Here is a 72,089-nt window from a genome sequence, read left to right on the forward strand (position 1 = left end):
ATGTATCACAATTGTTTTGACGAAGCTCAATTGACAGCCACGTCACTTTTTCTATTGGTAGCTGAGTCAAGTTGATCTGATGGGAAAACCAGAAATTCTAAAAAATAAATTTATAGATGTTGGCAGCTACATTAAAGTTCTCTGAGGTTAAAAGCAGTGGCAGTTTATTTAACAGGTGGCCTGAGTCAAGTGAACTTACTGTTTTGATATTTTGCCTGACATTTTTTTCCCCATCTACAAATGAACCAGTGCAAGGTGGGAAATGACTTTTAAATATGACCAGAGTAAAATGTCCCAATTTCAAGAGCATATTTTGTTGCCCGATGGCATAGTATTTTTAGTGGTATTTCTCTGACACCAGTGCTTATTTCCTCACACGTTCTGTTAAGTCCTGTGAGGAGTTGCCAGTGCAGAAATCTGAGTAATCTTTATACCATGTTCCACTGAAGGTCTAACCATGGAGGGTTAGAATTGGTGACTGTTGAACAAAAATCTGGCCTACTTAAAATAAAAAATAGAAACCCAAAATAGAATTCTAAACAGTGAAATTTACTGTTAAGAATAATCACAAACCAGAAACAAGATAAATCATTACTATTCAAATTGACAATCAATTCTGAATGCTACTTTGTATCTGATGTCACACACACACACAGTTTTAAGAATTATCTAAATGTGGTGGACATATACAATAAGAAAGTGCATGTGTGTGCATGTGAGTGTGGGTGCTCACAGAGACCAGCCTTTCCTCCATCCCTTTTCTTTTCTTAAGCATATGTGTCTTACTTGTGGGTAGGTATGGTCTTGCCTGTGCTATAATTCTCTTTTCACAAAGCAAATGCAAAAAACTTGTCTAGGCTGAAAAAATCTGGATGAATACTATGATATGTTTATTGGTGGGGGCTCTATACAGGAAGGCTGGCAAAGGTATGTCTGAGAGTACTGGTATTCTAGTGAATGCCTCCTACAACTAGTACCTTCTTTCTTAAATGTGCATACCTGAAAAGACAGTTTACTTTCATTTAAGCAAGACAGTGTCCAGGAGAAGCATAACAAGTTAGAGAGTGCTATCTTCAAGGAGTGCTACTAGGCACAAGGACAGATGCTGTGGACTTTGTAGTGTTCTCCTTCCATCTCCATCCTGTGGAAATCTTTAGCAAAGAGACTTCACTTGCTCTAGTATTGCGAAGATGCCCTCAGTGTGGTCATATGGGGAGAATACAGGCCTCTTATGGAAGAGACGTGGTTTTGGAGCAGGGCATTAGCATACACACATATTGATTGGCATGTGCATACTTGGCCACAAATGCATACGTTGAATTGAAAGGATTCCTGTTTGCCAGGGTGAGCTACTCCCTATTGATCCTGGGAGCTCAGTTAAGAAACTTTATTCTCTTCTTGAACCTCTCTGGCCACAGCCATGGTACTGAAGCATAGTGACTACAGCTATGGTACCAAAAGATCTTCAGAGAATTACCTGATAAGACTTGAAGCTACTTCATTCTTAGTGATACTGCCAGGCACAGTTGTATATTTACATGGATACAGGACTATGATTTAACTTTTAGTCATAATTCAGAAATATTCAGAAGGCACAGAATTACTGCTTCCATGATGGCTGGTGTTACAAATGCATAGCTCCATTAATTCTCAAAACAAATGACTGCTGTTAAAATGGGCCCTTTACATAAAGAATCTTCATGCCAGATAAAACCTGCTGTATACCAGAATTTTAGGTGGTTTAACAAATAAAATATCCTCTTCACCTTAGCATATATTATACTATGTACTCATTTGTTTCTGAAGAATAATCTTTTTTTTTTTGTGACCTACAAATCTTGCTAGATCCTAGGTCTCTTTTTTTTTAAAAGATTTATTTATTTATTATATGTAAGTACACTGTAGCTGTCTTCAGACACTCCAGAAGAGGACGTCATATCTTGTTACAGATGGTTGTGAGCCACCATGTGGTTGCTGGGATTTGAACTCTGGACCTTCGAAAGAGCAGTCAGGTGCTCTTACCCACTGAGCCATCTCACCAGCCCAAATAATCTTTTTAAACTAGGAACCTAGAGAAAATCCAAACCAGTTAAACTGTGCCAATGAAGACACTGATGTATAACAAACGGCACACAATGATCCTTGTGATATGCTACACAAAGGTATAAAGTTAGGAATTCTTTTTTTTTTTTTTTTTTTTTTTTTTTTTTTTTTTTTTTTTTTTTTTTTTTTTTTTTTGGTTTTTGGTTTTTGGTTTTTCAAGACAGGGTTTCTCTGTCAGTCCTGGCTGTCCTGGAATACATGCATTTCATGTTTAAGAACTTTTGAACATGTTAATTAAAATGTCTAAGTTGTTGCTTGGTCTGAACAATACATATTATCCACATGCTGGGAGTGAGAGTTACTATTAGTTAGGATGCATTTGACAGGTAGTGAAAGAAAATACAGAAATAGATCTGACTTACTAGTTAGGAGACTTTACCAATATCAGAATATTTTGAATTGAGGTATTCTGCAGAGTTGACTGGGGCAGCAGCTTAGGCAGTTCTTCATTGAGGTGGGGGTCTTTGAAAATGCCCATTTTGTCAACCTTAACACCCAGCCTTACAGAATTAAATATACAACATCTGGTGGAATTTGAATTTCAACTAAAAAAGGCATAATTTTTGACTATATGCTATGCAATTCTGCTGTCAGAAGTTCTAGTTTAGCTGACTGCTACACATTTCTGTTTCTCAAACCCAAGGAACTTCTCAGCAGAGAGTCTTCTGAGCTTGCTTCCTTTGTGGTCACAAGATAGCTGCTTTGTCTCTTAATGTCATATTTCATGCCAATGCACAGAGGTATAAAAATGATTCAGTTGCTAAGAAGGAGAAGTGGTGGCTTAGTTAGTAACCAACAATTAATGTTACCGAGACAAGTCTGGATATTTGTTGACTAATGCCGTTTCCTCAAGAATATGGACTTTGTTCTGTAACAGGATATAACTGACCTTGTTTTCTGATTCAGGGACAGAATGTTGATCAACTGTCATACTTATGCAGAACCCTCTGTCCTTTTGTTATCTGTAAATGTTAATATTCCCTTTGGAGACCCTTCATCTTGTATGAGCTGGGAACTGTCCTCAGGCCCAACCTATGTACTTGGAACAATTAAAACAGTTTCTGTTGAGCGTGTGGAACTAAGGACCCCAGCTCATTTGTTCTTTCCTTTCTCCCCAGCATTGCCAGGACACAGCATTAGTCAGTTCCCCATGCTTACGCTTGCTTGGTAGTTGTTTCCTCCTGCCTCGGGCTGTTTCCTATGTTTCTTTCCTCCTTCTACTCCCAGACTTTCAAAAGCTGTCCACACCTTCAGAGCCTTATTTGTGCTTAAAGCACTAATAGTTTTAAATGGGCTTGATAGACTAATCCTTGTTAATATTTACTTTACTAATGTGTTGGACCTCCGAGGTAATTTAATGCTTTAGTCATTTCAAAAGTTCAGCCTCTCAAAAGCTTTTCAGGAATGCTGCCAGTGCAGGCACCTTCATGGCATAGAACCTTCAGCTTTCCTACCACACTCCCAGGGGCAGGTAGCTACAAGAAGGGCTGGACTGGACTTTGCTCACTGCTAACCTGGTCTTGTGACTTCCTCTGTCTTTCGTTCCTCATAGCCTCACACTGCAGTACATTGGGCTCTGCAGGCCTTTCCTCCACCCTGCTTCCTGTCTCATCCTGCATGATTCATACATGACTTCAGTATTTTATAAGGGTGCCCCACCCAACACCCTAGACTTACAATTGCTTGACCTTCTGAGGTGCATAAGCCTTTTCCTTTGGACTTAAGTGTCAGCCACCAGTGACATGCCCCACTGCTACCTAGTCATCCCCAGCAAGTCCTCACCTCCTGTAACTACAACACAGGGTCAACATCTGAACCTCGGTGCCTATTCCTCCAACTGGAACTCTTCCCCACTGCTATCAGACAAGTCCATTGGCTTCACAGGAATCTAAAACCTCAAAAAAACATCACACAATATCATCACTCTGAGACCCTCAACTAGCCTTCTTCCTCCCTTCATGACTTTCCTCTTCTATCTCAATAGTTTACCTGAAAAATTAAATCCTGAACACTTCCCATTTTGACAGTCTCCATCACACCCTATCTCACTGTGTCTCCATCATACCCAAGCTCAATGTCTCTTCATCATACCCAATCTCAGTGTGTCTCCATCATACCCAAGCTCAATGTTCAAATGCCTATCTTAATGAACTTAAATTTTGCTCTTGAAGTTCAACACCTGTATGTCTGAAACATACCAAATACAGCTATATCATTCTGAAGAGGGCCTCTCAGATACTCTGCAATGCGGAAGTATCACTAGATATGTTAACAAGTTTGGGGCTTAGCTGCTTTTGGCCCCCGTTGTAGCTGGGAGCCCTTGAGAAAATAATATGTCCATTCTGTATTTTCTTCATTTCAGCTGCAAGAAGCAAATGATAATTGGACTTGTCTCACAGGAAAGTAATGAATAAATGTGCTAACTCACAAGTAATTGAGTTAGCTGCTTAGAGAGTAATCTAGCTTGGATAAACAAGTTTTTATTTCTCTCTTTAGTTTTCTGTTCTGATTTGAGAATAATTCATAACTCCAAATCTTTCTTTTTAATCTCCATACGTCTTATGCTCTATTACTTTAGTAGGTCATCTGATTCTGAGTATATACAGAACCAATGAGGTCTCTTTCTGAAAACCTCTGAAATGTTGTTCATCTAGGCAATGGTTTTGTTGTTTTGGACATGATTTCTTGTGCACTGCTAACAAAAGCAAAATTAAACAAAGATGGTTACATTAAACTATGAAGATTCTATACAGCAACCAGGTGAAGAGACAAGCCTTTAGGGAGAATGCAAACTGTGTGTGTATATGTGTATGTATGTACATGTGTGTGTGTGTGTGTGTGTGTGTGTGTATACACATATATATACATATGTATTGTATTGTATATATATATATATATATATATACAATAATGGGTTAAGTTTTAAAATATATAAAGAATGTAACACAACAGCAAGAAAATAAATGGTTTTTCAAATGAGAAAAAAACCTGAATGCACATTTATCTAAAGAAATGACCAACAGGTATTTGAAAAACTATCCAATACTGGTAATCATCAGGGAAATGCAAATTAAACCAACAAAGAGATATAATTTTACATCTATTACAATAACTTTTAACTAAATAAAACTAACTAGTATTGGCAAGTATAGGGAAGACCTGAACTGATGAGATGTAAGTTGGTAGAGTCACTATGGAAACTGGCATGGTGGTCCCTCCTTCTACCTTTACAATGGAATAGGTGACTGCAGACCCACTGTTGGGAAAGAGACAAAGAAGGCTTCTGTGACAACCCCTGCTCCCAACCCACCCTTTCCCAAAGTAACAACCTTGACAGAAAGCCATTAAAGAAAATCCTTTAAAATTGTGATAAGAATGTTCTTCATGATTGATGGCTTCTGGCAAGGGTGCAGGTGGAGGACTCAGTTTTCTTTAAGGAGCTGAACACTGGAAGTTTGACAATGTCTCAGTGATATGGGGAACAAAATTGAATTTCTTCTTCCTCTTCTTCTTCCTCCTCATCCCCCTCCTCCTCCCCCTCCCCCTCCTCCTTCCCCCCCCTCTTCTTCTTCTACCACTTCCTCTTCCTTTTCTTCTTCTTCCCTTGTGGAGTGAATCACACAGAATTACTGTATGATCCAACAATCTCATGAGTATAATCCCAAAGGAAATTATCAGTATGAGAAACCTGAAGAGACATCTGTGCTCTTGTTTGCTGCAATGATGTTTTCAATTGGAATGTACAAAATAAACCTATGCCGATATGATAAATGATAAGATGTGATTTGCAGTCATGGTGGGATACTACTATGCTATAGAAAGAAAAATAACCTTTCATTTGTAGCAACATGGATGGCTATGGAGGACATCATGTTGAGTGATATAAGTGAAGAACAAAACAAATACTATAAAATTTTTACCATATGTGCATTCCAAAATTTATTCTCAATTAGAGAGTAGTAATATACATGTAATTCCAACTCTGTGTTCTATTTTGGCTATTGTGTACAAATTTCCTGATGTTGTGATAGAACATCATCACCAACGCAATGGAAGAGCTTAGTTAGCTTATGGTTCCAGAGGAGCAAGAGTCAATTGTGATGGGGGAACATATTTGCATGTGATAGGCATGGTGTCAGGAACAGGAAGCTGAGAGCTCACATTTTAAACCAGAAGCACCAAGCAGAGAAAGTGAACTGGAAGTAGCACAAGACTCTTCAGCTCAGAACATGTCCCCAGTGATATATTTCCTCTAGTGAAGCTGTATCTCCCAAACTTCCTTAGGCAATGGCAAAACTGGGGACCAAGAGCAACATCTGAGTGCCTATGGGGGTAATTCTCATTCAAAGCATTACATCTGTTCTTATCATGTATTTCTCTATCATATATATAAACATTCCATGTGTGGATGTGTTCCTGCCTCTTGTCTACTAACTAATTGATGATAATTGTGAGGCTAATATTAAAATTAAGACCAGAGGGAGTACAAACTTTAGCACTTGCTCTTTACTTCAATGCCAGCTGAGAAAAACTCATTTTTTTTATTTTTATGGCCATATATTTGTATGATGGTTTTCCTGCATTTTTGTTGTGTTAGTGAATTGTTTTAGTGTGAATACCCATATTGATTCTTGTTTCATTCTCAATGGAACTAGCTCACAGATTTTCACTCTAATCAATTCTCCATTCTTCACCATTCCAGCCACAATCTTTATCATGATCATATCAGGAATAATCTCTACACAGCCAAACCAGAAGCCAGTTCTCAGTCTTCATGCTAATTAGCACCTCAGGGGGTGAAAACGGCAAAGGTAATGATTTCTTCCTCTTTCACACCTGTTCTCTGGATTCCACTTTTTCTTTTTCTATCTCGTCTGTTTATTTTTTCTCAGCCTCCTTCTGTCCAGCTAAGCATCTAAGCATCTAAGCAACTCTTCAAACTTAACACATTCAATCGTCTTTTCTCTCCCAAGACTGTCCCACTACAAGTCGTTGCCTCATTCTGAGCACAATCTCTAGTTTCCCAATGAGTAAAAGAGTTAGTACTCGCCTTCTGTCTGTTATACACCACTTCTAACCCACAGCAAGCACTGCTGGCTTTATTTTCAAGATATAACTTGTCATCTTGTGATGCACCAAGTCCAAATTCCCACTTTGAGACAACCCTGTTACTCCATTTTTTAAAAATTTTGTTTCTCCAATTTCTATCTTTACCACATTAGTCACATTTATAAAGAACAGCCAGAGTCGGTCTCAAACCCATGAGTCAGACCAAGCAATCCTCCTGCTTAACCTCTCCTCACACTGAAATCAGAACCACGTTTCTTCAGGCGCCTAAAGCGCTACTGTGGGAGAGTTATCTCTTTCTCTCCTCACCCAGGGAGAGTTGACCTGATGGTGAAATTTTTGAGAACACAGGAATATATCTGGGGTGAACTGATCTAATTACAAGGACTAAAAAAATACAAGGAAAAACAAAACAAACAAAGTAACAAAAGAACAGGACAGAAAGGAACAAAAGGCAGTGAATCCTTCTAAAAGTTACAAGGCTAGCTATAAAGAGGGCTTTGAACATGACCACTGGTGTTTGCATTTTATAGGTCTTTTCCAATTTCAGCCTCACTGGGTATATAATAGCTTCCATAGGAAGTAGGAGGAAGACTTCCTGACAAGATCTGTGAAGATAGGAGACTGTCAAAACACACATACTATTTAAGCCAAATTTTATCCACAATTGTAGTTCTGAACTGTGTTTTTGAGTGCTTGAAGACACATCTCAATCAATGTCCTGTACAAACACTTGCCATTCAGTATGTCCAGTAATGTACATACTGCATTTTTATCTGCCTGGTTCACCTTCCTCAAAAACAAATTAACATAAAATATTCTTTCCTTAGAAGACTTCCTATTTGGTCAAACAACACAAATACATAAATTTTTAACAAAAATTGAAAACCAGCCTTGTGAATTCATTCTGTTTCTTCCCTCTTCTAAGCTGCTGGCATTGTGTGTAGAGCCTATCATTACTGCCCCAACCCAGGTGCTTATCATCTGTTCCAAATACCAATGAATATATTCCCTATCTGGTTGTCATGCCTGAGGCCCGCCCAACTCTTTCTAAAGTCAGTATCTTTCAATAGAGTGCTTTAGTTAAAAAAAATTAAATAACACAAACATTCAAGATGATGACTGAAAATGGGCTTTTACCTACTATTTCAATCTCAATTATGATAGTTCTTCACATGTATTAATATAATCATACTGAAAGATATTACTTGGGTTCATGTATATACTTCCCCGAAATTCCTACTTAAATAGCTATAGCTGTCAAAGTTCAAGTAGTCTCCCTGCCTGTTGCTATATTGTTCATACAGTCTCAAACAATTTGGAAGAGTTAGCCATATGCTGTCACTTAAAAGTCTCTTGATTCATTTTCCTGTTTTCTCTATAAAGTATGTATTTTCATGATGAAATATAACTTTGTATACTTTCCAAATATACTTGACTTAGTTGTTTCTTGTTATATTGTAGAAAAAGATGTTCAACAAAACAATACAAACCCCCTAAAACCCAAAATGCTACTTCGCAGAACAAATGAAAGTGGAACAGGGAGCAGGGTGGGATGAAACAGGGCAAGGTTTAAGATGCATACCGTGACAGCCTACTCATCTGCCTTGCATAAGCCACATGCTTGGCACCATTTGTCTAGCAGCCAATACAGCACAAACTTTGTCAACTATCTAGTTTCCAGTACCAGTGAGGTCAAAAAAATAAAGCCTGGTCATTTCAACAGTCCTTGCAACAAAATCAGAAGAGGAAGAAGAGGGAGAAGAGGGAGAAGAGGGAGAAGAGGGAGAAGAAGAGGGAGAAGAAGAGGGAGAAGAGGGAGAAGAAGAGGGAGAAGAAGAGGGAGAAGAGGGAGAAGAGGGAGAAGAGGGAGAGGGAGAAGGAGGAGGAGAAGAAGAAGAAGGAGGAGGAAGAGGAGGAGGAGGAGGAGGAGGAGGAGGAGNGAAGAAGAAGAAGAAGAAGAAGAAGAAGAAGAAGAAGAAGAAGAAGAAGAAGAAGAAGAAGAAGAAGAAGAAGAAGAAGAAGAAGAAGAAGAAGAAGTTGAAGTTGTTTCTATGGAAATTCTCTTAAAAGAGAATCAAAGATGAAAAAAAATCTGTTTTGTTTTTGAGATTCACGAAAGTGCTTTATTATTCCTGATGGGTTTGCTAATGCTGAATGCTCTATGAAAAGGTAGAGCCCTCGTGCTAATCAACTTTCTGATTACCCCTACCAGGATTTTATGTAATTTTTTTCTCATGTCTGTTTCCTCATATGTAGAGTTTTGCCAAACATGAAGGATGACATTCTTAATGATCTCTGAAAGATTTGCTTTCTGAGATAGTGCATTCTACTTTCATATCTCTGTTCACATGCAGAATTGATACTGGCAGGTGTTACTGTGTGAACCACAGAGAAGCCCTGTAAAAAAAAAGTCTTTATGAAAACCACTGATTATTATCAAAGCAGCAAAGCAGCAGGCTATTTCCTAGACTGCTCTTAAGTCCTAGGTAAATATTGATATATTGTAACAATCATGTTTTCATACTGTTATTGAATAGTTGCAATAGAAGCTAAATCTGTATCCTTTAGAAAACTTTGAATTTTGTTCCTCTTCCAGTTAGACTGTTTTATTTTAATTACATTGTACAAGTTTTTGGAGTACAGTGTAACAGTATTTGTTGGCAACATATGATGATCAAATCTGGGTAGTCAATATTTCCACACCCTTCAATATATGTTTGAATATTAAATATTTAACTTTTAAAAAGATTTAGTTTGTATGAATGGGTTTTGTGTGTGTGTGTGAATGTATGTCTGTCCACAAGATGTGTGTGATGCCCCCTGGAAATCAGAAGAGGGCATTTGATTCTCTGGAACAGGAGTTAAGCCTGTGTACATCTTTAAGTGGATGCTGGATCCTCTGGATCAGGAGCCATTGCTCTGAACTTCTCAGCTACTGCTTCAGCCCTGACAGTAAGTCCTTAGTGTCAGGTCCTACACCTGCCATTTGAGCTTTGCCGGGAAGGCTAGATATTAGGTTCAGATGCTGTATCATTCATGTTCTTATCAAGAACCTATTCCCCTTAGATAATACTTCTGAGTACAAGAAAGTAGACAGATCATATATGCTACAGTCTTAGCCTTTTGGTTCTAGTGTAGAATATTATGGTCTCCTAGAAGGATGGAGCACAAGCTAAACAATATCCTCAGATTGACAGAGATTCTGTCCCCATTCCTGGGCACTTATGTGTAGATGAAAGGTTTGGGATCTGAAATATATCAATTTTACCAAGGTGTTTTAATATTACATGCTTGTGAGGAACTTAGATATTAAAATAGTATGACCCGTTTTGAGGATTTGATAATATAAAAAGCCTTTTCCATCTTTACCTTTATCAAAAAAATACCCCTTCAAGGTAGATGGCTTATATGAAAGGAATATTTTTCTTACTAGCCATGAAGTATCTTACACACTTAATATATATGGTACTGTAATCAATAGGCACGTAGGTTATCTAAATATGTTTCTATGCTGGATGGCTCTCAAGGCAGCTCTAATTACTTATAGGAATGTTATCAAGTCTAATACAATTGTTCCCAGAGAATGAGAGGGAGAAATGTTGCTTAGCTATTGAACGACTATATCTCTATAGATATAATCTATATTTATATCTATATCTATATCTATATATATCAAAGAAGCCACTAATAAATAGAAGCTTGTAGTACTTCAAAAGACTGCAAAATGGTGGTAAATTTAGCCTCTCCACCAGACATCAGTTGAAAAGGCTGTGTCAGAATTGCCACACTTCTTTCTGAACCACCAGCATATCATGCTACCCCTTGCCCTGGCCTAACTAACCCTTAAAGTGACTACATAAGCTCTAACAGACAGAGCTTCCCCATTGTGGTTCACTTTGGGTGCAGCTGCTTCCAAGTTTTTTAGCACATAGGCATGAACTTGGGCAGACAGGGGCTGGGGAAGATGACAAAAAGCTAACGAAGTGTATCCTATTGCTGGACTGTCTTGATTTTTTTCCTGATGGTTATAAAATATTTTATAGAGTAGACTTTTTCTGACTATAAGTTTTATGTATAATTAAGACCAAAGTGAACATCATACTCAGAGTTTCCCTACTCTATGAGCCACCTGGTAAAGGAATTTTACATGATAATGCAATAAGAAATAATCTCAGTATTTGATAGGTAGAGGTAGATTCATCATGAGGTTCAGGCTACATAGAGAGACTTCATTTCAAAACACAAAATACATCTGAATAAGTCTAGTGTAAAACAATGAAATATCTAGTGGTGTCACATTGATAAGAAAAAAAAAGAATTTTTTTCCCTAGGAAAATAGGAAAACTGTCCTGCATTTAACCATAATTCTCCTGACTATAGATAAACAAATATTTCAGAGGGTTCTGAAACACTCTCTTAAACGATGATTGCAAACACTCTTAGCACGAATGTTTTTGTCATCTGGTATGTTCTCGTTAATGCTTTTCAACTTATCTAATCTTTAAAATATTTATTTATTTAATATGTGCATGTGTGTGCCTGTGTTGCATATATGTGTACTATGGGTACAAGGAGCCAACAGAGGTCAAACAAGGCATTAGATTGCCTGAATTAGAATTACAGATGGTTGTGAGCTGCCATGTGGGGGCTGGGAGACAGATCCAGGTCTGCTAAAGGAGCAGTTAGGGTCTTTAAGTGCGGCTCTCAAGCCAGTATTTATGTGTCACTGTCATTATTTTTCGCCATGTGTATGCCTGTCTTTTTGTCTGGGGGCATGAGCGGCATGAGTGTACCGTAGGCATTGGATCCCCCTAGGGCTTACGTTACAAGCTGTTGGAGACTTTGGTATATGGGTCCTGAGAATTAAACTTGGGATCTCTGCAAGAGTAGTATATGAGGTTGCTGAGACCCTAAATGTATTCATTTTGCTGGCAATATTTCTTTTTTATTAGATATTTTCTTTATATACATTTCAAATGCTATCCCAAAAGTTCCCTATACCCTCCTCTTGCCCTGCTCCCCTACCCACCTACTCCCGCTTCTTGGCCCTGGCATTCCCATGTACTGGGGCATATAAAGTTTGCAATACCAAGGGGCCTCTCTTCCCAATGATGGCCGACTAGACCATCTTCTGCTACATATGCAGCTAGAGACATGAACTCTGGGGGTACTGATTAGTTCATATTGTTGTTCCACCTATAGGGTTGCAGACCCCTTCAGCTCCTTGGGTACGTTCTCTAGCTTCTCCACTGGGGGCCCTGTGTTCCATCTTATAGATGACTGTGAGCATCCACTTCTGTATTTGCCAGGCACTGGCATAGTCTCATACGAGACAGCTATAACAGGGTGCCTTCAGCAAAATCTTTCTATTTAAGACAGAAACAAAAAACTAAAAGCCCCCAAATTCATGTATGGTTTCCCAATATGTTCAATTTAAAGCATTAAGATGTGTACCAATTGTTGCCTAAAACTTCCTGGCAGGATCCCTGAGAGGTAGATGAGCAAGCACACTGAAGGCTGGTATGGACTCTTGACCTACTTCTGTCACTGACCACCTGTTGCCCTTAGGCAATCTTTCTGACTCAGTCTGGTTGCCCTGGGGGAAAAAAAAGTCCGTTCCCAGGAGTCCACGGGCTTTGAGCTCTCCTACTCCTCTCTCTGCCCAGGAGCTGAAGTGAAGAGGCCCCTCTGACCTAAGCAGCTGCTGAGCTTTAAGAGCCTGAAGGTCCAGGAAGGGGTCGGTGCAGGGTGGGTTAGAGTGTGAGCTTTGCTGGTAGAAGCCTTGGTTGTACTCTGAGACTCAAGCAGTGTCTTAGTGTGTGGTCTGGAGCACTAATATCTCAGAAAATCTCTAAAACTCCAAAACTAGGGCAACACAGTTAGAAAACATTGTGTAATTAAATGAGATACTGTTAGTATAGCTCTAAACATAATGACTGGTCACAAAGCAAATACCCAGTTAAAGCTACTCATTTTAATATAGTCATGAATCCATTGAAATAACTGCTCTATTAGAACTTCTACAAGCATAATCAAACATATCAGTAATACAGTGTGTTTGAAGGGTTTAAAGTGCCACTCATAAGATGATTTTCTAAAAAAAAAAAAAAAAAAGATAGGAAATTCACAGACTCAGAGAGATATTTAAAATCAACCCAAACAACCTGTTTCTCTGTGATTTCTTTACTTAATAACAATCTCCTAATAAACAGGCCATCAAGCTGTTTGATCTGTACTAATGTAATCTAGGCCACACATTGCTACGTCATAGCTGTAGGAAATTTTCATGCCCTGATGAGATACGATTTCAGTGGGTTTTTCTTTACATTTTTACTCATTTGATGCAGACTATGGAGGAGTAGTTTTTCTTGGTGTTCATAGTTCTTGATGGTAATATATATTAAGTCCCCTTATTGTTTGAAACTTTATTTTATGTAGATTACATTTAAATAAAAATAAACAACATAAAATCATACCTTGATAGAAGAGATACATTTTAAAAGAAATGCAAGTTCTTATTTTACTATTTAAAAACCACCACTTTACCCCAAAAGAGAAGTGAAAGAAAAGAAATCCTCCAAATATAGGAAATGGAATACTATGACATTTTTAATTAGAGCATGGTATCTATTTATTTTGGCCCTTGTATTTCTATGGGCAGATTAAAATTTCAAATATAGAAATTTTATTTCCTCACTAACAGTTGTTACCCTGACATGTGAAAACTGGTGATTTTCAGGACCCAAGGGTAATATGTGTATGAGTAAATCAGTGTTTCTTGCCTTTCCCTATAGCTTGGAGATGGGACTTTTGTGACTAGGATATCTTTTTTCTTTTTCTATTGTTTATTTTATTTATTTACATTACGAATGTTATCCCTCTCCCTAGTTTCCCCTCCACAAACTCCCTAGTCCCTCCCCCTGCCTCTATGAGGGTGCTCCCTCACCTGCCCACCTTCTCCTGCCTCAGTGCCCTAGCATTCCCCTACCCTGGGTCATCCAGCCTCCACAGGACCAAAGGGCTCCCTTTCCATTGTTGCCAGATATGGCAATCCTCAGCTATATATGCAGCTGGAGCCATGCATGGATCCCCCCATGTGTGCTCTTTGGTTTGCAACCCCATAGAAGGAACAACAGTATCAACTAACCAGACCCTCCAAGGCTCCCAGGCACTAAACCAACAATCAAAGAGGGAACAGGATACTTCGTACTGTAGGATCCTCTACAGTATAACTTAATAAGCTCACAATAATATCTGGGTCAACCTGTTGATGATTTAGACATTATGAAATTTTGTAGCAAGAGTTTTTAGTTACCATATTTTTTTAAAGCTATCTCCCCAGGGCTGGAGAGATGGTTCAGTGGCTAAGGGGCCTGGCTGCTCTTGTGAAGGGTGTGAGGGTTCTGTTTCCACCATCTGCCTCAGGAGGGTCATGAAGCTTGTGGCTTTTGGGACACATGCATACACTGGGTATTGACACGCACAAATACTCATAACTCAGAATAACAAACCAGAGTTTATATCTCCTTGTAGATTCTGAGTTTCTCCTCGCTTATGAGATGTGAGTACCTGTGCGTGTGATCTGCAGTGCCTTGTGGACAATAAGATTTCTTCACAATATTAGTTGAGTAATATGGCTAATAGGAAGTAATCAAAGTGATTTATAAATCTTGAATACCTCTATGTTAAGTATCTCAGGTTCACAAAACTATTACAAAGATTTACTTATTATAAAATTCAACTTAAAATTTTTGTAGGAACTAGCTTATTTTCTGTCTCCATAGTTCTACTTCGTCAAATACTTTGTTGCTGGGTTAACTTTCATGTGACCTCACTTACTTAAAAGCTATTTTAAAGGAAGAGATATTACATTTATATATTACTTTTTAATTACTTGTCAAAAAGCCTGAAGACAGCGATTTCTCAATGTGTGTGCCCCAGAGCTCTGCAGGAAAGAAAGACACAAAAGGAGTCTTAAAACAGTTTTGAGCTACAAGACACATGGGCTCTGCAGGGGCCCTGCTGTGAAGGTGCTAGTCGAACTGTCATTATGTTGATGACTTACCTGTTCAACTTTGCACTTTTTGGTTAGTAGTAACAAAAGGAATTGGTGAAGTTGGAAGTTAAGAGATAGCCAAAATCCTGTCTGTGGCTGGCAAAAGCCCCACTCTCTCCCCATTTTACTCTGAAACTTGCCAAGCCTTGTTCACTTTGGCTTTATTTTTAAAATGCATTTCTGGTGAGTGAGGAAAGGTTTTGTACTGTGTTTTCAATGACTCACCCAAAATAACTCCATTGAACTTGTGAAGGGTCCTGTTCTGAATGTAGATTTTGTTTGCTCTGCAGTGGGCATGAAGTAGCTGCAGAAAGGAGATTAGACTCAGGAAATGGGCTGGGAGAAGCCAGGAGAGGTCACATTTCTCAGGATCAAGCACGTGTCAAAGAACTGATTTTCCTTTATATATATATTATATATGAATATACGTTAATATATATAATGTGTGTGTGTCTGTTTGTGTATATGATTAGTGCACATGTTCATGCTCATGCATGCTCACATGTGAAACAAACATAATGAACACTATACTCATAAAGAAAGCCTTTAAAATCTACCAGTTTAGATAGATGTGAGGTATATCCAGACACTAAGACCTCTTTTTTTTTCATCTCCATAAAATGTACAAAGAAAGTTTTAAATAGGAATACATAATTGTAAACCTACATATAGTGAATTTTTAAGTTCTAAGTGGTTTTAATCATATATAAAAATACAAGTATTTGAAAACAATCAGATTAGGAAGAAAATGTGGTTTAAAAAATTAATCACATTACAGGATGGTGTTAATACCTGGGAACTTAAGACATTATCCTATTTTGTCATATACTGCAGAAAAACTGCTATCAGTAAGTACTGTCATGGTGTGGGCATTGGATACAGATCCCATAAACCTATGTAAAACCTTGTATGATTAAAAAGGTCTGAGATCTTTAAAAGCAACATTTTCGGGCAAGACTGAGGAGCAAGAGCGAAGAGATGAATCTATACTTGAGTATCTAGACTTCACAGTTGGATTACAAATATTTTGGCTTTTCCATATTGCTGTCCCATATATCCAGTAGAAATATTCCAAAGCCTCCTTTGAGCAGTTTACAAATTCACAAAACAGGTCAAAGGAAGCTTGTTTATTCTGTTATGTAATCTTGCTTCTCCATTGTGGATGAAGAACGGCTGGACATTCTTACCTGTTGCTCAGAAACAAGAGAGAACAGAGTCAGTGAACAAACAAACAAACACAAACAAAACAGCTGGCTATAAATTCACTGTGGAGAGGGTAAGACTAGTATTATTCAACAAATGTGACCCCAGAACAAGTGGGAAAAGTGGCAAGCCTCCAATGCCCTAACTTCAGAAAATCTGTAATGGGGTAAGTACAGGATTGTTGAGTAAATCATCTCTAGGGCAGTTTTCTTCTCGTATTCAGCCCTTTCCCTCTGAAATGGACTTGATGAAATACAGAAAATAGACATGGCAAGTGGCTCTGCTATACTCGTGTTTCCAATAAGGAAAGGCAATCCAATCACCACTAAATTTTTACTAGTCTGTAAAGTCAAACATAGTTTGAGTTATATACCTGATATGATTTTATTTCTTTAAAATAGGTACAAAACTAGAAATAATAAAACAAAACAATTTTCACGATTAATAATAACTTAATGGAATACATCAAAGAGCTGATTAAAATTAAACTACGTAGCTTTCAGCAGAGTTTATTTATTATACTTGTTTTATAAGTAAATCATGGGGTGTTTCTGTAGAGTTTATTGATTCATATTGATTGATATTTTCCTTAAATTCTATTTCATTCTATTTGGAAAATATCCCTCTGCTATCATGGGGAATGTTAATAGATGTTGAGGGGCCCAGAAGGTTTCCTTCTGAAATGAATTTAAGAATTATTGGGCTAAGCACAAGTAAGTCATGTTTGCTTAGCATAAACCTTGAAGATGTCTTATTATTACAGTAAATTTTATACCAATCTCACATAAAATATATTTTGAGAAATTTCCAAATATCTAATGTCAGGATAGATATTGAATAGATGTGGACAATATAGTAATACAATATGTGGTATTATCCCAAAAAAGGGTAAAAATTATTTGATATAACTACAATTCTGCCATTCAGATCAGACTTTTAATACAAATTTGATTACATAAATATAACTGAAACAGTTTCTTTACTAGAACCAAAAGGCCTCAATTTAACTACAGTCAAAATAGATCTTATTTTCTAATTTTGAGGCCTATGTTAAAGTTAGAATTTTATATCATATATCACTTATTATTGAAGCTCTTCCACCTAAAATTTTGTTATTTAATCAGAGTATGTTTTCTGTTCTTCCCTGAATTTATTATACTTTTAAGGAACATTTACATAGAAATGGAAATAGAAGAAGCTATTCATTAGCATTAGAATATTCCTCCATATGAAATTGACTTATTTTGTGTTTTTCAGCATAATAACTGCAATGGCCCTAATGAATTCTTACTTCAGTTGTTAGGACCCTTGCGGTAACTTGGGAAGGTGGTTATGACTGCAGTTTCACATAGGAAGGAAGCGATATCCAGAGAGATCAGTAATGTGTAAAAATAGAAGGAAAACATTCACCTTGAGTCTGATTCCTCTTTCCACTCTACCTTGTTAGGTTAAATTGTCCATATTTAATATAACTATATTTCTCTTCTTCATAAACATCAATAAATAAGACAATATTCTTAATTCAGAGTTTATAATTGCTATACTCTAATTATACTTTCTGGGCTTACTCCCCTTTCTCTTTGACTGTGATTGAATGACCTGTAAATTATAAGCCATACTTCATTATTGCCTTTCCCCAGAATTCTTTGCTCTCTAAAAGTACAAGCAAAGCTAATTAAAAAAAAAAAAAAGCATTGGAGAAAAAAAACACAAAACAGACAAAATCTGAGTTTGTCTCATTTAAAGAAGAACAATAGCAACGGACATCTTGCCTCAAGAGTACTCAGTATTCTATGTAGACTCAGCATTGTATTGTGGATACATGAAAGATATTAAAATATGGTCCATAATCTCTCATGTTTACAAAGTGGCTGGTAAACTAAACACATTGTCTGGATCTGATCATATTGTTTGCTGCTTAATTCATTCCCCCCAATGAACAGCATATACATTCTGTTGTATATCAAGGAACTGTAAACAGGATGTGATCATGACTGGGGGAACCACAGAGTGAAGACATTCCGGATCAGCTGGTTCATGCAGGCAGTAGACAGAACAGGAATGAATTAAAAAGCAAGGACAGAGAACCAGCCACAGCACATGGATAAGCTGGAGACAGCAAATGGATGGGACAGAATCCAACAGGGCCCTGGATAAAACCACTGGAGCCAGTGTCCTCTACAGCCTTTGACCAACCATACCAACAGTTCTTTAGGCACCTTCTTTTCATGTCTCATATTCCACAGGCAGCTGCATTGGAAGGATATGAAAGAGGTACCTTCATCCTTAATATAGAACTCCTGAAAGTCTAAGACATATTAAGAACTAAATGATCCCTTACCAGTGAAAGGTCAAGCCACTGAGTTGCTGGTACCATCCTTGTAGCTCCCCTTACAGTTCACTGTAAGTGCAGGAGGGCCATGATAATGCTGGGATGGCTCTGGGAAGCCAGCTTGGATTTTGGAATTGTTTTTGGGGATATTGATAAACCATCAGGAGTTGTTGTTTCTATCAATAATTAATGATGTATTGGGAACTATCAAACATATGGACCATGCTAGAAAGAAGTAAGGACCAAAGACAGGAAGGTCCCTGTGGTACTTTAAAGGTGAATAGATTATGTGCAAGGGCCTGCACAAGAAACTAGGTTCCATCTCATCTCAAGGACACTACATTCTGTGTTCCAAAAACTATTTCCTTCAGTTATGAATGCACACTTCACTTGGACTTTTATGAACTGTAAATATCTATTTCAAATGGAAAATTTCTTCCTTAAAATATTATTTATGTAAAAATGTCCTTTTTAGTCAAGAAAAAGCATAAAAATAGACCAAAGGAAAACACTATTCGCACTTTGCTTGCAGAGTTCAGCCATGCACAATAAAATGTTGGAAGCCTTCTATATTGTCTGTAGATGGTTCAGAACATTCACTGTTTGATATGTAACACTTTGTTTCAATCTGGATAGAATTTTAATCTTTTTTTCCTCATAGGAGATACAAGTATGATAAAGGGGAGGGAGGGAGCTGGGATTTAAGAATTGTTTCAGAAGCTTGGCATGACCTGCTTCTTGTTACATCTTCTAACTCCCAAATCCAAGCAGTTAGCTCTCTACACTCCCAGGTCACTTTCTTCACTTCCCTTTTTTTTTTTTTTGTCTGCAGCTTCAATGTGATATACCCATTTTTTTCTCACTGGATTTTCATACCTCACATAACCAGGACACACGGATTTCTCAAAAGTGCGAGCAACACCAAGGTAAGCTTTTACAAGCAGACAGTACAATCTCACGTCTCTTTCATCCTTGCCCAATCCTGTAGGCATCCTACACTGATTAAGTCTCAGCAGCCCAGTCACTTGTTTGCACGCGGGGGCGTTTTATGAGACTTGGCCTTGGCACTTTACCTCTATTTCTGGACGAGAGAGGAGTTGAGAGAAGGAAAGGCTGTGAAGCAAACAAACAAACAAATCTGGCTCTTTCCTGAGGCCACCGCGAAGGGGCGGTTCGGCTCCTAGCCCGTCAGGACGTGCCCCGCCCCGACTCTAGTCCTCACCTCCCCGCAAGACCGCCACCGGAAGGGGGCGTGGCCTCCTTCGTGGGCGGGGCGCACAGCTGCGAGGGGCTGGACTGTGCATTGGCGGGAGGCGTGGCTAGAAAGGGGGCAGGGCGGGGTCTTAGAGTAGGCGGGACCGGGCCGGGCGGGCGCTCGGCGCCTACCCGGCTTGCCGGAGCCACTCGCGCTCCTGCGCCCCGCCAGGCCGGGTTCACGTGAAGCGCCGGCCCTCCGCCCCTCCCTCCCTTCCTTCCCTCCCCCCTCCCTGTCCCCTCCTCCTGCGGCGCCCGCTCTGGCTCCCCCGGGCCCCCTGCCCGGCTGGGCGCTGACAGCAGCGGCGGGGGTCCCCGCAGCCGCCGCTGTGTCCCGCGCAGGCTCCGGCTGGGCCCGCGGAGCCCCCGGCGCGGCCATGAACCGACCCCTGTCGGCGGAGGCGGAGGAGGAACTGGAGTGGCAAGTGGCGAGTCGCAGGAGGAAGGCCTGGGCCAAGTGCCGCAGCTCCTGGCAGGCGTCGGAGACCGAGGATCTGTCCACAGAGACGACGACGCAGGACGAGGACGAGGACGACGAGGAGGACCTCCCAGGCGCGAAGCTGCCGGCACCCGCGGGGCGAGGTCGGTGCGCGGGACACGGACGTGCGATCGGGGAGGTGGTGTGCTCCGTGCCACCGGGCGCGGGGACCGGACGCCCCCGAACTTTAAAAGCGCGCGTGACCCGCGCTTCAGCGCCAGCATGTGCACCTGGCTGCCGGCTGGCTCCCCTGGGTCGGGCTCCGGGAAGGCTCTCGGAGGCTACGGGTTGGCCAGGGCAGATTCTCCTGCAAGGGAGTGTCAGGATGGCACAGCCTCTGAGTACTTATGTTTGGGGTCCCTAACGAGCTGTCCCTTCGCTCTACTCCCGCAGGAAACGTGCCCAACGAGAAGATCGCGATATGGCTCAAAGACTGCCGGTAAGTAAAGCGGGGGGTTGCCTGGGGGAGAAGCGAGGGTTCGACTTCGTCTCTGGGTCCCGTGGCCACTGTAAGCTAGGAACCGGAAAGTGAGCCGGCCGATAGCTTCCTTCTAGAAGCGATTAGAACTGGAAGTGCTGCGGCCACTGACTATTTGGTGACCGAGTTGACTTTACAGTTACGACTTCAGCAGTCCGGGCATGATGTCAGCAGCAGATCAGAAACTAAAACAGGTCACAGTGATGCTACTTTGGCTGGTCGTGGTTTCTCTTGAAAGAAATTTGATGTTTCACAGGACGTTTTTATTTTTCTTTATTTTGGCATCTGCATATCTGGCATGGAATCATTTTCCTTTCAAACGTGTTATAGACGAGTTTAATTTACTTAACTACACTAACTGGGATTTAATTTGTGTTGTGTGCCTTAAGTCTCTCTGGGGACCTATTAAAACTAGCCAACTTGCTCCTTGGAGTTTAAGTCCTCGGACAGGGTTTTGTCAGATGGCATTGGAATTCGAAGAAGGAAATGGAGCTTTGAAGGCATTCATACTTTATGAGTCTGTTTAGTTACATACTTTGGCAACCTGCACAAAAATGTTTGATAAAATACAGAGGAGATGGGTTGTATTACAAGTAAATTTGACTAAAGTAAAATGTGTTTTACTTCTATTTTTCCCAGTTTATTTGCTCTTTGAAAAACCTTGTGTGAGGACTATAGCTTTTAAAGTTTGGTTGGCTTTTGCTTCTGGGCATATTATTGTTTTCGCAAAGCAAATTATGTTTATCCTAGGGATTATTTGTTTTTTGTTTTTTTTTTTTCTGTTTCTTTTTGAAAGCGACTCACATATGGAATTATTTTTTTTTCCCTGTAAAGACCAATAGCTGTCTCTGTCTTAGTCCATAACTGGAGCCATACTGATTGTTAGCTGCAGAATTTTACTTAGGCATCATAGACTTGTCTGAAATATTATGGGATGTATAGGCATTCCTTTTAAAGATGCACAGAGGCAAATACATTGCTTCAAGACATCTTTAGGTTAACCATCAGCCTCGTTTAACCCCTTGATTTCCAAATTACTAGAATATGGCCTTTACAAAGCACAGTACTAGACTGTGTGCCAGGGGCTGGTCATCAAAGCAGTGTTAGATTAGAAGGCTAAGATTTTAAATGAACATCTTCAAAACTTTCTAGGAGAGAACTTACAAAGCAGCATCTCTGAAGTTTCCACATCAAGGAGTGAACAGAGTAGTCTGTCCTTGCGTTTATTGGGACTTTAAAGTTTACATCTTGGTCTCATTTAAAATCCACTCCTTAATATGCTAGTGGCTTACACTTAAAACAGGTCTTAAAATTTCTAGCGTTTATCTCAAGGGGATAGTCAAAGGATTTTTTTTTCAAATGTAAGAACAAGAGAAAAATCACATTTCAAAAATGATATATAGGAATTGAGATTGTAGAAGAAGTCATATCAAGGAGATGGAAAATAAAAACAGATTTTAGATAAATGAAGTAGTCTAATGCTAACACTGACCAGGACTCAGGACTGGTCCAGAAAAATTCCAGAAGTATCATTGCTAAACTTAATGTGCACAGATTATATAATTATCCTAGGAAACCTGTCGTAGATTTCTTTCTTGTTCTTATATTTACCCCTATTCAATGTACAAGCAGTTTTTGTGTGTAACTGAGATGATCATTAACATAATTTGTATATTGTATGCAGATGATCTGAAAGACATTTTCCTCCCTTGGTAAATTCTGCAATACTGTTTCCTCATTGCTATCCATATTCTGGGCAAAGATGTCATGTTTTTTCTTTTCCAGTGGAGTCTTTATTCTGATAACTGTATTTATTCATTTACTAACCAAATGACTTGACACAATGTCTAAGAAGCAGTAGAAGATTCTGGTGGATTCTTTTCCAGTGGAGTCTTTATTCTGATAACTGTATTTATTCATTTACTAACCAAATGACTTGACACAATGTCAGAAGCAGTAGAAGATTCTGGTGGGATTCTTTTCCGGTGGAGTCTTTATTCTGATAACTGTATTTATTCATTTACTAACCAAATGACTTGACACAATGTCTAAGAAGCAGTAGAAGATTCTGGTGGGATTTGGAGGGAGGTGTCCAGAAGTAGAGAACTGCTTTTGAAGAAGGCCGTTTACGTTCTGCCTACTTGCTATTTTCTGTCAGTGAAGAACAGCATGGGCAGCTGTGGACACAGACCACCATAGTGTTTGGGCCCAACTAAGGAAAGAGCTACCAGGAGGGAAAAAAAAGATTTTTAATGATACAAATGTGAAATGTTTGCAAAAAAATTGAAGTTCTGTCAGGGCCCATATGGTACTTGCTGGTGATTCTTCTTCAACTCGAGTCTCAAGAGCACTGCATTTCACAGGACCACCTTGCTTAGGGATTTGCTTGTGTTTGTGATTGTCACTGAGCAGCGTGTATTTGAAGCTGAATGCACCCCACTTCTAATGGAAATCATTAGGCGATATGAACTCTTACAGAGAAACTGAAGTCTGTATCACAGACTAGAACCTTCAGAATAAAATAATATTTCTGTGATCCAAGTCACAAAACTGGGAAAAGTAAAGATATCTTTGTGTTTGAAAACAACTTGGGAGACATTCGTGTTTGAACTACAAACTTGAGGGAGAGAAAAGTCAGTATTGGCTGATCCCTGACTCCGATTCCAAGGGGAGCTGAGGACTTTGCAAAGCTAAGGGAGGAGAATGTGTACTTGTTAGAGTTTAAAAGGTTACAGAGATGCTCAGGCCTCCCTGTGTTTGTGAGGAAAGGCGGCTGTGGAGGTGGCGAGGCTGCCTAGGTTGTGCTCTGAGCTGCCAGCTCCACTGGCAGGCAAGAGTTAAGAACTCTTCCTGACGCCTGTAACCGTTTTTGTGTGAAGTTACTTACCACTGAAAAGGTGCTTTCTTCTAATCTTGGTTTTGTATTTTTGTTGTTGTTCTTGTTGGCTTGTTTTGGTAGAAGGGACTGAGTGTTTCTTTAGCCTTCTCTCTTTCTGTCTCTGTCTCTCTCTCTCTCTCTTTCTCTCCCCCTCCCTTCTATTTTTGCAAAGAAAATAACAATTCATTTCATATGCTATGGCCATCCCAGCTCTTAATTGCTGCAGAGCAGACCTGTGATTAGGTTATTGCTGGTAAACTGACCTGACAACAGGTATTTATTTGCTGGGTTAGAAGGACATTACTTATGTAAGCCACCCACATTCCTGGTGTTTGGGGAGGAGTGCTAAGTTGATTAAGATGCTTGCTTAGCTATAATTCTCAAGTGAGGCTGCCCAGGGACAGTTCTGCAGATGGGTGTTCAGAAGACTGAGGCTTCTGGGTTTCTGTGATTGCAGCACCCCTTTGGGAGCCTCGCTGGATGAGCAAAGCAGTGGTACGCCGAAGGGTAAGAGAGCATTATCTTCTTTCAGAAGTGAGAATCTCCCATCGACTTTTAGCCGAAAGTGTTGTGTGAATTGCACGAGTGAGGATCATGTTTATGAAATATGCCATTGTGAGCTAGAAGCCCAAAGGGGGAAATATTGTCATAAGTCATAAAAGAATAGTAACTTTCAGTAGCTTTGTTTCCCGAAGCTCCTCACAATGCCATCCTTATGTTCTTATTGCCCAGTTAGATATTATAAAGACGGAGTAAATACAGACTCTGATATGTAAATATAAAGAAAATATATCGTGAGCGAGCCAGGTTAACTATAGTGTAGCATTTCTTTGCTTGTGCTAACTGAAATTACCACACCTGGGATTTTTGCACCTGTGCAAGACAAAATTCTCACGTTCCAAGTACAGCAAGAATGTGCAGGTGATGACAAGGTGAAGGAGAAGCATTCTCGGTGTGAGGAAAATATAGTTTGAGGTCCTGACATACCGTGAAGGTGTAAGGAATGGCTGCTTTGGGACCTAGTTTTTTACGGAATTCTTTGATGAAGTAGTTTCTCTAATCAAATGTCTTCAGAGGCATAAGGGAATATAAAGTATGAACCCCGAATTCTGGAAAATTTACCTGGTCACAAACCTAGTTTCCTTACAACAGAGAAAAAGTTTGTTTGCTCTTTGAAATGACATAATATGAATAATTTTTTTAGCATAGTCAGGTTTGAGATATTTTCCTAGGTTTTGTGAAATATCTTAGTAGACTTGTTTAATTAATGATGTCATAAAGTAGCGGGGATTAGTGGTAAACAGCACAGCAGGGGGTGTGGTTTCTGAATTTTCACCCTCTGTTTTAGGTGTGCTTGTGAGAAATGGAGGAAGCTTTGAAGATGACCTGTCCCTGGGAGCTGAAGGTATGTTTGTTGAGGAACTAGATCTATTTCTTTATGTTTATGGAGTTTTAGTTACCTTAAGAAATGAAGGGAGAACTGTCAAATCGAAGGCTCTTGCAGATAGATTTAAAGGCCTTGACAGTAGGCCACATTTACTGCCTTACCCTGTAGGATTCCTGTCTGGACGCCTGTGAAATACCATCTTGCCTGACCTAAATGTGCAGAGGAATTGTTTATGACAAAAACTATGGTGATATAAATGAGAGGAAATCTGTCCCGAAGACAGAAGGGAGCTTAAATATTTACGCAGGAAAAAACTAAGTTGAAGCTTCGTTTTGGTTTAGGGACATAGACTCATGTCACACTTAGAGCTGTGGGACATAGACTCATGTCACACTTAGAGCTGTGGGACATAGACTCATGTCACACTTAGAGCTGNTAGACTCATGTCACACTTAGAGCTGTGGGACATAGACTCATGTCACACTTAGAGCTGTGGGACATAGACTCATGTCACACTTAGAGCTGTGGGACGTAGACTCATGTCACACTTAGAGCTGTGGTTTTCCTTTCTCCTGATATTTTCCCTCTTTTAACCCGTGACAGTTACAGATTAAAGGACAAAGCCCACATAGAGTTACAAGTCGGATCCTTATGCTGCTGCCTCTTTCAGGTGGCTTCAGCACTGTAAAAGTATGTCGTTAAATCCTTTGTAGGTGCCAATAGAGCTTCCCAGTCTATAAAGCTAGCTTTCTCTTTTATAGCAATTTTGCTGTTATTATAAAAGGTAGTTTACTTTGTCTTGAGACAGGTCGGTACTGTGTAGCCAAGGTGGCCTTGAATTCTCTGTGTAGCTTCAGGCTGACCTCAGATTCAAGGTTCTTTGGCTTTTGCCGCCTTGGTGCTGAGGTTGCAGGTGTCAGCCACCATGACTGAGCCCTTTGGTTTTTGTTTTATTTTATGATGTAATGAATTTATTCACTGAGTTTAGTGTCCTTGATTCTTTAGATCTGCATTTCCATTTGTAAGATGAGTTACTAATTTAGAACAGTCTAGAATCAGAAAGTATAGAATGCATATTTTCATTATCTCTGTCAATCTGTTTTTCAAGGAATAATTGAAAACTTAACTTCCTTCTTTCAAGTCAATGCTCTTAAAAATCTTGTCAGTCCTTTATGGAGATGTACATCAGCATCCCTGTAAGCAATGCATTTGATGCTTTTGATATCTGCCTGGGAGGTTTCATGATATCAAACGATATTATTGGTAGGAAGTATAAAGAAGCAAAAGTTTCTCACAGTCTTGCACATCAGAAATAAAAAAAATCAACTGCTGAAGTAGACATTTTGATTATTACTCTTACTTGTTTTGCTTTTCTACAATTATGATGAAATTAACTCTAAACCTTGGCTTCTGTTTGCTTTGACCTTGCTAATCTAGGTTAAAGCTGAGAGGAAGTTTTTAAAGGGAACGTTACATTGAAAGGTGGAGAGCAGTTCACATTATCCACTAAAGGCTGATACTAACTCTAAAATCACAGAAGAAATGTGTGAATACTGTGGTTCTCCTTAATGGCACCCAGTCACGTTTACTTTTAAGATGTTCTTGATTGACAGCTTTGAAATTTAATAGCATTACATACACCACTATATGCTGCTCATCTCCCTCATTACTCATCAGCCGGGTTCCAGAAATTTAATTGATTATTTATAGATTTTTTTTTCTTAATTTTTAAATACTCAGCTAGAAGTAGTTTTGCATTGCCAGAACGTACAAGCCACCTCCAAAAGTTGCTGGTGCAGTTATTGCCCCACTGTCCAGTGGTTTCAGTAGTGGATATCTAACAAGCCAACCATGACGATGTAGATAACCTGTCTTCTCCATAACTATGCCATTTCCTTCTAACAGCTGTGCTCTCTGTCTGTTTGTCCGTCTGTCTGTCTGTCTGTCTGTTTGTTTATTACTTGTAGCCAATCACCTACATGAACCTGATGCTCAAGTTGAAAACTGGTATGTATCTGTTTGGGTCAGCTCCTTTCTTAAAAAGTCAAAAGGGATCATAGAAAATCGAGTTTTAAAGTATCTTATTATATTTCTAGCAACAATATCTTGGCCAAGGAGAGAAGACAACAGTTTCATCAGAAAGGGAGAAGTATGAATTCCACTGGGTCTGGGAAAAGCAGTGGTACCGTGTCAAGGTCAGTCCTGGTAAAACTGACCATGCAGTATTGAACCTGTCACCTTCTGGTCTTTGATTTGATGCTGAGAGTGTGAATCAAAGGGCCCCAAGTGTTTCTTAGACCATCATAACAGACAAGAGCTTCTTATGCAAAAACCAGTGAGATACCTGTAAGGAACCAAATAAAAAGCACTAACTGTTCATACCAGTGCTAGAATCTCCTAAGGATCGGTTAAAGTTATGTGAGCATCCTGGAGAGAAAAACCCCATAGTGGGGTAACTTCTCTTTGTAAGGAGCCGAAACAAACTTCAGAGTGCTTTGAGGAACTCTGACATAGAAAGCAGCGTACTCAGTCTCTATTAGCAGCTTGATATTTAAGGCTAAATTTGTTTTCAATGTGTTAAACCAATGACCTTTAAAATGTAAATTAAATCAACTCTGTGGGCCTGTGGACCAGTTTTTAAATTGCTATACAAATTATTGCATCACAGCTCTTTCTCTGAAGCAGCGTTAGCCATCTTCTAGACATGTTCCACCTTTCTTCTTTCTTAGTCCCTTGTGAAGCCTCCCCAAAGCTCAGATTATCACTGCAGTGAGAGGGTAGGCTAATGTTGAATTCCCAGTGGAATCAGGGACAAGTTTCTCTCTGTATAACCCACTTCCTCCTCACTTTACTCCTCCTACTTCCTTCATGGCTGTGGGGAGAGAGGAGCTGGAGGGAAGCTCCTCCTTGGGTTTCTGACCCCAGCTTGTCTCCTTCTTTGCTTATGCTAAGATAGTTGCCTCCTATAAGAAAAACAAAATGTGAGCAAAGCTCAGGTTTCACAGCTGGGTCCTCAGTACCCAAGCTGTATCAACTCCCTATGGTGTTTTCCCTTTAATCTATTCTTTCTTTATCATGCTTGGTCTGAACTGCTTTCCTGGAGAATCCTTTAAAAATGACCAAAAAACTAAGGTGAGCAGTCCCTTAGAGGATCTGTTTTGTGTTCTTAGGGATTAGGCCTTCTGACTTTTGTTTCTGATTTTCCAATACTAGTATCATGAGAAAATGTGCCTATATATCCTTTCTAAGGATTGTGTATCTTATGCATGCGCAGTATCAGAAGATACAGAAAGATATTATGATGTGAAGACCTGAGCCAAAGGGAGTGAAAATGGGGCTGTGGACTGATTGACATGCAGTGTGACCTCTGAGCACACTTGACATCTCTATGTCTTCTTCCTTTGTTGTAGTGTCTCAGAACTGCTGGAGCTTTACGAGGAAGATCCTGAAGAAATTCTATATAATCTTGGATTTGGACGAGATGAACCAGATATTGCTTCTAAAATTCCTTCCAGATTTTTTAATTCATCATCCTTTGCCAGAGGCATAGACATTAAAGTATTTCTGAGTGCACAGATGCAACGGATGGAAGTAGAGAACCCAAACTATGCTCTGACAAGTAAGGGCTCTGATGTTAGTGAGGTGTTTGAAACGTTGAGCAACTAGGCCAGATGATCTTTGTTTTCACGTCTGACACTTTAAAAAAAAGATTAATAATAGACTAGGTCTTTTACTCATTCTGAATTAATTATTCTAGTTATAATATCTATATCTTTATAATCTATCTACCTACCTACCTACCTACCTATCATCTATCTGTAGAGGCTAGTCTCTTCCCCTCCTCATTAACTGAGCATAATATATGTGCAGAACCTGTTGTTTATCTCCATATTGCATTTGTTCAAGAAAGAAAGAAGTAGGGGCAGGGGCTTTGTTAATTTTCAATGAGATCAGTCCATTTCAGGTGCTTTTCTGTAAATCTAGAATACATTGGCCAGTTGAGTCTTTTCCCTTAGGCCTCTACTTGTTTTTTCTCTGTTAAATGGTGTCTTGAAACAGGATTCCTTCCAGGTTGCTCGTGGACCAACCTTATGTGTGCTTTAACTGTACTCTGAAGTTCAGTGTAGAATATACTCGGATGTGTATTTTTTTAGGAGGGCATTTGCAAGAGTCTTAATGGAGCCCATGACCAAACAGTAAATACTTCCTAACTAGAGATAATTCCTAGCTGGTTCTGTTATCCAGAGTACTATCATCTGTTTTTGTGCTTATTTCTGATTGCTTTAAAGTATGAATTCTCATCTTCACAGTAAAATTCCTCCTCCTCTCTACCCTCGGAACGTAGTGGCTTACATGTTCACTTAGGAAAAAATATGATTTCATAATATTTGGGGTCTAAATTAAATTACTAGAATTCTAAACAGCATGTGTTTACTGTATGTACCTATAACATAAGCATGAATTTGTTTACAAGACGTATGTATAACACAAGCATATAAATTCTTTTTTTCCTTTTGTAGGCCGATTTCGCCAAATTGAAGTCCTCACTACTGTGGCCAATGCGTTTTCTTCTCTCTATTCCCAAGTCTCTGGAACTCCACTGCAGAGGATTGGAAGTATGTCCTCGGTGACCTCCTCCAAGGAGGTGGCAGACTCCCCGCCCCCTCTAACTCGAAGCAACACTGCAAACCGTCTGATGAAAACACTATCAAAACTAAACTTATGTGTTGATAAAACAGAGAAAGGAGAAGGGAGCTCTTCCCCCGCCGCTGAGAAAGGAAGGGCGCTAAGCATCTCACTGTCTGAAGACGGAGGCAGCGGCAGCAAGAGCGACCCTAAGCTTCAGAAAGTAGTAAAGAAGAAGGAGTCGTCTTCGATGCTGGCGACGGTTACAGAGGAAGTCTCAGGTAGTTCATCAACCATCACAGACAGCACTGATGCAGACAGACTTTCTGAGGAAGCAGATAGTAACATCAGCCACAAGGAGGAAAGTGAAGAAAGCAGAGACGCTCACAGTCAGGAGAAGGACCCGCTCCGGAAGTCTGCTGTTACTGATCCCGACTTTGGTCATGATGGCTGCATGTCCAGCCACTGCGAGCTGGAGAGCAACAGTGAGCTGAAAAGTGCCCAGGCGTCCTCGAGCGAGAAAGAGCCTTGTGCACCTCTGACAATCCCATCCATACGGAACATAATGACACAGCAGAAAGACTCCTTCGAGATGGAAGAGGTAGGCAAAAAATTTCCTGGGGTGCCTTTGTAAGTAGATAGGCAGGAGGAAAAATCTCCAGGAGTGTTTATAGAAAGGGAGGTCGCCACCATTCATAACTGTGGAATAAACTCATCCTCCTGTTGACACTCCTGCTTCTGCTCCCAAACCAAGAGCTGGTTGAGAACAGTGTGCTGTGACGCCCCTCAGGCTCAGCTGGCATCTATCCAGTGACATCTTATCTGCCTAAGGCTTTGATAGCAGAGAGCCTTGAGAGTGTATATGCAAATCCAAATCATTTCACTGCATAGCAGTGAAAATGCTAGATCAAACAGGGCTGCATGTAGTTCAGGCTTCAGGGGTCCCAGTGACCAGGGTGAGGGTGAAGGCAACTTGTGGATTGATACTGGTGATGCGCCTGCCTGAGAGGAAAGGAAGGCTCTGGAAGGCTGCTGGGTGGGGTTTTATAAATCCAGATTAAACATTGGGCGACTTTGTCTTATCCATCGATACTCCTGCTAATTAACATAAGATCTAGAATTAACATAAAATTAACATAAAATCAAGAATGTAAAAATACTCGGGAGGTTCATCCAGAACTCATAGGCACAGGGACTGGCTGCTATACTGTATTTAGCTATGTGGACCAGGGCACTATACTGTGGGAGGGACTGTGCTTGGCCTAAGGAGAAAAGCTCAAAAATGCTGTCTTTTGTTACACAGGAAGAAGCTGAGGTATCTGTGTGTGGCTATGCATAATGTAATATGTACTTTTTCTTATTGAAAATATGGAAGATTTGCTTTGGTAATAGTTCGTATTAGCTTCAGAATCACATTTTCTCTCTCGGCTTGGAGAGAAAATAATGGTGCCCTAATGTTCTCTTTGCTGACTTTTGTATTAGTCACATTAGTGTAGACTTTTTATTTATTTCAAAGTTTCAGTTGCTGATAGAGTTATTTATGTTTTTGGTGGCTTCTGCATTTTTATATGTTAATTTGGCTAAAGAGTAAAGTGAAGGAGAATAGAAGAAGCTCTGTGGAATATTGTCCATTTTCTTGTAGGCTACTTTTCTCTAAATTACTAAAGTGATTTCTGCCTTAGCAGCGTGAGTGTGGGAGAGGATTCTGATGCCAGCTTGCAATCCCTGGCTCTGGCCTGCTGATTTCTGTTGAGTGTTGTTTTGGCCCAGCTGGTCCTAAGGACTGAGTATAAGTTCAGCCCTTCCTGTGCCCACTCCTCCGTGTTGAGTGGATCCTGCAGCTTCCATACTTTAGCCCTGCACTGTGCTATGCAAATCTATACAGTGTGCAGTAGCTGGGAATTCCATGCTGGTGACTCAGTTTGGATAGCAGTAGGTTGACAATGTCCTTTTTGTAATTTCTAGGTTTTTAAAAGAACTCAAATTCTAAGCAGAAGTGTAAGGCTTGTCAAATGGTGGGTGCAGTTTGGTGGCACTCACCTTTTCGCTTGCGCCCTCTGCTGGAAAAAACATTAATGACAAAATAACGTGAACCCTTTTGTGACGTGAAGATTAACATGAATAGTTAAAGAATGTTAGATTCTCTCTCTCTTTCTCTCTCTCTCTCTCTCTCTCTGTGTGTGTGTGTGTGTGTGTGGTCACTAGGAATGGTGTTGTATGTTGGTAGTAGCTAGCATCCAAAGGATGAGTTTGAGATAAGCTGAAGCTACATAGCAAGTTTTAGGCTGGTAGCCTGGTGTACCTATTAAGAGATTTTCTCAAATATGTACGACAAATTCACTTTCAACTTTGTCTATTGTAAATAGAGGAACTTTAAGGATAATGAATCCTTGCTTTTTTCATATCTATTTAAAATATTTATTAAAAACCTCCTAGAATTGTGTTTTTTTTTCCTTTGGAAACTTTAGAGAAACTTTTAGAACAATGGATAAAGCAGGGAAATGTGTTATTTTCATTTCCTCTTAGGCATGATATGAATTGTACTAGCAGACAAAGAAAACAGTCTTCCCAAGGCCAGCTTGCATCCCATCTAGAGTAGCTTGTGCCCGTCTCTCTGACACTGCTTTGGTTGGGATCCGATCACTGAGGAGAACATTTGTTCCTGTGTGAGCAGCGAGTAGACACAAGTTAGAGCTCTCTGTCTCTCAGAGCCAGCTCACAGGAGAGGCCTCAACTGCAGCAGCTCCAGCTGGGGCTGGAGTCGGGAAGGAAGGAGGTTGCAGTCTGGCTCTGTGGGTGAGGCTGCTTAATCAGGTGAGACAGGAGGGAAGCCTAAGGTGGCCAGGATCTAGGGGGATGCCCTTTAAGTGTGAAGAGAGCTTCACAAAGGAGGAGACTGAGTGAGACAGGCTAGAAGCAGAGAATGCCTTTCTTATATTTAAGAAATGAAAAACAGGAAAAAAAAGTGTGTAGACTGTTTTAGTTAAAAGTCAACTTGCCTTCTAAAAATGTTTTAGAGTATCCAGAATATTCAGAAATTCTAAACCCTTTCTCATTTTTTGGTTGGGGTGTGGGAAAGGATTTTAATTCTTAGTGGCTCGGATCTCTCTCACTCTCTCTCTCTCTCTGTCTCTCTCTCTCTCTCTCTCTCCCTGTCCCTTTCTCTCTCTCTCTCTCTCCCCCTGTCCCTTTCTCTCTCTCTCTGTCTCTCTGTCTCTGTCTCTCTGTCTCTGTCTCTCTCTCTCGTTTGTTTTGGATGGCTTTTTGAGTACAGCATGGTAAGTCAGTCCGTGGAGTTAGACATCATCAGTCAGAAGGGGTCCCAGTCAAGGTGATCCTGCTGAGTGAGCAGTTGTTCCTGCCTGGGGATGTGTCTGCAGTAGTGGAGGGAGCTCTCACCCGCCCGTGTGCTGATGAACTATGTAAAAGTAACTGTTACTAGGTGCATACATAATCCTGCTTGAGCTCCTAAAATAACTGTTTGTAAGTCTCCCTTTGTACTAAACAACTTATTACTTTTAACTTCTAAGTTTTAGGGTTTACTCATTTATCTGAGTTCGAATAATCCCGAATCAGTGGGGTATTTGAGGAACAGTGGCATTCTTCCTTTGGCCTTCCAAATTTGTGAATTTTGTTTCTTTAGACAGGATCTTGCTATGCTGCTATTCTCCTGCTTCAGCCTCCCAAATATTGGGATTGCAGGCATGGGCCACCATGCCTATTTGTAGCTGTAGTTTCTGAAGATAAGAATTTAAATATGAGTTCTGATATTTGGTATCTGTCCTGATATCCCAAATCCCAGATAGTCACTGGGTTGTTTCTGGCTGTTTTGTTTTGATTTTTTTTAATCTATAATTTCTTGAGTCTTTAAAAATTACATAACAGTGGAAACAAACTTTGTGTGCCATCTATTTTAAAACTTAGTTTTCTTTTCTTTAAGGTAACTTAGAAGTAATTACAGAATAATAAACTAATACAAAGGTCATTTGAATGCATTCCCCTCCCCTTACCCCTTCATGACACTAAGATATTACTTCCCAGCAGTGGTTTCTTCTTCTCTGAGGGAAGTCATAGTTGCTCCAGTGTCAGAGCTTCAGGAGATGGACTGATGTCTGAGGGAAGCTGCTGAGGGATGCTATCCTGGGTCTCTGCTACTCTGTTACTTTTGTAGTTACTTTTGATTGACTTAAGGACTTGTGGGAGAAGAGTTTTCACCCTTATTTTATAATTGCAAACCCAGATAAATCGCACAGGTAGTTTTTAGAAGCCAGTGACTGGCTAGTAAGACTTGAACTCAGGTCTGGCTCCTTTGACCTGCACCATACATTTGCCATGGGGCAGACGAGGGAGGAGATTCGTGAGATCAGTGGACAGAAGCTGAAGCTGAAGTGCTGTCACAGCCCTGGACAACTTAGCACAGAGCAGTCTCGGCTTGCTTTCTTTTCTCCTTCCTTCCTTTCTTTTTCTTTCTTTCTTTCTTTCTTTCTTTCTTTCTTTCTTTCTTTCTTTCTTTCTTTCTTTCTTTTTCTTTCTCTCTTTCCTTCTTTCTTTTTTGTGATACCACACAGAATTTTAATTTCTAAAGACTCTAATTCAAATTTTATTTCAGCATTATTTTGTTTTTGGTATGTTTAAAATGACAGAGTGGTTAGTGTTGTTTTGGTCCTGAGTGGAAGGGCAGGATGAAAGCTGTATCCAAAGGTACTTCCATCAAGAAACCAAAGCCACGCTAGCCAGATGTGAATTCAGAAAGCAGCTCTGTTGTTTTAGCTTAATGTGTACTTTCTTTGTTTTCCTTTTATTATGGGAAGTTTTGAACTTAACCTAAAGTTTCAAGAATTGTATGATAAAACCTATTACTTGTTACTGGCTTCAGTTTTGTTTGATTATATTTGTAAAACTTTAATCAAAGGCTACCTAGAGTACATGGCCAACTTACCTACAGCACTAGGAATGCTTGCTGTATAGATCTTTATTCTGTACTCTCTTCATGGTTTTACACTGAAATCTGACTTTTGCATAGTTGTGACCAGTAAAACTGAGACTAAGTCGTCACTCCTGCTGCCATGGTCTTAATACAGTAAGATTTGGCTGAGAATAGTCTTCCTGATGTTAGCAGTTGTGTAAGAAAATATGACCCTCTCCACTGTCAGAGACTGTCGTGCATTGATGAAGGGCTTTGTAGTAAGAGGAGAAATATTTTTTCCCTAGAATAACATCATGAAGGATAGATGGCTAGAGAACATAGGTTTTTTAGATTCTCACCACGTTGTGGTTAATTTATCTCTAAGGAAATAGAATATTTTATAATCCTACATCTATAAAGTAGGAGATCGTAATTTGTCGTGTCTAGCTGAGATTCCTAAGATATAAATAGTTATCTGGATTGCTTCTGTACTCTTTCAATCTAGCTAATGATTGTGTTTTAGAAAACTGTATTAGGCTGGGCCAGAGTAGCAGCTAATAATAGGCCTTTTGTTGATTATAAAAAGAAAATGTGTTCTGTTCCCTTGCACTTAAAACAATGGTTTTCCGGTTGGACTTGTATGTGCTGCTTTGAATAATATAATTTTTGAGTAGTAGCAAATAAAAGTAAAGCTGACTTTATGTGTCAGACTCAGGAGAGTGTTAAAATGGTCACTACTTTCACTTTATTCAGGTCATAACTATAGGTTCATGAGACTGTATACAAAAGTCACCACAATCAGACATTCCTGAATATGGGAATACTGCCATTAAGTTTTGTGGTGGTGGTATATGTATATGTGTGCTTTCTCTCTTTCTGTCTCCATCTCTGTCTCTGTCTCTCTATCTCTTTCTCTATCTCTCTGTCTCTGTCTGTCTGTCTGTCTCTCTCTCTCGTGTGTGTGTGTGTGTGTGTGTGTGGTTGTGTGGTTGTGTATAGTGACCTTCTATTCATTCCTATGGGATATTTCTTATTTTTAAATTAATTCGTAGCTTCAAGTATACCAGGCTTCAAATGAAAAGTTTGTTATTTGTTGATTGACTTGTTCATGTTTAAAAACCTGTGTTTTACCATTTTGTTTCCATTTATGTGGCAAAGTGGTAGAAATGAACAAACACCTCCTCCACAGGGTGGGGATGGCATTAGAATCAAAATTTCCTAAATAATGCTATAGCTGTACAGGTAGGAAAGTGGCAACTTTTCTAGGTTTGGTACTTCCATTAAATAGACTTTTTAGAGCGACTTTTATGGGTAAGACTCTGCAAGATTTTAGTTGTATTACTATTTCCTTCCCACTTAAAATACCACTACGTCTTAAAAGAACATTTTTATCAGGACAGAACATTCTTATACATGAGCAACAATTGATGCCTCAAACTTGGAGGACTTCAGAAAACTTCATAGTGGAAACGTGGTGTCCTACTTACATAGACACCAAATTTGTGTTTGCCTCAAATAGGGCTCAGTCATCCATCATCTTCTATGATGCACAGATTACCGTTTTCCCTCACATTGGAACTACTTTAATGTTTAACATTTGGGGCAAGCTCCTGGTGTGGGCCATCTTTCACATATAGCAACTTTTGAGAAACAAAGTCTTTCTATGTGGAGGTTTGTATACGTTTGTATATGAGCAACTACTTTATATGCTGTTTTTCTCTGCCAGTTCCCTAGGTTGAGTGCTACATGTCAGCGGGAAGTAGGTGGGAAAACGAACCTGTAGGACATGCTGCCAGTTTTGAGATAAAGTACCTACATAATGTTTGGAGCACTTCAGCTAGACTGACCTGTTTAATGAGTAACCATCTAGAGACACTCTTCTTTGCCATAAATTCTCTTAGTTTGAACTACATATGGTTCTCTTTTAGGTCCAGAGCACAGAGGGAGAAGCCCCTCACGTGCCAGCCACTTGCCAGCTAAGTCTTGCCAAGTCAAAAAGAGGTAAGTGGACCACTGGCCACTCTTTCCTATAGTTGCTCTGTGTTGTCAGCTAAGAAGGAGAGGAGTGTCTCTCCGTGTGTGGAGCAGCAGTAAGTGTGAAAAGATGAGGATGCAGGGGCGGGGTGGGGGGGGGGAGGGATATAGTTCTTGTGGAGATTTTATGGGGGAGACTTTTATGCTTACAAACTTATTCTAGATTGTTTCTCCTGTAATAACCCTCATTAAAAATTGCTCCGTGCTCTAGTTTTCAAATCTGCACATGAACTAACACAGACTACTTTTACATTGTTATGATTGTACACTCTCTTATGTCCTCTGTTTCTGAGTTTTTATGCAAATATATCTTGTAAGTATAATACATGTAGTATAACTCTGGCAGAAACTGGCTGGCAAGAGTTAAGCCAAGTTAACTACAGAGGTGTGGATCAAAGGTGAGCGGGTGCAGATTTTGCTCTTTTCTTGGATCATTAATTATTGACCACAGAACCTTTGGATCCACTAGAAAATGCTGTCTGGTTTTAAATTTACAAAGCATTTGATATTTAGAGAAAGAAAGAGGAAGAAGTTAAATGACCACTGAAAGGAGGACTGTTTATTTTTAAAACTTCACACATACCAAACCACCTGTTGTTGTTTTTCTTTTTTAACAAAAATTTATATGTATGTTCTTAGAATAGAAAATTACATGTTAGTCTTCCTGAGGAGCAGTTTGCATGTGACTTCTCTGTCATTGCAGTGTGGCATTAAAGAACAGGGCTCTCAGTCACTTCAGCTCTGGTCAGACACAAAGCGAAGTTTCTCATTGGATATTCTGATGCTGAAGTGTACAGGGAATAGACAGAGGCAATATTGAACAAAGCAACTGACTCATGTGTCAAAGGATGATAAACTATGGGCAATTTCCGTTCAGTTGTTCTAGGGAAGCTGTGAGGAGTGCAGAAGATATATTCAGGTGATGGTCAAACTGGAGTTTCTCCTGGCTACCAGTCTTCAGTCTCTTGTTTATGAGGACACAAATAAAACCATTTACATACTTGCCAAGAAATCTTCTATAAAGTTACAGAAAAAGAGTCTTGCATGTGCAGTTGTGATAAAGGGTTACAGGAAACAGTGACATTTGGTCCATTTTGGAAGGTAGCCTCTGGAATTGTGGTAATGTGGTACATCACAGACTGGCCATAACTTCATAGTTAGAATTAGCAGCATGGTCATTTCACAAGTAGAATAGAAACAAGGCGTGCCCTCACTGGTAGGCTCTGCAAGTGCACTCCTGTAGTCTCAGTGCAGGGACGCATTCTTGCACAGAGAGATGTTCAGTGGCTCAGCTCATGTCCTGGCCTAGTGTTTACTGGGCAGCCTCCTATTCCTAGAAGCCCTACTCTGCTCTCTTTATAGAAGATAACTGTTTTTCATGAAAACCTAGAAGAGAATATACTGATTTTGATACTAAACAGATGCTTTTCATATTTTGTTTTGGCTCATACTTAAATGTTTCATCTAATTTTTAAATTAAGGTAATATCCTATGTCTTCAGAACTGAGCATCAATCCTTAGGTCTAAATTTCTCTAGTATAGAACTGTGGTTTCATTTTATAAGATGTATTTCCTTTATCAGTAAGTACTTTACTGGTACTGCTTCCTTACTTGTTTTTCTTGCACAAATGTCTGTGCACCATGGGTATGCCTGATGCCACCGAGGCCAGAGGGCAGTGTTGTATCCCCTGGAACCAGAGTTAACAGTTGTGTGTCCACCTCCATATGGGTGCTGGGAATTGAACCCAGGTCCTGTGCAAAAACAAATGCTCTTATCATCTCTTTAGCCCAAGAGAACTATGCAGTTCATGGGACAGAAATATCTGCCTAAAGACCTTAGATTGTGATATTTATACTTTTAGAATGTTTGCTTATATTTAGCCAAAGCCTTTCTCTTTAGTTCAGGCTAGCTTCAAACTCAAGCTCCACTTGCCAGTCTCTCTGGGTTTGTAGATGAGCGTGGCACTGCCTGTGGGATTTGTAGCTCTGGGAATACATGCCTGCCTTCCCCTGAAGCAGTGCTGTGCAGTGGAGAACTGGGCTCCCAGCCTGCAGAGAGAGAGGTTACTGCTTTACACCATGAGGCAAAGAAGGAACTTAAGCTCTTTGTGCTGCTCAGTTCCCCATACAGACTCGGAAGCCTGCTCAGTCTGCACTGCCAATCAGACTGTGGGACACATGGCACTCAGCTTTGAGGGGAACCAACCGGCCCAGACCTTATGCTGCTGCACAGTCAGCAGATCTTTGAAGAAACTGAGTCTGGTTTCTTTGTACCTCAGAGAAGTTCCCTTTTCCCTACCAATAGGCCCTTCAATTTCTAGATCATTTCTATAACTGTTTAATTGTTGAGAATTACCACTGAGTCATTAAGCAAACATTGCCATGTTGTTCTCCATAGCAGAACATTAAGAATAAGTAAAGTTCCTGTCTTCATGGGCTCACAGTCTAGATATAAACAAAACAAAACCATGCAAACACAGCACAGAGAGAGACAGTGGCAGCTGCTCTGGCTAGACGGCTAGTCCGTTCTGAAGGAATGGAATGCCCAGGTAGACTGCTGGGGACAATCTGTTACAGCCCAGTTCCGTCGGGATTCCAACATCTCTAGGTTTGGTAAGGAGATGGAACACTTCTTTAACTAATTATCCAGCTGCAGTAATATCATAAGACTTGAAGTGTTTCTCAGTTTTTAATTGGGATATAATCACTATTTTTTGAACCTTCAAATGCCAGCAAAATGTTTTTAAACCCAAGTGAAGTTTAATTTTGGATTTTATCTGGTTTAGATTATGTGGTAAACACTGTATTTAGCCTGTTGCTTTCGAAATTCTGAAAGAATTTCACACAGCCTTGCAAATGTACAAGATATAAAGTCCCCTCTTGTGGTAAGCATAATGTAGATAGAATGCTATCTTGCTTACTGTATGTAAAAGAACATATCTTTATTTATATATGTATTATCTTTCATAAAAGAACACTTATGTATATATATTTAGAGATTAGAACTTTGAGACATAATGATAAACATGTCTTTGTTAAATTAGCAGTGTCACATATTAATTGACTCTTTGGCTTCTCTTTAGTTGTTATGAAAAATTATTTCCTAGCACAGGTACTTGCGTCATAAGAGACACTAGAGAAACTTGAATACCCTCCTATTTCCAGTGATTTAGTTTATAGCCCTTACTTTCATTCTTTCAAATACAGAATGTTTTACTGAATTGTGCATATAAACTTCTAATTTCACTTCTTAACCATTTTTATAGATTTTCATAATTTGTAAATTGTTTATTTTTATTTCATCCAAGTTACATTTGTGGTAATCAGATTTACAAATACTTTGCCATTAGAGCTTACTAAGCAAACGAATGAATGCTGAGAGTTTCTGATAGAAAGCCTGATTCAGCTTTTATTTGAACCTGAGTTATTGCTGTGCTTTGAAGCTGCAAGTTTTCATAAATAATTTGTGCTGCTGTATTGGGGACCGTATCTGTGATGATGTCACTGCCATTGCAGGCCTATGCACTGGTTTTGTTTAATAATATGTTTCTACTGACAGATCATCTGTTGAGAACTGCAAGTCAGCATTCCGATAGCAGTGGCTTTGCTGAGGACTCCACAGACTGTGTCTCCCTCAACCACCTCCTGGTACAGTTTCCTGTTTGCATTAGTCAATACTGTCATTACCCTCACTCTAAGGCAGTCAGTCTGTCCATGTGCCATATTGTAAGGTTCGCTATCAAATGGGAATAGGAATAAAAATGTCTAAAATGTAGATCTTGGCTATGTATTTGACTATAAATTTCAGGTTTTACTTATTCATGATCTCTGGGTATAAAAAAATAAATAAATCTTAGTTATTTTATTACTAGTAACTAAATTACTTTGGTTTTAAACTGGTCTGATGTTTTTCTTACTTGCTTATAGTTATTATACTCTAGTATTTTATAATACATTTTATTTATTTTAAAACTCACATTCCTTCTAGTTCTATGAACTTTTATGAAAATTAAGATGTTTTAGGCAACCCAGAAATCAGGTGCTTTTTTCACTCAGAAGCTGGTGGTTGGTAGGTACATAGAGTCATAGAATGCACAAGAAAGGAGTTCAAAATGTCATTAATAAAATCTGAAAATTGAAATATGGAAAACAAAAAAGGTTAAAAAGTTTTCTAGAAGCATGGCTAAAAAGGCAAGAAATACACCTAAGGAGACACAGGAAGAATCATGTGGGAGGAGGGGCTCACAAGATTCTACCCTAGAGCTTTTGGTAGTTGGCTCATTTTTGGGGGTTCTAGCCACTAGTAGGTTGCCATGTTCCCGTGGGTAACCCTAAACCCTTGTACATATGGATAAGATTGGTACTCAGTGTGTTACCAAGAAAAAAATTAAGATCTGAAGTTGGGAAGGAGACATGATGTGGGGATCTGGAGGGAGTTAGAGTGGAGAAATGGGTTGTAGTTGTGATCATAATTCACTGTATGATGTGCAGGACATTCTCAAGAGAATAAATTAAAAACTATTAAAGAAAACACTGAAGAGAAATATTCATGTTAAAATGGAAATGTGATAGTAATATGAAAGTAATGTAAAATGTATTGATAAAGGCAGATGGGTATCTGCTCCAGGCTGGAATTCCTTGATCGGAAAGTTGCAGCTTTACAGTGCTGCAGGAGTGGTGTTTGTTGCACAGACATTTTTGGATTTCAGTGTTTGGTTGGACCTCTCATGCTACAGGACAGTAACAGTGCATGTAATCCAGTGTGGGTTTCTGGGAGTGAATGGGTAGTGCTCTGCGTGGACTGTGTGTGCTCTGTGTTCTGAGGTTTTGCATTCCACCATGTTCACAGAGTGGCCATCTATCTCTCTCATACTGATATATTTTGTTTCCCATTTATTATTCAATAGGGTATATGATACTCAATATTTTATTAAAAAGTAAGATTTATTTTAAGTGATTTTGCTTGCTTGTAAGTTTATATAAGCATGCTTAAGATAGAATGAGCTAATATATGTTACTGGACAGGGTATGTATATTACATACATTTAAAATAAAGAATAATGCAGTACACAAAAAAATTGGCCAATGGGAAGAGTGGATGTAGTTGTGATGAAATAAACAAGGTAAAGGCAGCCTGAGGCATGTGTCAGTGATGAGGAAGGAAAGGGAAGTCTCTGGCTAGGTTTTGAAGTAAGTCTGACTGCTTGTAATGGTCTCTATGTCTCAACATGGGAGCTAAGTTGGTCAAGTTAGGGAAGGGGCCATAGTATAAGAAGAGTTTGACCCAGAAGAATCTGGGATGAAACAGGGATGTTGAGAGACCCCTGGTCCTGGAGCAAGGGGATCCAGGTTAGCTGTGGAAAGGAGACACAATTCCTTTCAAAATGAAGAGAAGATGGTGAGAACTAGGGAAAGTATGTGTGTTGGGGAAGCATAGGAAGACATCTCTGTCCAACTCTGAGAGTCAGTTTCATGTGTTGGAAAGGAAATGTAAGAAAAATCTATCTGAGACAATCTTGATGAGTAAGTGGGGGGCAGGGTGGTAAAAAGCAGAACAGCTACAAATCCCATCTGTGGTCTTGTCAGTGGGGACTCTGACTTCATCCTCAGCCTCTCAAATGCTTTCCTTCACAGGTGAACGAGTCCCTGCAAGCCATGGGGAGCAGTGCTGACAGCTGTGACAGTGAAACCACTGTCACATCGCTTGGTGAGGACCACGTGACTCCTACAGCACAAGACCAGCCTTACTTTAATGAGTCAGAGGAGGAGTCCCTGGCCCCTCTGCAGAAAGGAAGAGCAAAGGTGGAAATAGTGGCTGGGACAAGGAAAGCAGACAACCAAGATTCCCCTCAGTGTGTGACCGCAGAGGATGCTGGAAACAATGAGTCCACGGAGGGCCCCTGTGAGCCTGGTCCTCAGATCACAGAAACAGGGGAGCAGCCACCTCTGGCAGCCACTGGAGAGCTCCCGAGGGAAGGGAGTGGCGAGAGTGACGTAGAGAAAGGCAGTGAATGTGAATTTGCCCAGTACACCACACACCATATTCTCAGATCCTTGGCTTCCTTTGAAGCGCAGGGCAGCGGTATGGGCTCTGAAAAGAAAACTGGGTTTCCCTCTTCTGTGGACAGAGTGAACACTGCCCTGCAGAGAGCTCAAATGAAGGTCTGCAGTATGTCTGGGCAGAGAGTAGGGCGTAGCCTAATAAAATCAAAGGATCTGTTGAAACAAAGGTACTTGCTCGCAAAAGCTGGCTATCCTCTGAGAAGGTCTCAGTCTTTGCCCACCACTTTACTGAGCCCAGTAAGGGTGGTGTCTTCTGTCAATGTGCGATTATCTCCAGGAAAAGAGACCAGGTGCAGCCCACCGTCCTTCACCTACAAGTACACACCCGAAGAGGAACAAGAACTGGAAAAGCAAGTAACTGAACACGATGGTCAGTCTTTGGTTAAATCTACCATCTTCATCCCGCCACCCTCTGTGAAGAAAGAAGAAGCCCCTCAGAGTGAGGGGACACGACTGGAGGAATGCCACCATGGAAGGCTTGCCCCCTGCCCACAGTTCGCTCCAATATCCCAGTCCACTTGCTCCCTTCACTCTGTCCACTCTGAGTGGCAGGACAGGCCCCTGTGTGAACACATGAGGACTCTGAGTGCCCACAGTGTCCCCAACATATCAGGTGCCGCATGTAGTGCCTTCTCTCCTTTCGGGTGTCCCTATTCACACAGACACGCTGCCCACCCATACAGGGCCTGCTCTGTGAATCCCCCTTCTGCCATAGAGATGCAGCTGCGGAGAGTGTTGCACGATATTAGAAGCTCACTACAGAATCTTTCACAGGTAAGATCAAAAAGATCTGTTTTATTTCTCTGAATTCCTCCTAGTTCCTCAGCAAGTTAGGATGGAACAGACAAGCCACCTCATCTTATTTTCCTGTATGCTCTCCTAGACGTCTCTCTCATTTTGTGGGGGAAAGCTGTCACTAATCCTGAACCAAGTTCATCTGAGAATCTCCTCTTTGTAGAGGAGGCGTTGTTCCATGGTATTTCTCCTCTCGGCCTTTCCTTCATTCTCTCGGTGTGACCCTCAGCATGTCCTGTTAAAAGCATCTTCCTTCTCAATCCTTTTTGTCCTTTTCTCTGCCATTTGGATGTGCAGCTCTCCTCTAACTTTCTAAGACTTCTCGTTGACTCCGGTGGCTCCCTGCTCTCCTGAGCTTTGTAGCTCTCTGCCTAAGCTTTCCTGCTCACCTGCTCACCTCTGATGCTGGCCTCCTGGCACAGAATTAGTCTCTTTCCATGGGCTCAAAGCTGGAACCACTCCAAAGAGAATCAGGTAAAGTGGGAATTCCGAATGCATGCCACCTGTGAGAATGAAATAGTGGGCAAGCAGCCACTTGGGTTAAAAAAAAAATCAAATTTTCAGTTACGAAAAGATATACCTTTCAAATACCTCTTTGTCCTCCTGACAGGTGTCCCTAATAGTTTGCAGCCTGACCCGAGCATACCCATTTCTCCTTAGCAAGCGTACTTCAGGCTGTGATTATACTTCCTTGAGGCTGGGGGATGTCACAGCCATCTCTATCTGTACATCTCTAGTGTGCCTTTCCAGGCAAGCTATTCCAGCTGTGGTTTGTTGGCCATGAATATCCTATCAGTAACTCAGTTGATAAATCTCCCCACTTCCCACCTCACCCCAGTGGACAGATAACTCTACAGTCTCTGCTTAGGTGTGTATTCCAGTGCTACTGGGCAGCAGGGCCTTCAGGGTTCTCAGGATTCTTGAACTTTGGGTGGTCTGCACATATCACATGGTTGGTTGGTTGATTGGTTGTTGGTTGGCTGGTTGTTGTTGTTGCTGTTGTTGTTGTTGTTGCAGTTTCCCAACTGTGGGGCTCTGTCCTTGCCATTTGTTTCATGAACTGCAAAGTCCTGATAAGTGTCTAAAGCTCAGGTCACATGTTACAGCTACAGGCATATTTACCTACTGAATTTTCATTTGCTTTTATGATACAGCTCCTCTCTCTCTCTCTCTCTCTCTCTCTCTCTCTCTCTCTCTCTCCACACACACACACTCACGTCCACACACTCATGCATGCACACTCATTCACATTCACACACGAATGCATACTCCCATAGTCTCCTTTTCACAGTTCATTTCCTTACACTGAGATGAGGACTTTGTGGGCTTTTGTCTTCCCTGCCTATAACAGTAGAGTGTGTCTCACTGAGAGTGTGGATGGGGGCCACTTGCTGCTGTCTCCAGCCACAGCAGTGTGATGCAGTCTCCCCTTGCTTTTGCTGACAGATCTCTGGGTCTCTGTTTGGCTTCTCTACTTACGTTCTCAAGGCAAGAAGGAAGTTGTGTAAACATACACTTCCTTGTGCATGGACACACTCACTCAGACAAACAGACACACACACAGATACACACATACGTATATGGTTATGTTTTCCTTTACGTCTTCTCCCAAACAGTAATTTGGACGTAGAATATTGAATAATCAGTAGCAGTAGAGACTAATTTCTTTTGTTGTTGGTTATAATATACATCATTGTGGGTTTGACTTAGCTCAAAAAGAAATGATAATGCATGCCTTACATTACCTTAACACCTTAGAGAACTTGGCAGTAGTCACTTTGACCTGGGTTTTAATCCTGTTTCATCTGTTTGAAGTATCCTATGACGAGAGGACCTGATCTTGCTGCTGCTCCATACAGTACTCAGAAGTCGTCTGTTCTACCTCTTTATGAAGTAAGTTCCCCCTTAAATCGTTGAGTTGCAATAATGTGTGTGACTTTGAAGTGTAATTCTGATTGATATATTGCATTTCAGAATACCTTCCAGGAGCTTCAAGTCGTGAGGCGGAGCCTGAATCTGTTCAGAACGCAGATGATGGACTTGGAGCTGGCCATGCTGCGGCAGCAAACCGTGGTGTACCCTCATATGACAGAGGAGGACAGGTTAGTACAGTCAGTTGTCTTAGTACAGTCAGAGCCTTTTCTTCTGAGAAGCAGGCCTTAAGCATAGCTTCTTCAGAGGCCAGCTCTGTCCACACTCTGAACTATGTGTAGTAAAGCAGTGTAGGTAAGAAACAGGCATGTGAAGTTCACTGACCTATCTCCACACTGAGTAGTCTGCTTTTCAGAGAGGTGAGAGTGCAGGGGACCAAAGACCTAGTCAGTACTTCAGGGTTGCTCTCTGAACTTATAAGATTGCAGTACCTTTCCTTAATTCATACTTTTTCAAAAGTGTGGTGACTAGAAATCATTCAGCTACAACTTTTCCAAAGTTATGCTTGTCCCAATTTGACAGGTATGAAGTTGATCAGCTGCAGGGTTTGCGGAACTCTGTCCGAATGGAACTGCAGGACCTGGAGATGCAGCTGGAGGAGCGCTTGCTGGGCCTGGATGAGCAGCTCCGTGCAGTGCGGGTGCCGTCACCTTTCCGCCCCTCTGCGCTCCCGGTATGCTGTTGGGGTCCAGAGTCTGCAGTAGGGTTATTCATGATGTGGGATTTAGGACCGGGTACCTCACTCTACCCATTTGTTTTAATGCTTTAGAACCATGCATACTGTTCAAGTAACTTTCATGCACATTAGTTTTATGTGCAGTCTGATAAATTTCACATTTAGTATATTTAGCAGTAATTGAAAATTTTACTGATAATTTTCAGTAATCGAAAAAACAAAAATCAACACAAAAGGGTTAGTTTTGAAGGAGAAATTCTAGTGAACTAAAAGATGACTGCTTTAAACCTGTGTCTCTACTTGTAACTCCAAAGAACGAATTATTCCTTTTACCCCCCCCCCCCCCGTGCCCCTGTTTTAAGTAAATAGCTGACCCCTTTGAAGTTTTCCTTTGTTTTCAGTTTAATTCTTTTCCATGACTTATTTGGGGGGGGGGGTAGGAGGTCTTCTTCTTCTTCTTTGTTGTTTTGTTTTGATGCTGAAGATTGAACCTTATCCTGCCCTAGGACTGCAGGGTGGCTGACTACAGTGCTTGTGACATAAAGATGTATTTCAAGGAAATATGTAGTCGAGTCATTATTAGGAGCACTTGCAGTTTGAGGAAATGCGTCTGTGTGTGAGCCTGCGCTGTGCTTGCCTTTCAGGGGATGTGTGGCAGCAGGAGCGTAGATAACTTATCATGCCCGTCTCCACTGAACGTCATGGAGCCGGTAAGCCTCTCCTTCAAGTCCCCGGGGAAGGGTGCTGTAATAGCTCGTGGTTGGTTAAAGTGCAGACTTTAAGAAGTTAAATAAGTTGGAAGTGAGTTTGCCACTTTGAAGTGCAGTGCCAATTTGGGCCTCTAGAAAGCTAGTTTCATTGTCGTGGTGATTTGTCTTTATAACCAAAAGAACATAATGCATCATGGGAACAGTTCCTCTCTACTCCAAGGCGTCCTTTCTTGTCAGATGCTGGGTCCTTACAGGGCCTGCAAATTGAGGATGTATTCAGTGCATTTTGGACTCATTGGCAAGACATCCTGAGTAGCTGTTTTAGTTTTCACTAATTTCCCTTCCATGAAATAATCCAGACATCTCTATGTTAACTAGTAAAATTTCACTTCACTGTCAGTCTGAGATTTCCAAGGTATAGCTTGAGATTACTATGAATTTAATTTTGTGTGTGTGAATAAAATTGACCAGTTAATAAGTTAATGAAATAGAATTATGCCTTTAAAATTCCTCGTGATTTGGGACAGTAGGATAGCTGGGAATGTAACCTTCTTAATTGCCAGTGATAATAGCGAGAGAGAAGAATAATGTTTTGGCTTCCAGGTCACAGAGCTAATGCGGGAGCAATCATACCTGAAGTCTGAGTTGGGCCTGGGCCTTGGAGACATGGCGTATGAAATTCCTCCTGGAGAGAGCTCCGAGTCCGTTTTCTCTCAAGCCACATCAGAGTCATCTTCTGTCTGCTCCAGCCCCTCCCATACCAACAGAAGATCAAGAGGGCTACCTGGGAACAAACCCAGAGCCCGCTTAGTGGCGAGAAAGAAGATATTCCGAGCCTCTGTGGCCCTGACACCAACTGCCCCCTCTAGAACAGGCTCTGTGCAAACACCTCCAGATCTAGAGAGTTCTGAAGAAGCTGGAGGAGCTGAGGAAGCCTCCCCAGTGGTGGGACTTACATCTCACATGGAGGAAGAGCCAGAGGATCTCTCACTGATGCCAGCAGCTGAGGAGATGCACAGGAATGTGGAGCAAGATGAACTGCAGCAAGTCATCCGAGAGGTGGGTCCAGGCTGAGCCCGTGTCAGCTGCAGATGTGTGTCATGGGGGAGTTATTCAGGGGCTGCTCTCTTGCTAGACTTTGATTTCACCATGTACAGTAATTTGTAGAAAGCTTTAGGTCAGCTTTCCCATTGACTGCATTTCTGCAGATTTGAGACTGCCAGACATCTCGCTGCTTTGTCCACTGTCGCTGAAATGGTGTTCATAAAGTTTAAAGAAGGGAAAGCCCTTAGACCTCTCATTGCCACATGCATAAAGTAAAGAATTACAATTTAGACCTCTTCCAGAATTAGAAGCTGCCATTTGATAAAATTCCAATTGGCATGAGGAAAAGGAGGAGGTTGATAATGGTAAAGAATTTGTTCTCTTTTCCTTTGATGGCTGGAGAAGCATAGAAATTGTGATTTGTTCATAGACTCAACTGCAGTGTGAAGTGGGCTTTACCCTGGATGAGGAGAACATGAGAACCTGAAGTGTTAACCAGAGTTCTGGGTTCCCAAGGGGCCACGAGCATGTATGAAGGTTACCACTCAGGGTCCAAGTTAATGGAGAAATGTATAGAATGACTGTGAGCTTTCTACTGCTGGGAGAAAATGCCTGAGAAGAGCAAGCTAAAAAAAAAGGGGGGGGGATGTTTCTTTCTGTTGGTGCTCTCGAGGTTTCAGCCTGAAAGCACTTGGTTCTGTTGTTCATGGGCCTATAGTGAAACAGAGAACATGGGAGACAGCTGGGCTAGAACAGGGCACAGAGAGGGTGGGACTGAAGGGTCAGGATAACACAGAGCCTCCACCATCCTGAGCCCAATGACCTGGCTGCTTTCTGCCTGGCCCTGCCTTCTACGTTTCTCTGGCCCTTCTGGGGACTGACTAATTTACTGACTTCTCAAAAGCAGCACCTCTGAGTATCATTATATAGAGGAGCAAACCTTCAGCATTAGAGCCTCTGGGACCATTACAGATTTAAATTATAATGGTTTTTACTATTGAGTTCCATTACTATAAACTGGTGTATCCCCTTTCAAAAGAAAAGCACCATGAATAAACCTCAGAGTGGCTTGGACTTGCTCTCTCATAAGTTATATACATTGACTATTGACTTGGACCTGCTCTCTCTGTGGGTTATATGCATTGAATGTTCTCTATAGGTTATATATGTTGAATATTTTTCTGTTTTGTCTCCAAAGAGGAAGTGTACTTTTCGTTCCAACCACTCCTAAAACTCCTGATGATAAACACCCTTTTATTTTATGTTATTAATTAAAAAGAACAACATATATATTTTAAAGGTCTCATTAGGGGTTGAACTGTATCTTAGTGACAATGTGAATCCAGCTAAGGTGGCCCTGAGCAAGCATGGGTCCCTGAGTGTGACCCTCAGCAGTATGTGTGAAGCCATGAATGTGAATCCCCCCACCCAGCACTGCCCAAGCAAAAGGAAAAACAAAGAGAAACCCGCAAATCATCAAAGGTAGTAGAAAATACCTGTGGGCTAAGAAATCCTTAAATTACAGTGAGGTAAACAAGACCAAAAAACTCAAGAAAAATTAAAAACTTGCACAATGGCCCTGAAAAAGTTTTCAGGTTTTTGGGCCTTTTTATTTTGAAGACTTGGGGTTCTTAAAGTCCATGAAAGCATTACACACACACACACACACACACACACACACACACACACACATGCGCGCGCGCACACACACACACAGAGTATGCAACATTTCTTACCTCATAAATGCAGATTTCTAAATCTTATTAGTTATTTAAGAACTAATGCATTAGGAGCCAAGTAAGTCAAACGAAGCCATAGAAATTAGGCCTGCCTATTTCTCAGACTGTATTTTCAATGTAATTGTAAATGTGATACTTTTAGAATCAATTCTTGGCATAGTCAAAAGGGCCATTGGTCCTCTGGGGCCTAAGATTAGTGGCTACACATATGGTACCATCATTTCTTGCATAGTAATATCGTGGAAAGTCCATTAACAGAAGCACTAGGCTCGGCTGTGAACACACAGATGATAATATCTTCCTGAAAGTATCTGTGCTGGGAAAACATGCACTAAAACCTGTAGGACTTGTTGGGGAAGAATAGGATTGGAAGGATGACATTCCAAACTTCACCAGTGACACGGAAAAGGACAAAGAATATAAAACTAGTCCAAGCAGTAGCATGGTTTATACATAGTTAACATAGTCAGGAAACATAATGCTACAATGAAGAAATGGTACTTAACCTAGGGAACATTTGACTTGTGCTTGTGGATCAGGCCTGGAAGGGCTGGAGCTTGCTGGGTACTAAGATGGGGTGAAAGAATGGCCTGGAATCTGACACAGCTGCAGTACCAGGGCTGAGTGGAGTGCCTTGTGCTCAGGACTGACCTTGCTGCTAGACATCTTTTTCAATCTATCACTGCATTTTTTTCATTGGATATTTTCCTTTTTTACATTTCAAATGCTTTCCCCTTTTCAGGTCTCCCTTTCAGAAGCCCCCTATCCCATTCCCCCTCCCCCTGCCTCTATGAGATTTTTAAGTTGCTTATATTTTGTGTTCTAAGTTCCTGGATTCAGCTGACAGCTTTCTGTGGCCACCCATGTATCTTGAGGATGAAATTCAAATAAACAGATGTGTCATTTGTGTTACACGCAAATTGTTACCCAGGATTTCTGATATGTTGACACAAGTGACCATTTTCAAAATCAGTATAGGTGCAGGGTGTGTGTTTTTTATTTCTTCTCCAGACTTGACTACAGACTAGTGGAAGGCTTCAATTCTATACAGTTATTTGTTCTGAAAATGGAATTATTTCTGTAAGTTGATTGTGGCTGACTAACATTTCACAAAGTGTGCATTCAGCTTCCTCAGTCGGGTATGCCTGAGTAGGAGCATGAGCAGGGACCCGTTCCTAGGAACTTGTCTGTACTTGGGTTAGATTAAGTAGTTACTCAGCCTGAACTGCGTTTGCTCTTGACACGTTTGCTAACTCCTTTCTTCTACTAAATTCTGATACTTTCGTTCCTCTTAATGTGCTTTACTTTGAAGTTCCCCTGAAAACTTGGCTTCCCATTGCTTATTTGGCACAGTTACTCCTTTAAAGCATGTCTGAGTTTTTATTTTAAAAAGTTTATTGGCCTGATCCATGTTGCAAATAATTGCCTAGGAAGAAAGTGTTTGCCTTAGACTAGCATATTGATTCTTTGGCCAGTAGCACAGACTATAGAAGAAGCCATTTGTTTGCATTGTGCTGCCTTGGTCCTAGGGAATTACTTAATCATTTATAGGAATCGCCTATTAAATATGAAAGATGTTATACTTTGTCAGCGTTTAAATTGGCATGGAAGGCAAATGTTTGACAAACTTTTCAGAATGTGTTACTAAAGCGTTTGAGAGAAGCCGTTCAACTCAGACTGTGGCAGCACGTGAAGGAGATGTGCTGTAGGGTTCACCCTTGCAGAGGAGGGCTTACCCTGCGCAAGGATGTTGATGTGCACAGCAAATCAAACGTTCTGACGTATTTTGAGATCACACTTGAATAGATACCTTGGTTCATTGCTAGCTCAAATTCAAAACCCAGTTCATATTGTTATCCTAACTCAGCAAGGTGGTTTTATGTTTAAAAATTTGTTTATAAAATATTTCAAATACTGATTTTTTTTTACTCCATTTATTTCCAGCTGGTAATTCTTTAACCTTAAATGTCCATGGTACTAAATTTCAAGTTGCTAAGCTTACTGTATTTGTTACCAAGGAAATAAAATTTGATTCTATCTTCCCAGTAAATTTGTGGCCCTTAACCCCATTAACAAAGCCAGCATTCAGGAAGGCAAGATCTGATCTTGGATAGAACAGCTCTGCAGGTGAGGATTAAGTGTGTTTGGCAGGCACTCTCAGGGACCTTTTCTTTTCCTTACTGCACTCCTGGGTGCATGAAAACAATGCCATCTGTCAGGCCTCTGTCTCCATCACTGCGCCCTGGGAGGTGTAAAGAGTCATCAGCTGAATCCCCCTTGGAAGGAGAACATCTCACAGAGTTCTTTCACACGGTGGTGAATACACAGTCTCCACTTAAACTTTTGTCAAACCAAGGATGCGTCTTCTCCTTTCAGATTGTGTCCACATCCCAGTTGGGAACAAAACAGTACTGCCTTAGAATTTGTCAGAGTCGTTTGTGATATGTGTGATCATGGCCAAAAACCATTTATAGATACTTTAGAATGTACGTATGTGTAGGAATAAAAAGATGGTTTATAGGATACGCGAAAATGTGCTATTTTCAGAGGAAATTCAGTCAAGAATAAATAGCATAGATTGGCATACTTTCCATAAAAGTTTTCTGTGTTTATTTTAGCTTCTAGGCTTGGTTTACAACTGTCAGTAGCTCTGACATGTTTAAACATGTGTTTGGGTGAAAACACAGCCTCTCATGTATTCCTTTGGAATGTTTTAGAGACCATCTAAGGATCTTGGCTTTGGGGCTCTAGGCACTTTGTTGATTCAGCTTCACATGTCATATCTTCAAGTCATTGTGTGTTGCAATAAACAGTCTTTTTTAAAGTGTCTAGTTGGAAATTGTGCTCACAGAAGTCCTTTTACTAGCCAGTCTAGAATTTTCTTATTCTGAACCCTCATGTCTTCTCTAAAGTATGGGAAACATTAGAACTAATTTATTTGTTCACAATTCTGTTGTGAAGTGGTTTATTACAGGCATTGTGCTGTTTTCACTTTCTTTTTCTTTTTTCTTTTTTCTTTTCTTTTTCTTTTTTGTTCTTGTTCTTACTGATGTTGCTGTTGGTTGGTTGGTTGGTTGGTTGGTTGGTTGGTTGGTTGGTTTGGGTTTTGGTGTTTGAGATAGGGTCTCAGTATGTAACCTGTCTGTCCTGGAACTCTCTCTGTAGATTAGGCTGGCCTCAAACTCAGAGATCCATTTTCTTCTGCTGCCCAAATTCTAGGATTAAAGCATGCACCAGCATCCCCATCTTTCTTTTATTATTTTTGAGGTGGTATCATTTCTATGATCATCTACAGTAAAATATACTTGACAGTAGAGATTCATGTTCATTTGTTTCTTATCTTTTTTATTGAGATGGTGTTGTTCAAGATGGTTTCAAGTTCTCAAATACTCCTTCTGTCTCAGCCTCCCAAATGCTGATGGGACTACACATACCAAGCTCTTAGATACTTTATTATACTCTATACTAGAAATATCTGTGTTACCTTAATGTTTAGCATTCATTTTTAATTGAATGATAAGCACAAAGGAGATGTAATAAAGTTGTCTTATTAGACACTGCTTAACATCTTGTATAATACAGAATTTCAATGGCTCTTTTTCTATATACTGCATTTGCATTATGTATTGTGGCTACAATACTCTGATTTTCATGTTTCATACCTACTTAAAATGGATCTAAAGTACAATACATCTGAAACCCTTTGTTATTTAATGTTCACAAATGATGGTATTGTTTACATGTGCAGCAGGGCAGATGATGATCGATAGCAAAGGGCAGTTTTGTTTCTATTGCCTTTGTATGAGCCTAGCCTTTTGCCATGGAGCCATCTCTCCAGCCCTATTCTGATTCTGTGAAGAATCATATAGAAGTCTATGTGTTATGTACCATTTTTCCATAGCACAGCCATTTTGAGAAAAACTCCAATTGAGGTGTTTTCAGGATGTATTTAGGAATGTTTTAGGAAATAGATGAGGCTGACAGGAAACTGTGGAAATGTAGAATTTTTAAGAGCTGGTTGAGAGTAGCACAGTGCTAATTTGGGAATGCATTATCAATTCACTCCAGGAAATGCACACCCCCAATGGAGAAGCTAGAGAAAGCACCCAAGGAGCTGAAGGGGTCTGCAACCCTATAGGTGGAACAACAATATGAACTAACCAGTACCCCCAGAGCTCGTGTCTCTAGCTGCATATGTAGCAGAAGATGGCCTAGTCAGCCATCATTGGAAAGAGGCTCCTTGGTCTTGCAAACTTTATATGCCCCAGTACAGGGGAATGCCAGGGCCAAGAAGTGGGAGTGGGTGGGTAGGGAAGCAGGGTGGGGGAGGGTATAGGAACTTTTGGGATAGTATTTGAAATGTATATAAAGAAAATATCTAATAAAAAAAAAGCCTTTACTAAGAGCTATTTGGAGGTGAAGCTATATCATTGGAAAGCAAGAGAGGAAGAAGGCATGTAGTATTTATGTAGGATTTAGATATCTGGATGTGATTGCTGCCTCATGTCTATGTGATTTTGTGTCTGTCTGTTTGTTTGTTTGTTAGAGATTTTACATTTTTTCAACACCCCATCCCATGCATCCCCCACCTCAAGTTGCTGCAGAACTAGGCACATTCTTTCCCACTGAGGCCAGACAAAGGCTTACAGGCAAACAGGCAGGTAGGCAGGCAGGCAGCAGGCTCAGGGACAGCCCCTGCTCCAGTTGTTTGGGGGGCTCACATGAAGGCCAAGCTGCTCATCTACTACATAGGTGCAGGGGGCCTAAGTCCAGCCTGTGGTTGCACTTTGGTTGGTGATTCAGTCTGTGGGAGCCCATAAGGGTCCAAGATAGTTAACTTTGTTGGTCTTTGCTGTCCTCTTTGGGTCCCTCAGTCTTTCTCCTAACTGTAAGAATCCCCAAGCTCCATCTGTTTGGGTGTGAGTCTCTGCTCTGTTTCCATTGGCTGTTGGGTGCAGCCTCTGAGATCAGGTATGCTAGCTAGGTTACTGTCTACAAGTATAGCGGAGTATTAGTAATAGTGTCAGGATTGGTGCCTGCCCATCGGTCTGATATTTATCAGCCATAAAATGAGATGTATACATTCTGTGTGTGTATGTGCATGTATGGGTGTTTATTTGTGCATGGATGTGTGCATGCATGTGGATGCCAGAGGATAACCTCAGATGGCATCCTCAAGAGACTTGTACATTGTTTTGTGAGACAGGGTCTCTCACTGACCTCAAGTTCAGTTCCAGAGAGCCACCTGGCTCTGCCTCCCCAGTGTCTAAGTATAAGCACATGTAACCCAGGGTTTACTTTCCTGGTTTTTGTTTGTTTTGTTTTTCCCATGGGTTCTGGGGGTCAGATTCAGATTCGCATGCTTGCATGGTAAGCACTACACTTACTCAGCCACTTCCCCACAGAAGATGAAAGTTCTTACCTAAGTGAGACCGAAGACAAGGGCAGCAGGCGACAAGTTCGTCATAACACTAAAAAAAACATAGAGCAAAGGGCTGTTTGATGTATGTTATAATATTTAAAATTTAAGTATCACTAAATGAGATTTTTTTCTGTCTACTGAAAATGTGTGTTAGGTTAAACTTGTGTAGATATTCTGTTTATAGTTGGTAGAAACAGGCAGATCATCTCTGCCCGAGTCTTGCTTTGCCACTTACAGGTTTTCTTAGCATTAAGAACATGAATGAGACCTGCTGACTTCCTGCCAGCCTCACATTTAGTCCTGCAGGCTGCTGTGTGGAGTCACTTATGAGAAGCTCTATCATACGCTTCCCAAAGAATTGGGATTCTGTTAGCCAGGAAGTGGTGGCACATGCCTTTAATCCCAGTACTCAGGAGACAGAGTCAGCATGGTCTTTGTGAGTTCAAGGCCAGCCTGTCTATAGAGCAAGGTCCAGAACAGCCAAAGTTACACAGAGAAACCCAGTCTTAAAAAAAAAAAAAAGATGTAAAGTGATTTTTCGTAATGCCTTTGGCTGGTTGTGCTACACAGGACTCTGATGTGACATAGGGGGTGGGCTTTCCTTCCAGGTGTCTCTTCTGTGCTTGTCACATGTAAACCTTGGCCTTCTGTGATTTAGCTGACTGCAACAATTAGGCAGTCTGTATTTTATCTGAAAACAGGAAAAATAGCGTGGTCATATTGTTCAATGCATATTTTTCTTTTTCCATTGTAGATTAAAGAGTCTATTGTTGGGGAAATTAGACGAGAAATTGTAAGTGGACTTTTGGCAGCAGTGTCTTCAAGTAAAGCACCTGGTCCTAAGCAGGACAGCCACTGAGCGGGACGCATTCGGTAACGTTTAGTAATGTCTTCATGGGACTGGATATAGTACACATTGACACTTGATTCATAAGTGTCTGTTTTCTTAGTGAAGTTGTTTTAACTAGCTAAACTTTTATTTTTAAAATATGTCATAGTTGTCCTACAGTATGAAAACCATATGCAACCCATATGTATAAACAATTTAATTTAAGAACAGAATTGCCTGTAGTGTGTTCTTACATAGAAAGTCATTATAGTAAATAAATCCTGGAGTTGGACTATAGACCAGAATCTTACTTTAATATTAATTAAATTGTATTTCAAATGTACAATGTGTGGGCAAGAATTTGAGAATTAGTCAAAAAATTTTAATGCCTTACCTTATTATTTTTGTCATTTGAACAGATATTCTATAGATCCACTTCTAATCATAATTTATTAAGGACTGTTTTATGTGACTTACTACAATAATAGCTATAACTGTATTTTATAAATTATATATATTTTTATTAATAGCAATGTTTATTGAACACACCAAGGAATAATAATGTGTACAACACTTTCAAAGCTGAAGGTGTTTATTCAGTGATATGAAAAATGTTGATATATAATTTCAGCTGTGGAAAGTAAGAAAATATTTTATAAATATTATGTCTTAGCAAGTCATACAATTTCTTTTCAAAACCTAGGGTAAAATTATTAACTTTCAAAAATGTATAACACCCAGGAAATTGTATATATATGTTAAGTGGATGGATAGGTGATAGATAGATAGATACATAGATACATAGATACATAGATAGATAGAGATAGAAACATCTATGCCACATATATGGATTTATTTGAATAAATTTCACATTTGTTTTAAAGAACTTTCAAAATAGTATTTAAAGAATGTTTAATATTCATTTTTCCTTCTTTTTAGGGTTGAGATGGATCCCATTAACTAATGTAGGCACTGTCAGTGATTTATGCTGGTGGCGGTGGTGTTTGTCCTATGGAAGATATTTTCTACTGAGCTGGGCTACTGTACACAATGGACAGTGTGCATTTCTGTACAGGTTACGGTTCTATGCATAAACATTTTAGAAAACAAACGTAGAAACTTAGGCACTTTGCTGACTCCTTTCTGAACTATCAGAGTGGCCATTTGAAAGCCTAGTATTTATTTGTATGTCAATATTTGCCCAGTTGATGTCCTATGTAGAGTTAATTGTAAAACTTGAAGAATTTCAGACATAACCAACTTATAAATGACCTATTTCTTCAGGCTAGCTTCTACAACACTGACCTCCATGAGGTATTTACTGTGCAATAACAGATTCGTCTTCTGAGAGCTTGAAGCAACCCATGATTTGTCCCTCCACTGCTCTTCACTGGGGTCACTTCCAAGGAGACTAATGGCTCTATTGTAAAAATTGCTCTTAATTCTTGAGGAGGCTACTGAGAAGCAGTAGGGTAGATCTCATGAGGTTACCTACAGCTACTTCATGTTCTTACACTGTAAGCCTTGTTGCTTTGCCCCAACAATTGTAATTTTATTATAGCTATGAGCCTTATGGTAGACACTATGTACTCTCTGCGGTGTAATTGCATTATAGCTATGTGCCTTGTGGTAAGCACTATGTACTCTCTGCATTGTCCAAATGTCTTACTTTAAGGTGTTTCTTCTGTCTTTTAGACTAAGTAGTATTGTCAAGATAATGGGGCCTGTGACTTGAATGGATAGAATAGAAATGAATAAGCTGGTTTTTGTTTTTCCAAATGAGATTTAGATTTGTTTTTCTCATGCATAAATGATTTTAATTCAGTTTTAACCAGTGAAAACTCATGGTTTTTCTGAAAGAAAAAAAGAAAAGGGTTTCCTATCTGGTATTATATATGTCAAATAAATGTATAAAGTAACAACCAAATGTTATTAGAAATTAGTCTTTTAGTATTTGTAATTTTCAACTCCTATTGTGTTACTTTGTGTGAAAATTTTTAGTCAAAATGCTTGGAATAATGGAATGGTTAGCATCCTTTGAAAGAGTATCTAAAAAGTTTATAAATATTTGAACTATCACGCAAAGGTTGATCTCTAAAAAAACAAAAACCCCCATTAAAACAATAAAGAATTTATTTTGCCTAAAATGTTAAATTTATTTTTTGAGCTGTGACATGAAGAATTTGGATTACGTTTGAGGGCTAACCAATGAAGTCTGAAAGGCTTATTGGGCCTTCCCTCCCTGGTCGGTCTCCACCACCACGAGGACACAGCAGTACATCACTCTTGGGCTCAGAAAGATCCAGGGCTATGATCCCATGTTAAGCCAGTTTGAACTTCTACTAAAAAGTGTACAGTTAAAGTATGAAGATCAGATAAGAAGCCAGGTATCATATGCATGCCTATAATCTTGTTATCAGACAGGTAGATGCAAGAGTGTCAGGAATTTGAAGCCAGCCTGGGCTTACAAGTGACTGTGCCTCAAAAGACGAATGAAAAGGAACAGATATTAAAATATGGTTGTTATCTCTGTTCTCCCCTTCCTGGCCCCCTCTTTACCCAGACCCACCCCTCCATCCACCTCTGAGGACTATTTTTGTTTCCCTTTCTCAGTAAGATTCACACATCCTCCCTTGGGGCCTCCGTTTTACCCAGTTTCTTTGTGTCTGTGAATTGTAGCGTGGTTATTGGTTTTTCTGCACTTTATGGCTAATGTCCACTTACAAGTGAATACATACCATACCTGTCTTTCTGGCTTTGAGTTACCTCACTCAGGATGGATAGTCTCAAGTTACCTGCAACATTGATGATATCTTTGTTTTTAATTGTTAAATAGTATTCCATCCAGCAGATGTATCATATTTTCTTCATCCATTCTTCAGATGAGGAAAATCTAGGTTGTTTCCAGTTTGTGGCTGGGGTCCAGTGTCCCTGAGGGGCATTGTTTGGGTATATGCCCAGGAGTGGTATAGCTGGGTCTTGAGGTAAAATAGGTCGGGGGGCGATGGGAGGGGCCGGGATTAAGAATGGAAATAGGTAGAGAGCATCTCTGGGACCAGTTGGAGGCCTGGGCTGGGGGAGGAGATACAAAGTCTATGGGTGTGAGCCTAGCTGAGATTCCTACCACAGGGGGATACAGAGACTGAAGTGGCCACCTCCTATAGCTAGGCAGGACCTCCAGAGGAGGGCATCAACCCACCCACAAAATCTTCAACCCAGATTTTGTCTTGCCTACAAGATGTGCAGGGGAAAAGACAAAACAGAGACTGAGGGAATGGCCATCTGTGACTGCCCCAACTTGAGATATATCCTATGTGAGAAAGCCAGCCACTGACACTATTAATGATGCTCTGCTGTGCTTGCAGACAGGAGCCTAGCATACCTGTCCTCTGAGAAGCTTCATCCAGCAGTGGATGGAGGCAGATGCAGAGATGTACAGCAAAATGTCAGGTGGAGCTCAGGGAGTTTGTGAAAGTGTGGGGGGATAAAATTGAACAAGATAGAGGGTTCAAGGACCCCGAGTCAATTAACCTGGGACCACGGGGGCTCATGGGTACTGGACCACCAAATCAGGGAGCAGGCAGAACCTGGACCTAGACCTTTTACATGTTTGTAGCAAATATGCAGCTTGGTGTTCATGTGGTTCCCCTAACAAGTAGAACTGGGGCTGTCTCAGTCTCTGTTCCCTGCAATTGGGTCCCCTTCCCCCTACCTGAACTGCCTTATTGGCCCTCAGTTGGCCCTCAGTGGGAGAGGATGTGCCTAGTCCTGCTGGGACTGGATGTCCCAGGGTGGGGTGGTAGCCAAGGGAGGGGAAGGGGAGTAGACATTGGTCGGGGAGGGATTTGTAAGGGTAAGGCTGCAAGGAGAAGGAGAGGGGCTATGATGGGTAAGTAAGTGAATAAAGAAAAATTGAAGAAAAATATTGTTAGTCAAATTATTCAGCAGTTTAACAAGCTGATTATGATGGTGATGGCAAACATGTAAGCCAGATATTCCAAACAAATAGGAACTAATGCAAGCATTGACAATCTTAGCTATTCAGGTTTTAAACCAATTTTGGGTTATTTCTAACAGAATAAGAATTTCAAGTTTTGATATCAAAATCATTGGTCTAACAACTGGCATACTAGGCTGAGCCAACAGACCAATCACTTAGCATATAGATAAAGGGAATCTCATCATTGGTGTTCTTTTTCTTTCCTGGGTTTATTGGGAAGTTACCATGTTCAAGCCACCATGCTATATAGAGTGAGTCGTGAAGGGCGCTGAAAAAATACAGGCATCTTTTAATGTAAGGTATGCTTAGCAGTGCCCATTTCTGCTGTCAGAATTTGAGTGTCATTTACTGCAGTCAGAAAAGTCCACCCATGTCTTTTGGTTTGGGTGAAGTTGTTAGATTAAAGATGGAGACCTAGAGCATATGAGGTTATAAGGAACATTAGTGAATGTTATCCAGAACACCAAAAGTGATTTTAAATTCCCATGTGCCTGATGAGAGTGATGTTCTCAGAGATGCATATTGTTCATAGCTCAAGGATGCTGTGCCAAGAGCCTTCCCAAAGAAGGCACAGAAGAAACCCTGAGATTATTTTTGAAGGTTTGTCTACTGAATGATACACCAACAATGGGCAGCTCCTCAGATTGAAGTACATGCTGTACCATTCCTTTTTAGGAAGCGATTACGTGATTAAAAACAAGGCCAACCACGCTAAACACTGTTTGTGAGGTAATTGCTTAGTAAGTCCATGAATTCATGATTCATGGTTCCTTCTATTATCTCTACAGCCCAAAGATATTATTTAAAAAAAAAAACCATAAACACCTTTAAGTATTATAAAGCAGATTCTAAGTTAGACTCACAAGCATATAACAGCGTGCGTGGGCACAGTTAGAATAATTAGGGTCATTACTTAAACCTCAGTTGTGAATATCTAGATTCATATTTGGCCAGAGATTATACCAGTATTACTTATTAATATATATAAAATACAGGCATTCAAAGAGAAGTAATGTTTATTCAGAGCTCTGCACACGAGGACAAGTTGAGATGGCAATGAGGAACATTGCAGTTTTCCACGTGAAGGCAAACCTGCTTCTCCACCGGGCTCTCAGTGGATGACATTCTGGCATGATGTGAGAAGGAGAGCCCTTCCCTTGCTATCAGTGCCTACCTTGGTGGCAAAGCTGCATTGCTCACTGCCCAGCTGCCCAGCTTGCTTTCAGAAATCCTTGGGGAAATCATGCTCACCTCTGCTCTGGGCTCCATCTCCTTGGATGTGCTGGCCGTGGGTGTGAAGCATCCATGCGGGGACCTCTACTGGCCTCTGCTATGCATCCATGCGGGTCCCTCTACTGGCCTCTGCTATGCATCCATGTGGGTACCTCTGCTGGCCTCTGCTATGCATCCTCATGCGGGTACCTCTGCTGGCCTCTGCTATACATCCTCATGCGGGTACCTCTGCTGGCCTCTGCTATACATCCTCATTCAAATCAACAGAGTCAGATCCTCCTGGGCTGAACCTTAGAATGGATGCAGTGTCAGGCACGCATTCTTTCCTTCCTGCCTTATTTAAGAACAGAAAAGTATTCAAATGATGAATATTAAACATTGATATTTTTATTATTTTCTCATCTAAAATCTCATCACAGTTACACTTATTTTACCATCCTTCCTTGTTCAATTAGAAAAAGGAATCAAAAGAACCGATAATAAAATTTCTTTAATTTTTAAAAATTTATCTCTGTGTGTGAGTCTGTACCTGTAAGGCTGTGGCACAAGGCTGAGGGTGCTGACTGAGGCTGGAAGAGGGTAGACATTAGCAGATCACCAATACTTGTTTTATAGGGTTTTTTTTTTTTTTAAAGACAGGGTCTCTCTGTGTAACCCTGGCTGTCCTGGAACTCTCTCTGTAACCAGGCTGGACTCACACTTAGAGATTCCCTCCTCTGTCTCCTGAATGCTAGGACTAAAGTGATGTGCCATCACTACCGGGCTTTATTATTTTATATTTAGAAAAATATTCTTGTGAAATATAAACTCTTTCAAAGCCTTATTTAAGTGAGATGGCTCATGCCTGTTATTTCAGCACATGATAAGCTAAGGCAGGAAGTGTGTCACAAGTTCAAGGTGAACCTGTGAAGGAATACATAGTGAGTTCCAGGCTAGCCTGGTCTACAGTGTAAGACTCAGCCTCTAAAGAAGATAGTCCTTGCAAAGGAAACAAATTAAGACAATTACTGTTTATGGTGTGCGTTTGTGTGTCCATATGTGTGTGTGCATTCGAGACCACAGGTGTGTCACTGAGTGTCTCCTTATGTTATTGGCCACCTTATTTTGGGGGCCATGTGTCTCACTGAAGCTGGAGCTTTGTAGTCTCAGCTAACGTGGCTGGCTACTGAATTCTAGGGACATACTTGTCTCCCTAGATCTGGGATTGTATGCATAGGGCACCACATTGATGTTGGGAATCAAACATAGGTCTCCATGCCTGGCAGCAAATGCTTTCCCAACCAAGCCATCTCTCCAACCCCGTTTTTTTCTTACTATGAACTCTAAATTAAATGAGTTGATTTACTATTATAGCATGTATATCTCAAACAAAATATATTCAAACTAAACTCTAATTGCTTTGTGAAACGTTCAGAATGTTAGATTCTAATTGATGTGTGGTAGCCAACTGACTTTCAACTTGATGTAATTCTGAAAGGCATCAAATCTGGAATAGAGTAAATATTCAATTGCTAGATATTGGAAATACTTTAAGACAGTCATTTATGAAAACACTTTAGACTAGGCAGTATCTTTGGTAGAAGGAAATGAGCAGTTCCAGCCAAGAGATTAGTAATGGAGTGACATTTAACTGTGACTTGTCTAAAAGACAGAATCAGGAAGTGTGGATATCTATATTTCATGACCTTGACATGACATCTCGTACCTATAATAAAAAGAGAGCACTTTTGAGAGGTGGTGCCAACTGCCAACTTCCTGTTTCTTGTTCAAACAAGAAACATTAAGGCATCTTCAAAATATTCTGGTCCAATACTAGATAAACCTCCTGTACACAGTAAGCTCTTCACAGCCTGTCTGTGGGGTTTTAAAGTGGCTTATCTGAGATTTCATACTTATTGCCAAAAAAAGTTAAGTAGTTTCTGGTTGTTTATCTTGAGTTGTGGGAATGACTACCAGAAGTTTTTACGTAAGTATGTCATGTGGGATTTAAAAAGAAAAAAAAAAAAGTTGGTCCTGTAGAAATTGAGACTGGTATCTACTCTAGGCTGGGAAAAAGGAAAGAGGCAGGAGGAGGTGAGATGTCTGAGCACTTAACTGGCTGACATGAGGCTCTGAATCCCCAGTACTGACAGGGAAAAGGAGCAGGTCACAGATGAGACCTGAGTTACAGTCATAGTAGTGTGAGAAAGTACACACACTGGAGTTACTAGGCCATGCACTGCATATTTAAAAAGAAATGATAAAAATAATTTTAAATATTTTAACAAAGTAAACAATAGGAAGTATACATTTAACCTGACTTAAATAATGTACACATCATTTGAAATATCACATAGTACTCTGTAATGTATATGATGTTTATGTATATATGACTTTAGAAATAAAAAAATCAAAAGAGAACTTTATCCATACAAAGCCTTCAGCTTGACAATTACTTTTTTATGAAAATAAAGTTCTCCTTGAGTAGAAATAGGTACATGAATTTATTATAATCCTGAATTTAGTATGGTTTTGTTTGGCAAGAATATGTAAGAAACAAAGATTATAGTTATATCTCCATTTAGACATATATTTAGTCACAGAGGAACATGAAATAATACAGAGTTTTAAGGTTTTTTTTTCTATAATTTGATCATCGGGAATAAGGAATATATCCCTAAAATCAATGTCCTTATGCAGTTATTTTTTTCTCTTTCTATAGCAAACTGTTTTCTGAATATGAGTCCAACAGTACCCCCCATTTTCTCTTCTGAAACTTAGTTATTTTTTTCATTCAGACCTGGAGTTTGGGGTTGGGAGAGATGGCTCAGTGGTTAAGAGCACTCGCTACCCTTTCAGAGGACCCAGCGTCACTTTCTGCCATCCACACTGGATGGGTCACAACCACCTGTAACTCCAGTTCCAGGGGATCTGATGCCGTCTGTCTTATGCCTTTATAGGCACCTGCACTTGTGAGTTCGTATAAGTATATATTTTTAAAGGAATTTAAGTCTTCCCTCTGCAACTGCTTGTGTATCTATGGCTGCAGAGGGACAGGGAAAGTGGAGGTGAGAGCCTGCTACTGTCACAATTATGACAAGATAATGTCGTGTGATTTCATGTTATTCTCATTAGATGCATGTTCACTGGGTCTCACCTACTGTTCTGGAAGAGAAAGATGAGCCTTGGGAGAATGAGCCATGGAAAAGAGAAGCTTATGGCCTCCGGCTCTAGATATATCCCTGTGCAGTAGACTGCACCACATTGCCGATCCTGGGAGCCAGTTATACTGAATGTTCTTTCCAGCTTTCAGTTAAGTCCAACCGCACCTGGGGAGGTGATACCACATTAATATAAGTAGTTCCTGCCAAAAATTGGCAAAATTGTAGGTCCATGAACACTAGTTACTGTTTGGTATACTCATTTGGAGATAGTTTATGCTCTTGTTGGATTTTGTACCCAGACGTGAGATGCTGCCGTAACCAAAAGCACCGACATTAGCTTTGGAGTGGCATTCGTGGAAACCAAAAGTCCTCATGTAGAGTTAGTGGGAATCTGAACAGCTTCAAGGTAGGTTCGGTGAAGGCTCATGGGAAAGTGAGGAAGACATTGGAAGGTAGAGGAAGGTTAAGCCTGGCTCCTCTGATGATAGCATGGAGTCTGCCCTCGTAAACATCTGTGATAATGCAGCAAAGAAGAAATGTACAGGGGCTGGAGCGATGGCTCAGGGGTTAAGAGCATTGGCTGCTCTTCCAGAGGTCCTGAGTTCAAATCCCAGCCACCACATGGTGGCTCAGATCCATCGGTAATGGAGTTTGATGCCTTCTTCTGGTGTGTCTGAATAAATGTACAGTCTGGTGAAGTATACAACATAGCAGCTAGAAAAGAAACTAAGTGGGGTAACCCAGAAAGACAAACATCAGATGTTCTTTCTCAAATGAGAAAGAAGACCCCTGCTCCAAATCTTCTGATAGAACTGTATTCCTTGCCCTTTGTCAAGAAAACTTCTCCTCGCAGCAATTGAAGACCATTGCCGAAGACCAAAACCAATCAAAGTAAGATAGTTGCAGAGCCCAACCCTAACTGATACATCTACTAAACAAGATCCACATCTAAGGTTTAGGGGACATTTCTAAAAGAGAAGACAGAGGATTTTAAGGGCCAGAGGATCAGGGAGTTTGCTCTAAGACTGTGTCTCCTAATAATGTCAGCAGCTAGACCAACAAGGTCTCACAACAACCATAGGTATGCCAAAGTGGACATGGACTGACCACAAAACCTCAACCCTGCACCAAGAAGTACAGGCAGTTAAGACATGCTGAGAACAGGAGAAATAGTCTTCTCCAGGAGAGAGCACATCAATTGGTTATCTAATACCAAATGACCACCCCTGAAAACAAAACATGCAAATAACATTATACAGACCAACATGGTTGTATTTAAAGGCTCGAGAGCTTGTGCGAGCATCTGTGTGTGTGTGTGTGTGTGTGTGTGTGTGTGTGTATTCATGTAATCCTAATTAATGGAAAGCAAGCCATTAATTTGAAAAGAGAGCCAGGAGTATGTTACATAGGAGCATTTGGAGAGACGCAATGAAAGAAGAAAATGGATAAATGATAATCTCAAATGAAGAAATCTTTAAAGAGGAGAAATGGGCCTTTTTTTCTCTTTCTTTTCTTTCCTTTTCTTTTTCTCAATGAAATATAAAGATCAAGACATGAACTTAAAAAACCTAAACAAACAAAACCACTTTAAACAGGACCTGAAAGTATCTACTTTAAAACTGTCATATATACCTTTTTCTCATTAGAGTTACTTTTAAAATGCAGCTCTGAAAAGGATAAAACTCAGGTTGAGTTATTAACTTCTTTTGTTAATACCTCAGAAGGACTAAAAGGGGTGGCTCATAAAACATTTCAAACAGCAAAGTTTCTGTAAGGACATTTAAAGTCTTGCCCACCCACGGTCTTGCTGTGAAGTAATGGGGTCTGCAGGACCCGCACAACATCATGAAAGAAACCAGAAGAGAGGGGCTGCTTTGGGGATCCTGCTTTTGTCTAATGGTGTTGCTTATCAAAAGAGGCAGGAGAAATCTCAAAGATTCTTGAATTTCTACATGTGAACCAAAGGCAGGTGAAATGACATAATATGGCAAAGCTGCTGGATCCCCCAAGGTTCAGAATTAAGCCAATGCCTTACAACTCCTTATCACAATTTTTTAAAAAGTGAACACGATGATTATATTGTCTTAAAATATATAGAATGCTTGAAACACTACAATTTCTTACAGGGAAATGGTAGGGTAGTGTCCGTAATGGAGACTAGTTCGTGGACTTGGTAAATAAAGTAGGAATCAAATATGTTATCAAATGTGGCTAAGACGAGCTAAATTTTGGCAGAACCATATTTGCATGGCGATGGACAGTTATGCAGTGTGATTTCTGATCATCACTGCACTTCACTGGAGAAGCTGCATTGCAGTGTAAGTGTGTCTGAATTCCCTCCCTATACATTTGGCATGTGGAGGGTAGAAACTGCTGCAAGCAGCTACATATTTGGAATTGTCGGAGGCTCTGGGTGAAGTATTCCTTTTCTAGGGCAGTGTGCATTTGAAGTGTTTAAAGTAACTCACCCAGTACCGGCTGATCTGCCTTCCTTGTAAAACAGTCTTGTTATGGCAATCCCGAAGACCTGGGCCTGGGTGATAATTTCCAGAGTGAAGTGTCCACAAGATGAAGTGGAAAAATATCAGCAGCTCATCTTTTTCTCTGTCAGCCTTGTTTATGTAAACCTATAAATGAATGAGCCTTCCTTGTTTGTGTTCGCGAACTTCAGAAGGACATGTATGGGGATCGTAGCTGAGGGCGAGCATCTCCGTGCAAGCTCTGTACAGGTGGATTTCTTCTGGGTCTCCATAGGCAGTCATTTCTTTGGGGTCTCAAGTTATTTTCTTGCAGAAAAATATATTATATTTATTCTACTAGTTCACGCAGGACCTCATGTTGAGTAAAGGTGGAATCTCTATAGAATTTTATTTGTTCTTATTTTTATAGTGAAACCAAGGGAATGTTAGTCAGGCATCTATCCCTAATGGCCCATAGAGGATAATAGTTTTTATATTATTTTGTGTTTAATTCCGTAATATTTTCTTTATTTCAGTAGGGAGACAAGAGCCTTGGCTTACGTCTCCTTACTTCATCCAGACATAAGCTGTTTGTGATTCTCTAGCCACAGGGAAAATTGATTTTGGTTTCTGAGCTCCATGGGATTCAATTCTGGCCTCATCTTTTGAAGGATATATGAGATTCTAACGCCCCCTCCCTTGAGAGTGGCCATCTTTATACCACAGGGCTTCTGGGAAGCTGGGTATGACACAGCTGAGGTTTCTCTGGTGGGATTCCATTGTGTCATTCATGTAAACTGCTTTCTCAAGGCACGGACTCTGAAGAATGGTCTCAGGTAGGTAGACCACCTTTGTCTAGGTAATCTTCAAGGAGATGGAGGGAAAAAATTTGTAATCTCCATAATTTAAGTTAAACACCTGTCTTAGATCACAGACCTAGGGTGTATGGGCCTGAGCTAAAACAAGGGCAAGTTCAAAGCCAGTCAGGATTGCCTAGCAAGACCCTGTCTCAAAATAAAATGAATGGACAAAATGTAGGTGATCTAAAGCAACTGCTTATGACTAGCCATGGGGAAGTTAGGGATTCTAAGCAAAGAACAACAAGAAAAGTAGCATTGCTATCGTTAATAATTTCCCCATGAGTATAACTGGTGCTGCCCACATGTACAGTGGGACCTTCTACTAGGGGTATGGACAACTTAGCTAGGGGCCATGTCCTCAAAGGACAGTGACCCTCCCTCTACATACTTCAACTGCCCATAGCCACCTCCTCAAAGGAGAAGGTCTCAGGAGGCCCTCCCTGCCAAAGCTGGAATTCTGACTGGATTCATTAGGCCATAAGAAGGGGCCAAAGCTGCTGTGGTGTGCAGCAGAGCCACATTTCCAGAAGACAGGATTTCATGGCTATAACCATTCTTCAGCTGCCAGCCCTTCTATTCTTTCTGACTCCTCTTCTGCAATGTTCTCTTGGCCTTAGATAAGCAAGGTTGCCATGGATACTCATCTGCAGCTCAGTCCTCACGGTTACGTACACTCAACACATTGAACAGCTATGAAGACTCTGCATTAATCAGCACCCACGGTGAAAAGAACCTCCTGTGATCAAAGTTGGGTGCAACACAGATCTATATGATGTGTGTAACTGGAAAATGAAAGATGAAGAATCCTGGGAGAGAAAAGCCATCAAACTTGGTTGTAAGCGGAGAGAAAAAGTTAAGGTAGTGTTTGCCCCCTCCCCCCCCAAAAAAAAAGACAAGGAAAAGATCCCTTGGTCCATGATGACATAAGGTCATCTTTTAGATGCTCCTGGGGCCCAGTATCTGTTGCAAGGTTTTAAAAATGAATTCATAAGATAAAGAACAATATATCAATGTCTAAGGAAAAGTTACTTCTCTGACACAATGTTTCAGAAGATGACTGAGATGCTGGACTAGCCATGTGTGACTTGCTAAAAGACAAGAGAATGCTTCTGCTGGCCTGCCCTTAGGCCCCACCTTGAGGAATAGGACCATGCTGCTGAGTAGAGAGACTTCTTTGCATGAGATTTGGATACGACTTATTGGACATTCCCTCACCTTATTGTACCCCCAGCTCAGGCCAATGAGAACCATGATGAGATTCTTTAAAATTTCTGTGTATTAAATATTAAGGCAGAGGTTCTTAACCCGTGGGTTGTGACCCCCTTCACAGGAATCACATATCTTGCATATTAGACATTTATATAATGATGTGTTCTATCCATAACATTAGCAAAATTAGAGTTATGAAGTAGCAACCAAAAATAGCTATGGCTGAAGGTCACCACTACATGAGGAGGTATGTGAAGGGGTTGTAGCATTAGGAAGTTTGAGAGCTACTGCCAGATAGGGAATGCCAGTTCCATTTTAGTCTGAGAAATCTGGAGTCAAATGATAGGGAGAAAAGTGCTCCAATGGGGTTTCTATTACTTACATTGGCTCAGTTTACCTGGCGTGATCTTAAAAGAGTGGATCTTTTCCAAAAGGGAGCTATGATACATGAAGCCATGGAAAATTACCAGATGCTTAGAATGGAAATGAGCAGAGAATGTTTAGGCAAGAGCAGGCACACTGCCTTGGTCTTCAAGATAGAAGCTTCCAACACAACAGAATCAACACACCAAAGAGTCAGAATGTGCCTGCAGCCCTAGAGAACAGACACAATTACCAGAGAGGCAAGACACTGGTGAGACCTGAACTCAGGTGTCTGCAGCACAGAAAGAAGCATAGTGAGACTATTCAACACACCAGCCATGACCCTGCCTCATTTGACCTTGGTCTTCCATACAGAAAGTAAGGAAACAATGATACTTCCTATGGGACTGGATATCGTTTTCTTTATGAAAGTGGGCTCTAGCTTTGTCATTACTGGAATAGACTGGATTGCTCATGGTCACAAGATCATCAGAGAATAAATTAAAAAGTCATAGTCCCATGAACTTTTTTTTTTAATAATTAGAAATAATACATCATTGTCTGTTTACATGTTACCACTGACTGAAGAATGATACAGTCACTTTTAACAGCTCTGCAAGGTAGGTATTACTGAAATAGAGACTGCTCTCTACCTTGTAATTGAAGATCCTGAGCCTCATAGAGAGGGTTTTCCAGGCTGTCATTAGTAAGCGTCAGAAGACCAGGGCTGTGGAACATGTCTGAAACATGCCTAGCCTACATCCTGCACTGTGGTAACCAACAAAGAACTTGAGCATTTGAAGAAAGAAAGCTTTAGACTGAGAGTTTCCGTGACATGGAAGTGCCATGGGAAATGGACCTTTAGAATGATTAGATTAATGTAGTTCTGATTAACAAGAAAAGAGAGAAATGCAACTTCAGGAGAGAAGTGACTAGACTAGGAACCCGAGGCTGGGAGGGTGTCAGGAGCACACTGTGTTAAGACATATAGACAGACATGTTTAATGGGTTCACGATGTACAAAGAGGCTTCACTGGGGGCAGAAGTAGAAGGATATATATATATATATATATATATATATATATATATACACACCAAGGGTCTTTGGGAAATTAGATAGCAAGTCCTACTGGAGAGTCATTGGAGATGCCAAAGATTATACGTTTGAGCAAAGCTCTAACATCTGTAGAGTAGCAGCAGAATCAGACATGAGGTGGGAGATTGTGGAGGGGATAAGTTGAAGTGCATGACCAGGTCCAGACAGATGAAAGGATTGACTCACAGTAATTTGAGGACCCAGAATCAGCAGTGCAGATGAAGTAGAGCTTCAGTAAGGCTGAGACAGTCCTGAATGTTTTTGCCTTTGAGTCCCTTGACATACACACTGGATGGTTAGTTGACAGATCAGCAGTCTTTCTTCATGACAATGTTAGGTGTCCTGTTCCTTATGGCTTCCAAGCGAGGTGGGCTTCACCTTTTCCTTGGTTTGGTGTGTTTGATAAGCTCTTGGACCTGCTTTCTCTAATATGATTTTAGTGGACTTTTGTGTTCGTATGGCCCCAGTCTCTCAGCTTAAGTTGATAGGGTGGTATACAGTTATAGTTTTAGGGATAATTTATTTATTGGTCTGTGCCTCGTGGATGGTGCTGGGCAGACAGTATTGTTTATATCCACAACATACAGAGTCAACCTGTCTCTGTGTCTGTACTTATAATGATTCAAATGTTGTGTATAAAATGGAGTCCCTGGGCTGGGGTTCCATCTCTCCATAGAAAGTCTTGCCTGGTTATAAGAGGGGGCTGTGTCAGTTTCCATATCCTCTATTGCTAGGTATCTTACTAGGTTACCCTCTTAGATTCCTGGGAGTTTCCATTGTCCTTGGTTTTTAGTTCATCCCACGAAATTGTCAACCCACAACTTTTCCTGTCCACAGCATATGCAGGGAGGGACTGGGAGGAGATGAGGGAGGAGAAGGTGTAATATAAAGTAATTAATGAAAAAAATTGACAAAAATGATTTTTAAAAGGATAAAAAGAAAATTGAGTTTTAAAAAATGGAGTCCCTTGGGGAAAGGGCAAACCCTGAAGAACAATGTGGAGTGACTCTGAGCAGGACACAGACAGATTTCAACAGAGGGTCAAATGCAGGATTGTGGAAGTCCAGTTTCGATGTAAAATAAATGCTGGAAAGGGATGGAATGTGGCCCGTCTGGGAACTTTGAGGTAATAGAATGATAGACTTTAAACATGTTCTTGCCTTCATCCTCTGAAGCTGCTTCCTGTTCTCTGAGGGGACATGGGGGTGCCTTTTCTAGGCATCCTGAAAAGTCAGGATTCGGGGCTAGGATCTCACTCATGTAAGGAGGAGCGCAGAAGAACTTTGGAGACACTAGTAAGATTTAGTTTCAAGTCTATTGCTATTGTAGGAACATAGGGTTTCAATTTTATTGTCTAAAGATCAGGGAATTACAGTCCTGTAGGAAAGGATAACTAGAGACAAATGGGAAAATCTCTGACAGACACAGATTTAGGAACTGCTTTCACGTCAAAACACTGGATCTGTTGGACGTGGTGTCACTCACCTGTAATCCCAGCACCGGGAGCCAGGAGGAGAGGCTGAGAAGAACACTGTGAGTCAACACCAGCGCAGGCATGGTGACTAGGAATGCTTGTCTCAAACAAAACATAGGGCGGGAGGAGGATGAGAAAGGGCTTCAGTGAGAAGAATCAGAATTCAATATAGACATTCATAAAATTATCAAAGAATATATTTTTATTACTAAATTAAAACCAAAACCAAGTAACTAA

At 40.5% G+C, this 72,089-nt stretch overlaps 1 protein-coding gene across 1 annotated transcript; it reads left to right on the forward strand.

The window, feature by feature from the left end:
- The first annotated feature begins 20,242 nt into the window (after positions 1-20,242).
- Positions 20,243-58,162, forward strand: Itprid2 (ITPR interacting domain containing 2). The gene is made up of 18 exons (XM_021154138.2): positions 20,243-20,600; positions 20,890-20,935; positions 24,310-24,359; positions 25,201-25,257; positions 27,207-27,246; positions 27,336-27,434; positions 28,650-28,858; positions 29,760-30,466; positions 36,700-36,772; positions 40,365-40,453; positions 42,440-43,642; positions 45,479-45,556; positions 45,638-45,765; positions 46,118-46,268; positions 46,916-46,981; positions 47,585-48,040; positions 55,941-56,059; positions 56,955-58,162. Exons 1-17 carry the CDS (start codon positions 20,396-20,398, stop codon positions 56,043-56,045), a joined length of 3,762 nt encoding a protein of 1,253 aa, XP_021009797.1. The 5' UTR covers positions 20,243-20,395; the 3' UTR covers positions 56,046-56,059; positions 56,955-58,162.
- The last annotated feature ends 13,927 nt before the right edge of the window (positions 58,163-72,089 follow it).

This window comes from Mus caroli, chromosome 2 (genome assembly GCF_900094665.2).
Source record: "Mus caroli chromosome 2, CAROLI_EIJ_v1.1, whole genome shotgun sequence".
NCBI lineage: Eukaryota > Metazoa > Chordata > Mammalia > Rodentia > Muridae > Mus > Mus caroli.

Coding starts and splice junctions, on each gene's coding strand:
- Itprid2 (XM_021154138.2), top strand. CDS start 20,396: ATGAACCGACCCCTGTCGGCGGAGGCGGAGGAGGAACTGGAGTGGCAA. Junction 27,435..28,649: donor AGCAGTGGTACCGTGTCAAG/GTCAGTCCTGGT, acceptor CCTTTGTTGTAG/TGTCTCAGAACTGCTGGAGC. Junction 40,454..42,439: donor TCTCCCTCAACCACCTCCTG/GTACAGTTTCCT, acceptor TTTCCTTCACAG/GTGAACGAGTCCCTGCAAGC.